At 36.9% G+C, this 72089-nt stretch overlaps 1 protein-coding gene across 1 annotated transcript; it reads left to right on the top strand.

The window, feature by feature from the left end:
• Nucleotides 1-43389: 43389 nt before the first annotated feature.
• Nucleotides 43390-54999, top strand: LOC105106771 (zinc finger X-linked protein ZXDB). The gene has a single exon (XM_031446625.2). The coding sequence runs from the start codon at nucleotides 43621-43623 to the stop codon at nucleotides 46090-46092; it is 2472 nt and encodes an 823-aa protein (XP_031302485.2). The 5' UTR covers nucleotides 43390-43620; the 3' UTR covers nucleotides 46093-54999.
• Nucleotides 55000-72089: the final 17090 nt, after the last annotated feature.

Below are 72089 nucleotides of genomic sequence, written 5' to 3'. Positions count from 1 at the left end.
GTCTATTTCATTGTTCTTTCAGGAGATTTCTCTAGTTCTTTTAATTTGGATTAGTTTCTCTGCTTTTTCATTTTCCTTATATTTATCTGACTATAAACTTAGGAGAAACAGTTATATACTGTGGTCTTCAAGGATTGTTTTAATGTCAGAGTGACACTGTGTAGGCTGTATGACACCAATATTTTTGGTGCTAATGCTGTTTTTGGTATAGATTATTGCCATATTGTTCCTCAGTGTGTTATGGCCCTTGTCCCTGTTATAGGGGGTGTGTTTGGTGTTGTGGTGATAAGAGTCTGCATTAGATGTTGGGCATGGCCTCTTCTTCACTTTGTGGTTGTCACAGCCCTGTGTGGGGCAGGGTCTGCTCCCCAGCTTTTGTAGTAGAAATCCTTAGGTCTGGTCCTAAACTGCAGTGTGAGGTAGGTGGGGCTGGAGCACTCCCTCTGGGAAAGTAGCTATGACACATTCTTGCCCAGGAGCTGTCCACCAAGATGTGAGATTCTGTGATGCCACCTAACACCAAGTGTGCATGCTCACAAATATCACTCCTTCTGCCACTGGTCTTGGGGCCAACTCCACTAGTGACCTCCAGTAATTGGCTCAGTTAGCTTTGGTGTGCAAGAGTGTTCAGAAAGCCACCAGTGCAGAAACTTATCAGAATCATTCCTGCACCTGCATTGGGAGCTCTGATAATAGGCTCAGGCAGCCCTCAGACATGCATATGTGGTCCAGGTCCCAAAATCTACCAGAGCAAATAACCACCAGAGATTCTTCTCCGTGCCCACTGTGGGAGACCTGGTAATCAGCTCACACTTCAGCTCCCTCTCAGGGTCATTGTGCCCACAAATTTCACAGAACTCTTGGGGGCTGGAACATGGCCCTGATGTGAGCACACTGATAATGAGGCTGCTATTGCAGACCAATTTCCCTATGTTCCTGTTGACAAAGGGACTTCTATGGCAGATCCATGCTTTATCCGGCACCGACCTCCAGTTGTGGCCTGGACCAGACTCCAGCCCTTTGGACTGTCTCTGCATGGCCAAATGGAGTTCTCTCCACAGGTCTATCTGCTGAACTCTGAGTTTCAGCACCCAGTCACTGCACTCACCAGCAGGTGCACATCTCCAGCTAAGAAGTGCAGTGAAATGGTAAGGACCATCTATGCTGGCCTCTCTCTAAATTGTGGGACCACAAGCCAGCTCCAACACTCTCCTCTCCAGCCTCTAATCCTCCTTATCTGTCCTGTGGGACCTGCTCAGGGTGAAGGAACTTTTCCTTTTTCACAGATTTCTCCCAAGGGTGCAGGTGCAGCTCTGGTTCTTCTCCTATTCTTTCATTTTATCCTCCAGAGTTACATGAGGATATTTCTTGCAACTTCGGTTGTGTGAGATCTGCAAGGTTTCAGTAGATGTTCTGTGAGAATTGTTCTACATGTAGATTTTTTTATGTATTTGTGAGGAGGAGGTGACCTACACATCACTCTATTTCACCATCTTAATGTCCTCTCTCATTTTTCATACTGAGTCTAGCTAATGGTTTGCCAATGATGGATATCTTTTCAAAAAATAAGCTTTTAATTTGTTTTTTTTTCTATTGTCTTTTTTGGCTTGATTTATTTCTGTTCTAATCTTTATTTTTTCCTTCATTTTATTGCATATGTGCTTTCTTTGTTTTTCTTTTTCTAGTTACTTTAGATGTAAAATTAGAAAGTTTATTTGAGATTTTTCTTGTTTTTTTTCAAATAAGACTATATTGATATTCACTTCTATCTTAGTACCAATTTTGCTGTATCCCATAGATTTTGATATGCCACATTTTCATTTTCATTGCCTTCAGGTAATTTTTTTTTTATTTCTCAATTGATGCCTCCATTAATATGGTAGTTGTTCAGTAGTATATTGTTCAGTATACACATATTTGTGCTTTTTAAATTATTTTTCTTGTTATTGATTTCTAGTTTCATTCCACTGTGATCACAGTATATGTTTGATATGATTTAAATCTTCTAAAAATTATTGAGACTTATTTTCTGTCCCAACATACGGTCTATCCTTGAGAAAGTTTCATGTGCAGTTGAGAATAATGCTTATTCTGCTGTATTTAGATGGGATATTCTGTACAAATTTATCAACTCTGTCTGGCCTAATATTTTATTTAAGCCTACTGTTTTCTTGTTGGCTTTCTGTTGGAATAATCTATCCATTAATGTGAGTAGTTGTTAAAACCCCTCCTATTATTATATTGCTGCCAGTTTCTCCCTTTAAGTGTGTTAATATCTGTCTCATACATTTTGGTTCTCCTATGTTAGGTGCACATTTATTAATTGCTTGCATGTCTTCTTGATGGATCAATCCCTTTATTATTATATCCTGTCTATTTTTGTCCCTTGTTAACACTCTTTTGGCGTGAAGTATATTTTGTCTGATGTGAGTATGGCTGTACCTGCTTTCTTTTGGCTTCCATTTACTTGTAGTATCATCTTTCATCCCTTCACTTTAGCCTATGTTTGCCTGTAGAGCTGAGATGTGTCTCCTGGAGGCAGCATATACTTGGGCCTTATTTATTAATCCATCCAAAAGACTGTGTTTTTTGCTGAATTCAATCCATTTACATTTGGAGTAATTATTGATAGATGAGGACTTAGCATTGTCATTTTATCTTTTGTTTTCTTGCTGTACTATACCTCCATTTTTTATTCTCCATTGTTTCTCTGTCACTTTTTTCTTTAGTGGTTCTCTATATTTTTCTCAGTTTCTTTTTTATGTTTTATGTTTTTAATTTTATGATTCTTTTGGTAACCCTGCGTTTTGTTTAAAAAAACTCATAGATAAGATAATCCCATTTCTTCTGATAATATCTTATCTTCATTTACCTATATGGTTCCATTCTTTTCCTCTTCCCTTCTTATGTTTTGTTGCCTCAAATTATCCCTATTTATGTTGTGAGATTTTTACTAATCTGAAAAAGGTATTGTTATTTTTCTCCATTTCTTTTCTCCCTTTAACCTTCATGCTAAAATAAAATATTTACAAACCTATTCTGATACAGTTACAATATTCTGGTATGTATATATGAGTGGATATATATATAAAATTTACTTATCTTGCTCAAAGTTTTCTGTATTTTTGCCAATAAAATTTTGGTAGAAGAGCTACTTTCAGCATCTATGAAAGGCAGGTCTAGTGTTGGGGAACTGCTGAAGCTTTTGTTTCTGTGGGAAAGTATTTCTCTTTCATATTTTCATGATAAGTTTGCTGGTCTGTATATTTTCTGTTGAGAAATGTGCTGATAGCCATTTTAGCATGAAGGTTAAAGGATCCTTTGTATGATATCATTTTTTTCCATGGCTGCCTTTTTATTTTTTAACTTTTTTTATTGATTTATAATCATTTTACAATGTTGTGTCAAAACTTGGTGTAGAGAAAAATTTTTCAGTTATACATAAAAATATATATATTCATTGTCACATTTTTTCTCTGTGAGCTACCATAAGATCTTGTGTATATTTCCCTGTGCTATACAATATAATCTTGTTTATTTATTCTCCAATTTTAAAATCCCATCTATCCCTTTCCATCCTCCTCCCCCCTTGTCAACCACAAGTCTGTATTCAATGTCCAAGAGTCGGTTTCTGTTTTGTATTTATGCTTTGTTTGTTTGTTTTGTTTGTTAGTTTTGCTTAAATTCTACATATGAATGATTTCATACAGTATTTTTCTTTCTCTTTCTGGCTTACTACACTTAGAAAGACATTCTCCAGGAGCATCCATGTTGCTGCAAATGGCATTACGTTGTCGGTTTTTATGGCTGAGTAGTATTCCATTGTATAAATATACCACCACTTCTTTATCCAGTCATCTGTTGATGGATGTTTAGGCTATCTCCATGTCTTGGGTATTGTAAATAGTGCTGCTATGAACATTGGGGTGCAAGTGTCATTCTGAAGCAGGGTTTCTTTTGCAAATATGCCCAGGAGCAGTATTCCTGGGTCATAAGTTAAGTCTATTCCTAGTCTTTTGAGGAATCTCCACACTGATTTCCACAGTGGCTGCACCAAACTGCATTCCCACCAGCAGTGTAGGAGGGTTCTCCTTTCTCCACAGCCTCTCCAGCATTTGTCATTTGTGGATTTCTGAATGATGGCCATTCTGACAGATGTGAGGTGATACCTCATTGGAGTTTTCATTTGTATTTCTCTGATAGTTGGTGATATTGAACTTTTTTTCATGTGCCTATTGATCATTTGTATGTCTTCCTTGGAGAACTGCTTGTTTAGGTCTTTTGCCTACTTTTGGATTGGGTTGTTTGGTTGTTTCCTATTAAGTCTTATGAGCTGCTTATATATTCTGGAGATCAAGCCTTTGTCGGTTTCATTTGCAAAAATTTTCTCCCATTCCATAGGTTGTCTTCTTGTTTTACTTATGGTTTCCTGTACTGTGCAGAAGCGTGTAAGTTTCATTAGGTCCCATTTGTTTATTCTTCCTTTTACTTCTATTGCTTGAGTAGACTGTTCTAGGAGAACATTTTTGAGATGTATGCCAGATAATGTTTTGCCTATATTTTCCTCTAGGAGGTTTATTGTATCCTGTCTTATGTTTAAGTCTTTGATCCATTTTGAGTTTATTTCTGGCTATGGTGTAATGGACTGTTCTAGCTTCATTGTTTTACATGCTGCTGTCCAGTTTTCCCAACACCATTTGTTGAAGAGACTGTCTTTACTCCATTGTATATTCTTGCCTCCTTTGTTGAAGATGAGTTGACCAAAAGTTTGTGGGTTCATTTCTGGGCTCTCTATTTTGTTCCATTGGTCTATATGTATTTTTGTTTTGTACCAATACCTTGCTGTCTTGATGACTGTAGCTGTATAGTATTATCTGAAGTCTGGGAGAGTTATTCCTCAAGCTCATTCTTTCTCTTCAGTAATGCTTTGGCAATTCTATGTCTTTGATGGTTCCACATAAACTTTATTATGATTTATTCTAGTTCTGTGAAATATGACCTGGGTAATTTGATAGGGATTGCATTAAATCTGTAGATTGCCTTGGGCAGAGTGACCATTTTAAAAATACTGATTCTTCCAATCCAAGAGCATGGAATATCATTCTATTTTTAAAACTCTTCCTAAATTTCCTTCATCAATGGTTTATAGTTTTCTGTGTATAATTCTTTCCCCTCCTTGGTTAGATTTATTCCTCGGTATTTTATTACTTTGGGTGCTATTTTAAAGGGGATTGTTTCTTTACTTTCTTTTTCTGTTGATTCACCGTTATTGAAAAGAAATGCAACTGATTTTTGAACGTTGATCTTTTAACTTGCTACCTTGCTGAATTCTTTGATGAGCTCTAGGAGTTTTTGTGTGGACCTCTTAGCGTTTCTATATATGGAAACATATTATCAGCATATAGTGACATTTTTACCTATTCTTTTCCAATTTGGATCCTTTTATTTCTCTCTCTTGTTTGATTGCTGTGACTAGGGTTTTCAGGACTATGTTGAATAGGAGTGGTGATAGTGGGCATCGTTGTCTTGTCCCAAATTTTAGTGGGAAACTTTTGAGGTTTTAACCATTGACTAGTATGCTGGCTGTAGGTTTGTCATATAGTTTTTAAGATGTTGAGAGAAGTTCCCTCTATACCAAGTTTGGTGAGAGGTTTTTTTTTAACAATTTTTTATTGATTAATAATCACTTCACAATGTTATCTCAAATTCCAGTGTTCAGCACAATTCCTCAGTCATTCATGGACATATACACACTCATTGTCACATTTTTTTCTCTGTGAGTTATCATAAAATTTTGTGTATATTTCCCTGCGCTATACAGTGTAATCTTGTTTATCTATTCTACAATTTTGAAATCCCAGTCTATCCCTTCCTACCCTCCATCACCCTGGCAACCACAAGTCTGTATTCTCTGTCTGTGAGTCTATTTCTTTCGTGAATTTACGCTTTGTTTTTGTTTGTTTGTTTGTTTTTATTTTTGTTTTTTAGATTCCACATTGAGCGATCACATATGGTATTTTTCTTTCTCTTTCTGGCTTACTTCACTTAGAATGACATTCTCCAGGAGCATCCATGTTGCTGCAAATGGCATTATGTTGTCAGTTCTTATGGCTGAGTAGTATTCCATTATATAAATATACCTCCACTTCTTTATCCAGTCACCTGTTGATGGACATTTAGGCTGTTTTCATGTTTTGGCTATTGTAAATAGTGCTGCTATGAACATTGGGGTGCAGGTGTCATCCTGAAGTAGATTTCCTTCTGGATACAACCCCAGGAGTGGGATTCCTGGATCATATGGTAAGTCTATTCCTAGTCTTTTGAGGAATCTCCACACTGTTTTCCATAGTGGCTGCACCAAACTGCATTCCCTCCAGCAGAGTAGGAGGGTTCCCCTTTCTCCACAGCCTCTCCAGCATTTCTCATTTGTTGATTTTTGAATGACGGCCATTCTGACTGGTGTGAGGTGATACCTCATTGCAGTTTTGATTTGCATTTCTCTGATAATTACTGATATTGAGCATTTTTTCATGTGCTTTTTGCTCATTTGTATGTCTTACTTGGAGAATTGCTTGTTTAGGTCTTCTGACCATTTTTGGGTTGGGTTGTTGATTTTTTTCTTATTGAGTCGTATGTGCTGCTTATATATTCTGGAGATCAAGCCTTTGTCGGTTTCACTTGCAAAAATTTTCTCCCATTCCGTAGGTTTTCTTCTTGTTTTACTTCTGGTTTTCTTTGCTCTGCAGAAGCTTGTAAGTTTCATTAGGTCCCATTTGTTAATTCTTGCTTTTATTTCTTCTAGGAGAAAATTTTTGAAATGTATGTCAGATAATGTATTGCCTATGTTTTCCTCTAGGAGGTTTATTGTATCTTGTCTTATGTTTAAGTCTTTAATCCATTTTGAGTTGATTTTTGTATATGGTGTAAGGGAGTGTCCTAGCTTCATTGTTTTACATGCTGCTTTCTAGTTTTCCCAACACCATTTGCTGAAGAGACTGTCTTTATTCCATTGTATATTCTTGCCTCCTTTGTTGAAGATGAGTTGACCAAAAGTTTGTGGGTTCATTTCTGGGTTCTCTTCTCTGTTCCATTGGTGTATATGTCTGTTTTTGTACCAATACCTTGCTGTCTTGATGACTGTAGCTCTATAGTATTGTCTGAAGTCTGGGACAGTTATTCCTCTAGCCTCATTCTTTCTCTTCAGTAATGCTTTGGCAATTCTAGGTCTTTAATGGTTCCATATGAATTTTGTTATGATTACTTCTAGTTCTGTGAAATATGTCCTGGGTAATTGGATAGGGATTGCATTAAATCTGTAGATTGCCTTGGGCAGTGTGACCATTTTAACAATATTGATTCTTCCAATCCAAGAGCATGGAATATCTTTCCATTTTTTAAAGTCTTCTTTAATTTCCTTCATCAATGTTTTATAGTTTTCTGTGTATAATTCTTTCACCTCCTTGGTTAGATTTATTCCCAGATATTTTTTTACTTTGGGTGCTATTTTAAAGGGGATTGTTTCTTTACTTTCTTTTTCTGTTGATTCATCATGAGTGTAAAGAAATGCAACTGATTTTTGAACGTTAATTTTGTAACCTGCTAGCTTACTGAATTCTGCAATAAGCTCTAGTAGCTTTTGACTGAACCTTTTAGGGTTTTCTATATATAGTAACATGTCGTTGGCATACAGTGACACTTTTACCTCTTCTTTTCCAATTTGGATCCCTTTTATTTCTTTCTCTTGCCTGACTGCTGTGGCTAGGACTTCCAGGACTATGTTGAATAGAGGTGGTGATAGTGGGCATCCTTGTCTTGTCCCAGATTTTAGTGGGAAGCTTTTGAGTTTTTCACCATTGAGTACTATGCTGGCTGTAGGTTTGTCATATATAGCTTTTATTATGTTGAGATATGTTCCCTCTATACCCACTTTGGCGAGATTTTTTATCATAAATGAGTGTTGAATTTTATTAAATGCTTTTTCTGCATTGATTGAGATGATCATGTGGTTCTTGTCCTTTCTCTTGTTGATGTGATGTATTACATGGATTGATTTGCGTATGTTGAAACAGCCTTGTGACCCTGGTATGAACCCCACTTGGTCATGTTGTATAATCTTTTTTATGTGTTGTTGGATTCTGTTTGCTAAAATTTTGGTGAGGTTTTTGCCATCTATGTTCATCAGTGATATTGGCCTATAATTCTCTTTTTATGTAGTGTCTTTGCCTCATTTTGGTATGAGGGGGATGGTAGCTTCATAGAATGTGTTCGGGAGTATTCCCTCCTTTTCAATCGTATGGAAGAGTTTCATAAGGACTGGTATGTGTTCTTTGTATGTTTGGTCGAAATCCCTGGTGAAGCCGTCCGTTCCTGGACTTTTATTTGTAGGGAGATTTTTAATTGCTATTTCTATTTCCTTTCTGGTGATCGGATTGTTCAAGTGTTCAGATTCTTCTTGATTCAGTTTTGGTGGACAGTATGTTTCCAGAAACGTGTCCATCTCCTCTAGGTTTTCCAGTATGATTCCATATAGTTTTTCATAATATTCTCGTATGATATTCTGTATTTCTATGTTATTTGTTGTAATTTCTCCATTTTCCTTTCTTATTTTGCTAATTTGTGCTCTCTCTTTTTTCTTCTTTGTGAGTTTGGCCTGAGGTTTGTCGATTTTATTTACTTTTTCAAAAAACCAGCTTTTGGTTTGGTTGATTTTTTCTATGATCTTGTTAATCTCTATTGTATTGATTTCCTCTCTGATCTTTATTATTTCCTTCCTTCTGCTACTTTTTGGGGCTTTTTGTTCTTCTTTTTCTAATTCATTCAGGTGGTGGGTTAAATTGTTTATTTGAGATTCTTCTTCTTTTTTGACGAAGGCCTGTATCGCTATAAACTTCCCTCTTAGCACTGCCTTTGCTATGTCCCATAGGTTTTGAGTGGTTGTGCTTTCATTATCATTTGTCTCAAGGTATTTTTTAATTTCAGCTTTGATTTCCTCATTGACCCATTGTTTTTTCAATAACATATTGTTTAATCTCCATGCTTTCCTTTTTTTCTCTACTGTTTCTCTGTTGTTGATTTCCAGTTTCATGGCATTGTGGTCAGTAAAGATGCTTGAGATAATTTCTATCTTCTTAAAATTGTTGAGGTTTCTTTTGTGCCCAAGTACATGATCGATCCTGGAAAATTATCCATGTGCACTTGAAAAGAATGTATATCCTATTTTTTGGGGGTGTAATGCTCTGAAAATATCCACCAAATCTAGTTTTTCTATTGTAGTATTTAATTTCTCTGTTGCCTTGTTTATATTCTGTCTGGAAGGTCTGCATAGTGATGTTAATGCAGTGTTAAAATCTCCAACTATGATTGTATTCCCATCAATATCCCCTTTATCTCTGTTAGTAATTCTTGTATGTACATAGGTGCTCCTATATTGGGTGCATATATATTAACGAGTGTAATATCCTCATCTTGTATCACTCCTTTAATCATTATAAAATGTCCTTCTTTATCTTTCTTTATGGCCTTTGTTTTAAAGTCTATTTTGTCTTAAATCAGTACTGCAACACCTGCTTTTTTGGCTTTTCCTTTTGCATGGAATATCCTTTTCCACCCTTTCACTCTCAATCTATATGTGTCTTTCTCCCTTAAGTGGGTGTCTTATATGCAGTATATTGATGGTTCTTGCTTTATTATCCAGTCTGCCACTCTATGTCTTTTGACTGGAGCATTTAGTCCATTAACATTTACAGTAATGAATGATAGATGTGTGTTTATTGCCATTTTGAGCTTATCTTTGCAGTTGAAATGGTATATCATCTTTGTTCCTTTCTTCTTCCTTTTGTGGTTTGGTAATCTTTCTTTGTATTATCGTGGATTTTTTTTTATTTTTTGTGATTCCCTTGTAAGTTTTTGGCTTGTGGTTACCCTTTTTGTAAGTCTATTAGCCCATTACTATATCTCAAACACATCCTACTGAAAACAAAAAAATTTTTAAAAAAAGAAAGAAAAAACACTTTATATTTTCTTGCTTCCCTCTCCCACTCTTAATTTTTTAAATATTTTCTTTTACAATTTCGTGTTTATTTTATTTTTAATTCATGAGTTATCACCTTTCCTGTTGTGGGTTTCTCATTTCTGTAACATTCTGCTGCTTTTCTATTTAGCGTAGACCTTTCAATATTTCTTTTAGCATGGGTTTAGTGTTGCTAAACTCTTTTACTTTTTGCTTGTCTGTGAAATTCTTTATCTCTCCTTCTTTCCTAATGGATAGCCTTGCTGGAGAAAGTATCCTAGGCTGTATCTTTTTTCTTTCAGGACTTTGAATATATCTTGCCACTCCCTTCTTGCCTGTAGTGTTTGTGTAGAGAAATCAGCTTAGAGCCTTATGGGGGTTCCCTTGTAACTCACTTTTTGTTTTTGTCTTACTGCCCTTAGGATGATTTCTTTATCCTTGACTCTGGACATCTTGATTATGATATGTCTTGTTGTGGGTCTGTTTGGGTTCTTCCTTTTTGGGACCCTTTGACCTTCCTGTATTTTGATATCTGATTCCTTCTTTAAGTTTGGGAAGTTCAGTCATGATTTCTTCAAAAACCTTTTCAATCCCCTTAGATCTTTCTTCCCCTTCTGACACTTTATGTTATCCCATAGGTCCCTTATGTCATTTTCATTTGTTTCTATTTGTTTATCTTGCAGTTGTTCTGGTTGGGTGCTTTCTGTTGTCCTGTCTTCTAGGTCACTAATTCGTTCCTTTGCATTATCTACTCTTATTTACACAGCCTTTAGATTTGTTCTCATCTCAGCCAATGAGTTTACCTATTCTACTTGGTTCTTCTTTATAGCTTTGATTTCATTTTTGATATATTTTATATCTCTAAACACTGTCTCTTTTAGTTCCTTCAATACTTTGATCATTCCTTTTTTGAAATATTGATCTAGTAGACTATTGATGTCTATTTCATTGGTCGTTCTTTCAGGGGAGTTCTCTTGTTGTTTTAATTGGGAGTGGCTTCTCTGCTTCTTCATCTTGCTCTTATGTCTCTGGTACTGTGGCTTATGGCGTATCAGTTATCTATTGTGGTCCTTAAAGGAGTTTATTTATTTATCTATCTAATGCCTATGTAGGAATAAACTTAAAAAGTAAAAAAAAAAATGAGAGAGAGTGAAAGAGAATTTTAAAAGAAGGGATAAAAAAGGTTTGAAAACAGTGTATAATCAATTATAGAAGCACAATTTGAATTGGACTGGCTTTTAAGTTGTGACGTCTTTTTTTTTTCCCTAAAAAGCCTTAAAAAAAAGGAAAAAAGATCCAAAAACAATATTTGAAACCTATTTATAATCTATAACAGGAGATCAAAACCAAAAGAAATGAAAATGAAATCAGGTGGATTTTGTTTTTTTAAACATAATATAATATACCTACTTTAACAGAAAAATTTTAAAAAGAATCAAAACTAGAAGCATATACAATTGTTTAGAAAGTAGAAATTAAAAAGTTAATAGAAAATAGAACAGATGAAGAAAGATAAAATAAAGAGATATTTTAAGAGAGGGGAGGAAAAAAAGGCCTGAAAATAGTTTATTGTCAATTATAGAAGAGCAATTTGAATTAGACTAGCATTCAAATTGAGGTCTTTTTAAAAACACTCAAAAAAAAAAAATAAAAGGAGAAAAAATTAAAAAATGACACCTGAAACCTATTTACAATCAACAACAGGAAATCAAACCCAAAAGAAGTGAAAATGCAATCAAGTGGATTATCTTTAAAAAATAACAATATAACTACTTTAAGAGAAAAACCCAAAAGGAATCAAAACTGGAAGCACACACAATTGTCTAGAAAGAAAAATTCAAAAAGGAACCAAAACTAGAAGCATACACAACCTTCCAGAAATTAGAAATCAAACAGGTAATAAAAAATGGAAGACAAAAAAAAAAAAAGATATGGTAAAGAGAGAATTCCAAAAAAGGGGAGGAAATAAAAGGACTAAATACAGTGTACAATGAACATCTAAAGAATAAGTTGAAGCAGAACAGTAATCGGGTTGAGACGTCTCCCAAAAAGCTCCAAAATAGGACAAAAGAGGGATAAAACACATTTGAAACCTGTGTACAATCAACAACAGGTGATCAAAACCAACAGAGAGAAAAATGACATGACGTGGATTTTTCAAAGTAACAACCATACCATTTAAAAAGAAAAATTCAAAAGGGACCAAAACTGGGAGGATATAACTGTTTAAAAAGCAAAAATCAAAAAGGTAACAGAGAATACAACAGGCAAAAACAGATAAAAAAAAACTAAAAAGAGGAGGGCGTGTTCTCCTGGAGACTGTGTGCTCTTAATGAGAAGTCTTTCTTTCTTCGCCCTGTTTCTCGAAGTCAGCTTGTTGTTTCCCGAGGCCCTCTGTTGGCACCCTTGTCTGTGCTGCTCCCAGTGCCTGTCAGCAAGCAGATTCCGCCCTCTCCCAGCACAGTGGTCCTGCCGGAAAGGCTAGGGACCACCCGCAGTCTCCCAGTGCTGGTCGCTCTGCTCCGTGCCGCTGAGCGCTCTGCCTCGGGGGTGGGGGCCACCTTCCATCTCCTGGCTCCAGTAGCTCTGCAGTTCCATGCCACACGCTCAGCCCCATGTCGGAGCTCCACAGACGGGCCCCGGGAAGACTAAAGAACAGCCCTGCCCCTGTTCCATATCTAAACTCAGCTCCTTGTTTGTTCTGGTGGTGTGAACTTTGCAAGGCACAAGGGCGGAAGGATCCTATCTGATTCAAGCTGCAAACATGTCAGTCTGGCCTCTGAGGCTGCCAAGCCCCCAGGCGCGGACTCAGGTTTTGCCCCGGCCCCCATCTGGGTGCCAAGTGCCGGAGGATATGGAGGCTGTGCTTGAGCCCCGCCTCTCCTCACTGAAAACCTTCCCTGGGTTTTCAGAGATGGGGGTAAGCACCCTTCCCCCCTGGGCACATCAGCCGTGCTGTTTCATGGAGGCCCCAGGTTTTTCTGCCCTGTGTACCCACTCATCCATGTTGTGTAGCCCCCTACAGTCCCCTGGGGCTGCCTCAGTGCAGCTGTCCCCGTCCTCTGCCCTGCTCGGGCAGCCTGTCCCAGCCCCCAGCTCCTGGCTCGGGTCTCAGGCTGGGTGTCACAGGGACCCTCTGTGCCCGTTCAACCCAGTTTTGTCAGTCAAGGGCTGCTTTGTACAGCTCTGAGCCTCAGAGGCTCCCCCCTGTCCCGCTGGCCTCTCGGTTGGAGAGGGGAGACCCAGCGAATGAGCACCAGTCCTCCTTTGCCACTCCATCCCCACGGGACTGGTCCCACACTGTTTTGCCTTTTTGTCTTCCTTTTTTTTTTTTTTTTTAACTTTTTCCTACCATATTTTTGGCGTCTTTGTCTTTTGAAGAGGACTATGTTCTGTCGGAGTTCCACAGGAGCTCTGGTTGGCTGATTGGGTCCATAGATGTGAGTCTTGGTGTATCTGTGGGAGAGGGTGAGCTATGTATGTCCTACTACTCTGCCATCTAGGCCTCTTCTTGATCAAGAGTTGGTTTTTTGAAAGACTAAACAAAATGAATAAACCTCTGGCCAGGCTCACCAAGAAGAATGGAAAGATGACACAAATACGCAAAATAAAAAATAAAAGAGGAGAAATTACAAACAATACCTCAGAAATACAAAAAAAAAAAAGATCATGAGAAAATACTATGCCAACAAAATGGACAACCTATAAGTATTAGGCAAATTTGTAGAAACATACAGCCTGCTAAAACTTAATCGAGAAGAAATAGATAAATTGAACAGACTGATCACTACATGTGAAATAGAATCTGTATTAAAAAAAATGAAAACAAAAGCCCAGGACCTGATGGTTTCACTGGGGAATTCTGCTAATCATACAGAGAAGACTTTTACCTACCCTTCTTTAACTCTTCCAATAGATAGAAGAGGAGGGAACACTCCCAAAGTCATTCTATGAAGCCACCATCACCCTGAGACCAAAACCAATTACACTACAAAAAATAAAAATACAGGCCAATATCTTTGATGAATATACATGTAAAAATCATCAATAAAATATTAGCAAACAGCATCCAACATAGCATAAAAAAAGACCAAACACTATGATCAAGTTGGATTCATTCTGTAGACACAAGGATGTTTCAACATACACAAATCACAGTGTGATATACCACATCAACAAAAGAAAAGACAAAAACCATATGATAATCTCAATAGATGCAGAAAAAAACCACATTTGATTAAATTTAACATTCAATCATGATAAAAACTCCCACCAAAATATGTATAGATAGAATATATCTCAACATAAAAGCCATTTACAACAAACCCATAGCCAATGTAATACTCAATGGTGAAAAGGTGAAAGCCTTCTTGATAAATTCTGGAACAAGGTAAGGATGCCAATTCTCACCACTTTTATTCAACTTAGTACTGGATTCCTAGCTACAGCAATTAGACAAGAAAATGAAATAAAACTATCCAAATTGGAAAGGAATAGGTAATTGTCATTCTATGCAGATTACATGCTACTCTATATAGAAAACCTTGAAGACTCCACGCAAAAACTATTAGACCTAAGAAGAGAATTCAGCAAGGCAGCAGGATACAAGAATTATATACAGAAATGCATTGCATTTCTTTACACTAACATTTAAATATCAGGAAATGGAAGTAAAAATTAATTATATCCAAAAATATAATACTTAGGAATAAAACCTGGTAAACCTAACAAAATCCTGCTCTTGGGCATATATCCAGAGGGAACCCTACTTCAAAATGACACCTGTACCCCAATGTTCATAGCAGCACTATTTACAATAGCCAAGACTTGGAAACAGCCTAAATGTTCATAAACAGATGACTGGATAAAGAAGAAGTGGTATATTTATACAATGGGATACTATTCAGCCATAAAAACTGACAACATAATGCCATTTGCAGCAACATGGATGCTCCTGGAGAATGTCATTCTAAGTGAAGTAAGCCAGAAAGACAAAGAAAAATACCATATGATCGCTCATGTGTGGAATCTAAAAAAAAAAAAACAAAAAAGCCCAACCCCCTGAAAAAAACCCAAAGCATAAATACAAAACAGAAATAGACTTATAGACATAGAATACAAACTTGTGGTTGCCAAGGGGGCAGAGGGTGGGAAGGGATAGATGGGATTTCAAAATTGTAAAATAGATAAACAAGATTATACTGTTTAGCACAGGGAAATATACACAAGATCTTATGGCAGCTCACAGAGAAAAAAAAGTGAAAATGAATATATATATGTTCATGTATAACTGAAAAATTGTGCTCTACACTAGAATTTGACACAACATTGTAAAATGATTATAAATCAATAAAAACGGTTAAAAAGTAAAAGTCGTGGAATAAAATGACAGGTAATATGACACTAAAAATAAATAAATAATAAAATACTATAAAAAAGAGGTAAAAGATCTATATGCTGAGAAATATAAAACATCAATAAGGGAAATTGAAGTAGATTTAAAGAAATGGAAAGATATCCCATGCTCTTGGATTGGAGGAATTAATGTTGTTAAAATTGCCATACTACTCAAAACAATCTACAGATTCAATGTGATCCCTATCAAGTTACCCAGGACATTTTTCACAGAACTACAACAAATAATCCTAAAATTTGTATAGAACCACAAAATTCCCAGGATGGTCAAAGCTATCCTAAGGAAAAATAAAAGAGCTGGAGGCATAATCCCCTCAGACTCCTGAAAATACTACAAAGCTAATCAAAACATCATGGTATTGGCACAAAAACAGACATATGGATCAATGGAACAGAATCAAGGGCCCAGAAATAAACCCACCCACTTATGGTCAATTAATCTTCAACAAAGGTGGAAAGAATACACAATAGAGAAAAAGAATTCTCTTCAGTAAGTGGTGTTGGGAAAGCTGGACAGCTGCCTGTTAATGAAGTTAGAACACTCTCTCACAACATACATAAAAATAAACTCAAAATGGCACATGGCAGGAGTGAATGTTGTTTCCAATGGTTGCTCTGTAGAGGATCCCTGCAGTCGTTACCACTGAGGACCTTGGTAGCCCTGGCATATGCTACAACTATCCCCAGCTTTCATCACTGAGAACCACGTTGTGGACCCAGAAGACTGGTCAATAGAAGACTTAAGCAGCTTTGGCTACTGAGGGTCTTACAGTTTTTCACATTCACAGAAACTCGCTGTCTGAGTGCCCCCCTGCTCAACCTCTTTTCCTCAGCTGCCCCACCCAGTATCTCCACAAGTGCCCATGGGTCTGGGATTTGTAGTGGTAGTCAAACCTGGCCTGTGCTACTATATCTTGGCCAAACCCCACAGTAGTGAGAGGACCTGCAGTTAGCACTTCCAAGTGCCTTGCAGCTGCTCATGTTCCCAGATCTGGCATGAATACTGTCACTTGGTTTTTACTGCTGTGCATGTATGCGCAGCTAGACCCTGCAGCAACACAGTGATGGCAAAGGCCTCTACAGATGCTCACGGGCCTGTATCTGACCCTGACTACTGTCATTGGCCTGCATTACTGCATACATGCACAACTAGCAACTGTGGCCCTGCCCCTGCATTCCCTAACTTCTGTCGTGGTCCTCCACATTTGTGTATGCACATGGCTAGTCTCTGATGACACAAGTGCACACAACATCCTAGGCCACCACAGTTGCTTGTGCATCCAGATCTAGCCACAACTACTGTCACTGGACTGCACATAGGCATGCTTACAGCTAGGACTTACAGCCTGTACTTGCACTCAAACAGTCCCAACTCCTGTCCATAGCTTCTACTGCCATGTGAGTGCTCCCTGCTAGCCCCTGCAGCCACATAAGGGCATGCCAACAGCCAAGACCTAAGAGCTGTTTCTTCATCAGGATCTGGTCCCAACCCCTGTTGCAGGCCTACACCTCATGTACACCAATAGCTAAATATGCAGTCATGTACCTGCACTGTGTTAGCCTTGATTCCCATTACTGGCCACTACAATTATGTGCATGCCTGTGGCTAGCCTCTGTAGCAACATGAGTGCACATTGACAGCCCAGGGCTTTATAGCTGCTTAGGTGCCCAGAGTCAGCACATTTCCCTGTCACTGGCCTACACCACTACACCTGACCAGATAACACCAGCAGCCACCTGCACACACTCTTCCTCAACTACCTTCAGTGGACCATTGGACATACAAGTATCTGTGACTAGCCCCCGAATCCATGAAAGTACATATTGACAGATGGACACCACAGCTGCTCATGTACCTGCAGTTGGCCTCAGTCCCTGCCACGGGCCCTGGTCCTCACCACAGCTTATGTGCCTGCAGCCAGCCCCTACCATACTTCAAGAATCTGAAGCTGGTCCCCATAGCCATGCATGTGCATTGGAGCCATTACTGTTGCCACCACTACCACCTGCCCACATTCCTTGTTGCTACATCTGGAGGCAACACTGGGGACTCCATTAATCTTTGCAGGCACCATAAACCCCTCATGACTTTCACTGTTAAAGATCACACAATTTTTCATGCTGTGGACACCACCTGCCTGAACTGAGAAGACCCCCATACCTTCACTTGGTGCAGCATATCATTAGACCCAGGGCCATAACACACTTGAACATTTCACACAAAAAGACAGGTGAAAGACTTTCCTTACTAAGGGCAGTCCATAAAGACTAGAATTGTTTAATGCTGCTTCATATTTGCAGATACCTATGAAGGTTAAATGGATTACAAAGAATCAGGGAAATATGGCTCCATCAAAGGAATAAAATAAGCCTCCAATAACTGGCCTCAAAGAAATGGACAGCCATGAACTACCTAAGAAAGAATTCAAGATAATTGTTCTAAGGAACCTCAGAAAGCTATAGGAGAACACAGAAAAACAACTTAACAATTTAACAATGCAAGAACAAAATTAGAACTTCAACAAAGAGATATAATTTTTAAAAAAACAAAAATTTTGGAATTAGAGAATAAAATGACTGAACTGCAAAACAAATAGAGAGATCCAACATGTATTCAAGCAAGCAAAAAAAAAAATCAGTGAACATGAAGACAAATCAGTTGAAATTATCCAGACAGAATAAAAAAGGAAATAATGAAAAGAAATTAAGTAAGACTGTGGGACTTATGGAACACTAACTAAACAACATTTGCATTATGGGAATCCAAGAAGTAGAAGAGAGAGAGAGAAAAGGAAGATAGCTTATTTAAAAAAAAAAATTAATGGCTGAGAACTTTCCAAAACTGGGGAAAGATATGAATATCCAGAAACATAAAACTTAAAGATTTTAAATTAGGTTTAATCCAAGGAAGACTTCACCAAGGCAATTGAAATAAAGCTGTCAATAATCAAAGACAAAGAGGTAATCTTGAAAGTGGTAAGAGAAAAGAAGCTTGTCACATAAAAGACAACCCCCCCAATAATGCTATAAGCATGTTTCTCAGCACAAACTTTGCAGGCAAGGAGAGAGTGGGATAATATATTGAAAGAGCTGAAAGAAGAAAAATATAACTAAGAATGCTTTACTTGGGAAAGCTATCCTTTTGAGATGATGGAGAGGAAAGGATGTTTCAAACAAAAGCTGAAGAAGTTTATTACCACTAGACCAGCATTATATGAAATACCAAAGAGTTCTTCAAGCATAAAAGAAAGGATGATAACCAGTAACATAAGTCATATAAAGGTAAAAAAAAACTCACTAGTAAAGGTAAATGTATAGTCAAATTCAGAATACACTAATATTTCAATGGTGTTATGTAAATCATAAACCTAGTGTAAAAGTTAAAAATATATAAATAGATAAAAATTACAATGATCTGTTAGTGGATATACAACATAAAAAGATGTAAATTGTGATACCAAAAATGCAAAATACATTTTGGAGAAAGACAAGTGTCGAGATTTTCTATGCAAAAGTTGTTATCAGCTTAAGTCAGACTATTATAATAAGTTTTATGTATGCTTCATTGTAACTACAAATCAAAAAACTATAATAGATACACAAAGGTGAAAGGAATAAAAGCATATTATTATAGAAAATCTAAATCACAAAGGGACTCAGCAATAGAGAAAAAAGTAACAGAATCTACAAAACTTTCATAAAACAGTAATCAAAAGGAAATAGTAAGTAACTGATTATCAATAGTTATTTTAAATCTAAATATACTAAATTGTCCAACCAAAGAACATGGTGGCTAAATGGATTTTTTTAAGACTCAACCATTTGCTGCTTACAGTGAACACAGATTTAAGGACATACATATGCTCAAAGTAAATGGACTGAAGAAGATAATGCATGAAGATGAAAACCAAAAGAGAGTAGGATTAGCTGTACTTATGTCAGATAAAAGGGATTTTTAGAAAAACTGTAGTAAGAGAGAAAGAAAGTAACATAATGAATAAGTGGTCAGCTCCTAAAGATGGAATAACAGTAAATTTGCATGCATCCAATACCAGACAACCTAAATATATAAAGCAATTAATAACAGATTTGAAGGGAGAAATAGACAGCAATACAATAACATTAAGGGACTTCATTAACCAACTATCAACAATGGATAGATAATACAGACAGAAAAGCAATAAAGTAACAATGGACCTGAACTACAATTTAGACCAAATGGACTTACAGTTATATGGAGAACTTTCTATCCAACAGTAAAAACATATATTCTTAAGAGCTCATGATATATTCCCTAAGAGAGATCATACCTGTGGCAGCAAAACAAGTCTTAACAAGATGGTGGAATAGAAGGATGCTCTTAGCTCACCCTCTCCCACAAATACACCAAAACTCACATCCACGGACCCACCCAGCCAACGAGAGAACCTGCTAAACTCGGACAGAACATCACCCTCTTCAAAAGACTAAGACACCATGAATCTGGTAGGAGAAAAGGAAAAAAGAAAGAAGAACAAGAAAAACAGTGTGAGACTGGTTCTGTGGGGAGGGAGTGGCAAAGGAGGAATAACACCCATTTGCTGGGTCTCCCCCTCTCCAAGGGAGAGGTCAGCAGGAAGGAGGGGGAGCCTCTGAGGTTCAGATCTATATGGAGCACTCCTTGACTGACAGATCTAACTTAAATGGGCACAAAGGGTCTCTGCAAACCCCAGCCCTACAGGCAAAGCAGCAGGTGGGGGATGGGACAGGCTGCCCAAGCCAGGTGGAGAACTGGGGCAGGCTGCACAGAGGCAACCCCAGGGGACCGCAGGGTGCTGCATGCAATGGGTGAGTGGGTACACAGAGAAAAACAATCTGGGCCCTCCATAAAATAACAACAACAACAAAAAAAAAAAGCTGATGTGCCCCGGGGGAAGATTGCCATACACCCTAGCCATGAAAACCCACTGAAGGTTTTCAGGAGAAGAAAGGGGGCTCAGCCACAGCCACCATGTCCTTCAGTGCTTAGCACCCAGGCAGGGGCAGTGTTGAAACCTGAATACAGACCAAAGGGCTTAGCAGCTTCAAAGACAAGACAGAGACTTGTTTACAACCCAAGGCAGATAGGATCATTCTGCCCTGGTTCCCCTGAGAACTTGTGCCTCTAAGACAAACAAACAAGGAGCTAAGTTCTGGCATGGAGCAGGGGCAGGGATGTTCCGCCTTTGCCCCGGAGCCAAAGGCTGAGCAGGCAGCTGCACAGAGCAGGGGAGCAGCCTGTGCAGGGAGAGGGTGTGCGGTGACCTGCCTTCCCAGCAGGAGCATAGCACCTGAACTCTGTGCTGCGAGTGGGTACGACCTGCCTGCTTACCTTCCCCGAGCACAGCATATGATCACAGCATTGGGAGGGGGAGTGATGTGCAGCCTACCGTGCTATTGGGAGGGGGTGTGACCTGCCCGCCTACCCTGTGGGACCACAGTGTCAGGAGGGGGCATGACCAGCCTGCCCACCGTGGAAGAGCACAGCACCTAACCATAGAGTTGGGGGTGCGACCTGCTTGCTGACTGGCAGTGGGAGCAGAACAGAGCAAAGGCACCAAAAGATGGCCTCTGGAAGGAGTGAGATGAGATTATGCAGCAGAGCGAGGACAGAAAGACCTTCCAATAATAACATTAAGAGTGCACTATCTCCATGAGAACACATCCCCCCTTATTTCTTTTTTTAATCTGCTATATTTTCTATTATCTTTTTAATTTTTACTTTTTAAACAATCATATAGATCTCCAATTTTAATTCCGTTTTAAATTTTTCTTTTAAAATGTTTTTATTATTGTTGTTTTTTAAAATCCACCTCATTTCATTTTTATTTCTCTTGGTTTTGATCTCCTATTATTGATTATATTCAGGTTTCAGATATTTATTCTGTTCCTTCTTATTTTTTTTTAAGTGTTTGAAAGACATCTCACCTCGATTGCTATTTTGCTTCAACTTGTTCTTCTGTTATTGACTATACACTTTTTTTTATCTTTTTTCTCTCCCTTCTTTTAAAATTCAATCTCTTTTTTAAGTTTTATTCCTGGATAGACTTTAGATAGATAAATAAATAAACTCCTTAAGGACCAAAATAGATAACTGGTACTCCATAAGCCACAGTGCCAGAAAGATATGAGCAAGATGAAGAAGCAGAGAAACCACTCCCAATTAAAGAGCAAAAAATTCCCCTGAAAGACAATCAATGGAATACACATTAATGGCCTACTAAATCAAGATTTCAAAAAAGGAGTGCTCAAAGAACTGAAGGAACTAAAAAAGATATAGTGCTTACAGATAAAAAATACATCAAAAATGAAATTGAGCTATAAAGTAGAGCCAAGTAGAAGTGGTAAACACATTTACTGAGATGAGAGTTGATCTAAAGGCTGTACAAAGCAGGCTAGATAATGCAGAGGAACAAATAAGTGACCTAGAAGACAGGACAACAGAAAGCACACAATCAGAACAGCTGAGAGAAAAGCAAATAAAAACCAATGAAAACAATATAAGGGACCTATGGGATAATATAAAGCATGCCAATCTATGCATAATAGGGGTTCCAGAAGGGGACGAATGAACAAAGGGGATTGAAAAGGTATTTGAAGAAAACATGACTAAAGCCTTCCCAAACCTAAAGAATGAATCAGAAATCCAAGGACAGGAAGTTCAGAGAGTCCCAAACAGGAAGAACTCAAACAGACCCACACCACGACATATCATAATCAAGACAACCAGAGTAAAGGATAAAGAAATGATCCTAAAGGCAGCAAAAGAAAAACAAAGAGTGAGTTACAAAGGAATCCCCACAAGCCTCTCAGTTGATTTCTCTACACAAACACTAAAGGCTAGAAGGGAGTGGCAAGATATATTGAAAGATTTGAATGAAAAACAGATGCAGCCTAAGATACTTTCTCCAGCAAGGTTATTCTTCAGAATAGAAGGAGAGATAAAGAACTTCACAGACAAGAAAAAACTAGAAGAGTTTAGCAACTAAATCCATGCTGAAACAAATATTGCAAGGTCAATTCTAAATAGAAAAGAAGCAGGATGCTACAGAAATGAGAAACATAACTGGAAAGGTGATAACTATCCTGAATCACAAATAGAATGAACATAAAATTGTAAAAGAAGAATTTAAATTATCAAGAGTGGGAGAAGGAAAAAAGAAAATATGTTTTTTTTTTCTTTTGAACTTTTTTGCTCTCCATAGGATGGGTTTGAGCTTATACTACCATCTGTTTAATACAAACAATTATATTAACAGACTTAGAAAAAAGTGTAACCACAAACCAAAAACTTACAAGTGACTCATAGAAACTATAAAATCCAAGATAACACAAGGGAAAATTATCAAACCACAAGGGAAAAAGAAAGGAACAAAGAGGACACACAGTGAAAAAAATGTGACAGTGAATATATGTATGGTCATGTATAACTGAAAAATTGTGCTCTACACTGGAATTTGACACTATATTGTAAAATGAATATAACTCAAAAATGTTTTAAAAAATAGGAAATTCCAAATAAAATGAAAAACTAAGTTCAAAATGGCAATAAACACACATCTATCATTAACTACTGTAAATGTTAATGGACTAAATGATCCAATCAAAAGACATAGAGTGGCAGACTGGATAATAAAGCAAGAAACTTCAATATGCAGCATACAGGAGAAACACTTTAGGGAGAAGAACACATATAGATTGAGAATGAAAGGATGGAAAAGGATATTCCATGCAAATGTAAAAGCCAAAAAAGCAAATGTAGCAAAACTGATTTCAGAAAAATACACTTAAAAAAAACCATAGAGAAAGATAAAGAACATTTTATAATGATTAAAGGAGTAATACAAGATGAGGATATTACACTCATTGATATATATGCAGCCAAAATAGGAGCACCTAAGTACATAAAACAATTACTAACTGAGATAAAATGGGAAATGTATGGGAATACAATAATTGTCAGAGATTTTTACACTGAATTAACATCACTAGAAAGATCTTCCAGGCAGAAAATAATAAGGCAATAGAGAAATTAAATGATACAATAAAAAATTAGACTTGGTGGACATTTTCAGAGGAGTACACCCTCTAAAAATAGGATACACTATCTTTTCAATGCACATGGAACATTTTCTAGGATTGAACATTTACTTGGGCACAAAAGAAGTCTCAACAATTTTAAGAAGATAGAAATCATCTCAAGCATCTTTACTGACGACAATGCCATGAAACTAGAAATCAACAACAGAGAAATAAAGGAGAAAAAAAGGAAAGCATGGAGATAAACAACATGCTATTAAAAAAATGGGTAAATAAAGAAATCAAAGTTGAAATTAAAAAATACCCTGACACAAATGAAAATGAAAACACAACCACACAAAATTTATGGGAGACAACAAATGCAGTGCTAAGAGGGAAGTTTATAGCGATGCAGGCCTTCCTCAAAAAAGAACAACAATCTCAAATAAACAATCTAACCCAATCTAAAAGAATTACAAAAAGAAGAGCAAAAATCCCCAAAATTCAGTAGAAGGAAGGAAATAATGAAGATCAGGGAGGAAATAAATAAAATAAGGCTTTAAAAAAACCATAGAATAGTTCAATCAAACCAAAAGCTGGTCTTTTGAAAAAGTAAATAAAATCGACAAACCTCTGGCCAAACTCACAAATAAAAAAGAGACAGCACAAATTAGCAAAATAAGAAAGGAAAATGGAGAAATTACAACAAATAACATAGAAATATAGACTATCATATGAGAAAATTATGAAAAACTATATGCAAACAAACTGTATAACCTAGAGGAGATGGACAAGTTTCTGGAAACATACAGTCCACAAAGACTGCATCAAGAAAAAGACTGACCACTTGAACAAATCGATCACTAGAAATGAAATCAAATCATCAATAAAAAACCTCCCTACAAATAAAAGTCCATGACCAGATGGCTTCACTGGGGAATTCGACCAAACACACAAAGAAGAATTCATACCAGTCCTTCTCAAACTCTTCCAGAAGATGGAAAAGGAGGGAATACTCCAAAACTCAATCTATGAGGCCATCATCACCCTGATACCAAAATCAGGCAAAGAAAATACCAAAAAAGAGAATTACAACCAATAGCACTGATGAATATAGATGCAAAAATCTTTACAAAAATATTACCAAATATAATCCAACAGGACATAAGAAAAGATTATACATCATGATCAACTGCGATTCATCCCAGGGACACAAGGGTGCTTCAACATATGCAAATAAGTGTAATATATCACATCAAGAAGAGAAAGGACAAAAACCACATAATCATCTCAATCAATGCAGAAAAAGCATTTGATAATATTCAACACTGATTTATGATAAAAACTCACACCAAAGTGAGTATAGCGGGAACATAACTCAACGTAATAAAAGCTATATATGACAAACCTACAGCCAGCATAATACTCAATGGTGAAAAACTCAAAACCTGCCACTAAAATCTGGGACAAGACAAGGATGCCCACTATCACCACTCTTATTCAACATAGTCTTGGAAGTCCTAGCCACAGCAATCAGACAAGAGAGAGAAAGAAAAGGGATCCAAATTGGAAAAGAAGAGATGAAAGTGTCACTATATTCCAAAGACATGATACTATATATAGAAAACCTTATAAGGTCCACACAAAAACTACTAGAGCTGATTGAAGAACTCAGCAAGGTACCAGGTTACAAGATTAAAGTTCAAAAATCAGTTGCATTTCTTTACACTAATGATGAATCAACAGGAAAAGAAAGTAAAGAAACTATCTCCTTTAAAATAGCACTGAAAGTAATAAAATACCTAGGAATAAATTTAACCAAGGAGGTGAAAGAATTATACACAGAAAACTATAAACCATTGATGAAGGAAGTTAAAGAATACTTTAAAAAATGGAAAGATATCTCATGCTCCTGAATTGGAAGAATCAGTATTATTAAAATGGTCACACTGCCCAAGGCAATCTACACATTAATTGCAATCCATATCAAATTACCCAGGACATATTTCACAGAATTAAAACAAACCATAATAAAACTTATATGGAACCACAAAAGACCTAGAATTGTAAAAGCATTACTGAAGAAAAGGGAGGAGGCTGGAGGAATAACTCTCCCAGACATCAGACAATACTATAGAGCTACAGTCATCAAGACAGCATGGTATTGGAACTTGGAGAAGATGGCGGAGTAGAAGGGCGCTCGCAGCTCACCCTCTCCCACAAATGCACCAAGAGCCACATCCACAGACCCACTTAGCCAACCAGAGCACCTGCGGAACTCCGACAGAACATCGCCCTCTTCAAAAGATAAAGACGCCAAAAATCTGGTAGGAGAAAAGGAAAAAAGAAAGAACAAAAGGCAAAGCAGCGCGGGATGGGTCCTGCGGGGAGGGAGCGGCAAAGGAGGACTGGCGCTCGTTCACTGGGTCTACACTCTCCAACTGAGAGGCCAGCAGGACAGAGGGGGAGCTTCTGAGGCTCGGATCTATACAGAGCAGGCCTTGACTGACAGAACTAAGTTAAACGGGCACAGAGGGGCCCCCGACACCCAGCCTGAGACACGGGCTGGCAGTGGCAGGCAGGGCCAGGCTGCCCAAGCCGGGCAGATGACAGGGGCAGCTGCACGGAGGCAGCCCCGGGGGGCTACAAGGGGCTGTGTGCCGTGGCTGTGGGTGTACAGGGCAGAACAATCTGGGCCCTCCATAAAACAGCAAGGTTGATGTGCCCTGGGGGGAAGGGTGCATACCCCCATCTCTGAAAACCCACAGAAAGTTTTTGGGGGAAGAGAGGCGGGACTCAGGAACAGTTGCCATATCCTCCGGCGCTTAGCATCCAGGCGGAGGCGGGTGCGCAACCTGCATCCGCACTGAAGGGCTTAGCAGCCTCATAGGCCAGACTGAGACTTGCCTACAGCCCGAGCCAGATAGGATCCTTCCATCCTGGTCCCTCAGAGAACTTGCTCCACAAAGACAAATAAGGAGCTGAGCTTTGGCTCTGAGCAGGGACAAGGCTATACCTCGGTCTTCCCCGAGCCCACCTGCAGAGCGCTGACCAGGGCAGAGCACACAGCCGCACAGAGCAGCGGAGCAACCGGCGCGGGGAGAGGGAGAGCGGCCCCCCGCATTCCGGATCGAGGTGCTGGGAGGGGGCACGACCCGCCCTCTTACCTGGCCAGTCTGCAACATCTGACTGCACATCGGGAGGGGCAGTGATTCACCCGCCCACAGCAGAGGAGAGCTGTACCTGACCCAATGCTAGGAAGAGGAGCGATCTGCTTGCCAACAGGTACTGAGAGCAGCACAGAAGAGGGCGCCAACGGAGGGCCTCTGAAAACAGCAAGCAGAGCTTCCAAAACAGGACTAAGACAGAAAGACTTCACATTAAAATCACACAGACTCCAGGAGAACACCGACAACCCCCCCTTTTTTTAAAAATCTGTTCTTACCTGTTCTATTTTCTATAACCTTCTTAATTTTTACTTCTTAATTCATTTCTAATTCTCTTGGGTTTTGATGTCCTGTTATTGATTAGACACAGGTTTCAAATACATCTATTCATCTTCCCCCCCCCTTTTTTTATAAAGTTTTAAAAGGACGTCTAAACCCCATTAATACTCTGCTTCAACTCACTCTTCTATTATTCATTATACACTGTTTTCAAACCCTCATTCTCCGTTCTTTTAAAATTATTTCTCTCTCTCTTATTTTTCTTCCTAAGTTCTATTCCTAAATAGGCATTAGATAGATAAAATCCTTAAGGATCAAAATAGACAACTGATACTCCATAAACCACAGTGCCAGAGAGGTATGAGCAAGATGAAGAAGCAGAGAAACCTTTCCCAATTAAAAGAACAAGAGAAGTCCCCTGAAAGAAAGATCAACAAAATAGACATCAATAGCCTACTAGATCAAGATTTCAAAAAAGGAGTGATCAAATTGCTGAAGGATTTAAAAGAGATAGTGTTTAGAGATATAAAAAATGTCAAACTGAAATTGAAGCTAAAAAGAAGAGCCAAGTAGAATGGGTAAACTCATTGACAGATGAGGAATGATCTAATAGCTGTGAAAACCCGACTAGATAATGCAGAGGAACAAATTAGTGATCTAGAAGACAGGACAATAGAAAGCACCCATTCAGAAGAACTACAAGATAAACAAACAAACAAAAAATAATGGAAATAGCATAAGGGACCTATGGGATAATATAAAGCGTCCCAATCTTCACATAAAATGGGTCCCAGAAGGGAAAGAAAGATCAAAGGGGATTGGAAAGGTTTTTGAAGAAATCATGACTGAAAACTTCCCAAACTTAAAGAAGGAATCAGATATCCAAGTACAGGAAGCTCAGAGGGTCCCAAACAGGAAGAACCCAAATAGACCCACACCAAGACATATCATAATCATGATGGCCAGCGTCAAGGATAAATAAATGATTCTAAAGGCAGCAAGAGAAAAGCAAAGAGTAATTTACAAGAGAACCCCTATAAGGCTCTCAGCTGACTTCTCTACACAAACACTACAGGCCAGAAGGGAGTGGCAAGATATATACAAAGCCCTGAATGAAAAAAAGATGCAACCTAGGATACTTTACCCAGCAAGGCTATTCTTTAGGATAGAAGGAGAAATAAAGAGTTTCACAGACACACACACAAAAAAAAAAAAAACTGCAGGAGTTTAGCAACACTAAACAAACACATGCTAAAAGAAATATTGAAAGGTCTATTCTAAATAGAAAAGCAGCAGGATGCTACAGAAATGAGAAACTCACAACCGGAAAGGTGATAACTCATGAATTACAAATAAAGTAAACATGAAATTATAAAAGAAGACATACAAATCACTGAGAGTGGGAGAGGGAGGCAGGGAAATATAGTATATCGTTTTCTTTCTTTTTTAAATTTTTCTAACAGTAGGATGGGTTTGAGATCATGTTACTATCAGTTTAATAAAAACAGTTATAGTAATGGGCTAATAGATTTACAAAAAAAGGTAACCACAAGCCAAAAATTTAAAAGGGAGTCACAAAAATTAAATAAAATCCAAGATAATACAAAGGAAAATTACCAAACCACAAAAGGAAGAAGAAAGGAACAAAGAGGATATAACAATTCAATTGCAAAGATAAGTTCAAAATGGCAATAAACACACATCTATCATTAATTATTGTAAATGTTAATGGACTAAATGCTCCAGTCAAAGGACATAGAGTGGCAGACTGGATAATAAAGCAAGAACCTTCAATATGCTGCATACAAGAGACCCACTTTAGGGAGAAGGACACATATAGATTGAGAGTGAAAGGATGGAAAAGGATATTCCATGCAAATGGAAAAGCCAAAAAAGCAGGTGTTGCAGTACTGATTTCAGACAAAATAGAATTTAAAACGAAGGCCATAAAGAAAGATAAAGAAGAACATTTTATAATGATTAAAGGAGTGATACAAGATGAGGATATTACACTCGTTAATATATATGCACCCAATATAGGAGCACCTATGTACATACAAGAATTATTATCAGAGATAAAGGGGATATTGATGGGAATACAATCATAGATGGAGATTTTAACACTGCATTAACATTACTAGACAGATCTTCCAGACAGAAAATAAACAAGGCAACAGAGAAATTAAATACTACAATAGAAAAACTAGATTTGGTGGATATTTTCAGAGCATTACACCCCCAAAAAATAGGATATACATTCTTTTCATGTGCACATGGAACATTTTCCAGGATCGATCATATACTTGGGCACAAAAGAAACCTCAACAATTTTAAGAAGACAGAAATTATCTCAAGCATCTTTACTGACCACAATGCCATGAAACTGGAAATCAACAACAGAGAAACAGTAGAGAAAAAAAGGAAAGCATGGAGATTAAACAATATGTTATTGAAAAAACAATGGGTCAATGAGGAAATCAAAGCTGAAATTAAAAAATACCTTGAGACAAATGATAATGAAAGCACAACCACTCAAAACCTATGGGACATAGCAAAGTCAGTGCTAAGAGGGAAGTTTATAGCGATACAGGACTTCCTCAAAAAAGAACAATCTCAAATAAACAATTTAACACACCACCTGAATGAATTAGAAAGAGAAGAACAAAAAGCCCCAAAAAGCAGCAGAAGGAAGGAAATAATAAAGATCAGAGAGGAATTAAATACAATAGAGTTTAACAATACCATAGAAAAAATCAACCAAACCAAAAGCAGGTTTTTTGAAAAAGTATATAAAATCGACAAACCTCTGGCCAAACTCACAAAGAAGAAAAAAGAGAGAGCACAAATTAGCAAAATAAGAAAGGAAAATGGAGAAATTACAACAAAAAAATTAGAAATACAGAATGTCATACGAGAATATTATGAAAAACTATATGGAACCAAACTGTATAACCTAGAGGAGATCGACAAGTTTCTGGAAACATACTGTCCACCAAAACTGAATCAAGAAGAATCTGAACACTTGAACAATCAGATCACCAGAAAGGAAATAGAAATCGCAATTAAAAACCTCCCTACAAATAAAAGTCCAGGACTGGACGGCTTCACCAGGGAATTCTACCAAACATACAAAGAAGAACTCATACCAGTCCTTCTCAAACTCTTCCAGACGATTGAAATGGAGGGAATACTCCCAAATTCATTCTATGAAGCCACCATCACCCTGATACCAAAACCAGGCAAAGACACTACAAAAAAAGAGAATTATAGGCCAATATCACTGATGAACATAGACGCCAAAATCCTCACCAAAATTTTAGCAAATAGAATCCAACAACACATAAAAAAGATTATACATCATGACCAAGTGGGGTTCATCCCAGGGACACAAGGATGGTTAAACATACACAAATCAATCAGTGTAATACATCACATCAACAAGAGAAAGGATTAAAACCACATGATCATCTCAATCAATGCAGAAAAAGCATTTGATAAAATTCAACACCCATTTATGATAAAAACTCTCGCCAAAGTGGGTATAGAGGGAACATATCTCAACATAATAAAAGCTATATATGACAAACCTACAGCCAGCATAGTACTCAATGGTGAAAAACTCAAAAGCTTCCCACTAAAATCTGGGACAAGACAAGGATGCCCATTATCACCATTCCTATTCAACATAGTCCTGGAAATCCTAGCCACAGCAATCAGGCAAGAGAAAGAAATAAAAGGGATCCAAATTGGAAAAGAAGAGGTAAAAGTGTCACTGTATGCCAACGACATGTTACTATATATAGAAAACCCTAAAAGGTTCAGTCAAAAGCTACTAGAGCTTATTGCAGAATTCAGTAAGCTAGCAGGTTACAAAATTAACGTTCAAAAATCAGTTGCATTTCTTTACACTCATGATGAATCAACAGAAAAAGAAAGTAAAGAAACAATCCCCTTTAAAATAGCACCCAAAGTAAAAAAATATCTGGGAATAAATCTAACCAAGGAGATGAAAAAATTATACACAGAAAACTATAAACCATTGATGATGGAAATTAAAGAAGACTTTAAATATTGGAGAGATATCCCATGCTCTTGGATTGGAAGAATTAATATTTTTAAAATTTTCACACTGCCCAAGGCAATCTACAGATTTAATGCAATCCCTATCCAATTACCCAGGACATATTTCACAGAACTAGAACAAGTCATAATAAAATTTATATGGAACCATCAAAGACCTAGAATTGCCAAAGCATTACTGAAGAGAAAGAAAGAGGCTGGAGGAATAACTCTCCCAGTCTTCAGACAATCCTATAGAGCTACAGTCTTCAAGACAGCATGGTATTGGTACCAAAACAGATATATAGAACAATGGAACAGAATAAAGAGCCCAGAAATGAACCCACAAGCTTTTGGTCAACTAACCTTGGACAAAGGCAGCAAGAATATATAATGGAATAAGGACAGTCTCTTCAGCAAACTGTGTTGGGAAAACTGGACAGCAGCATGTAAAACAATGAAGCTAGAACACTACCTTACACCATATACAAAAATCAGCTCAAAATGGATTAAAGACTTAAACATCAGACAAGATACAATAAACCTCCTAGAGGAAAACATAGGCATAACATTATCTGACATACATTTAAAAAATTTTCTCCTAGTAGAAATAAAAGCAAGAATAAACAATGGGACCTAATGAAACTTACAAGCTTCTGCACATCAAAGGAAACCAGAAGTAAAACAAGAAGACAACGTATGGAATGGGAGAAAATTTTTGCAAGTGAACCCGAGAAAGGCTTGATCTCCAGATTATATAAGTAGCTCATACGACTCAATAAGAAAAAAATAAACAACCTAATCAAAAAATGGGCAGAAGACCTAAACAAGCAAGTCTCCAAGGAAGACATACAAATGATCAAAAGGCACATGAAAAAATGCTCAATATCACTAATTATCAGAGAAATGCAAATCAAAACTACAATGAGGTATCACCTCACACCAGTCAGAATGGTCGTCATTCAAAAATCCACAAATGACAAATGCTGGAGAGGCTGTGGAGAAAGGGGAACCCTCCTACACTGCTGATGGGAATGTAGTTTTGTGCAGCCACTATGGAATACAGTGTGGAGTTTCCTCATAAGGCTAGGAATAGACTTACTGTATGACCCAGGAATCCCACTCCTGGGCTTGTATCCAGAAAGAACCCTACTTCAGGATGACACCTGCACCCCAATGTTCATAGCAGCAGTATTTACAATAGCCAAAACATGGAAACAGCCTAAATGTCCATCAACAGGTGACTGGATAAAGAAGATGTGGTATATTTATACAAGGGAATACTACTCAGCCATAAAAACCGACAACATAATTCCATTTGCAGCAACATGGATGCTCCTGGAGAATGTCATTCTAAGTGAAGTAAGCCAGAAAGAGAAAGAAAAATACCATATGAGATCGCTCATATGTGGAATCTAAAAAACAAAACCAAAAACAAACAAACAAAAACAAAGCATAAATACAGGACAGTAATAGACTCATAGACAGAGAATATAGACTTGTGGTTGCCAGGGGGGTGGAGGGTGGGAAGGGATAGACTGGGATTTCAAAATTGTAGAATAGATAAACAACATTACAGTGTACAGCACAGGGAATTATACACAAAATTCTATGATAACACACAGAGAAAAAAATGTGACAATGAGTGTGTATATGTCCATGAATGACTGAAAAATTGTGCTGAACACTGGAATTTGATACAACATTGTGAAATGATTATAAATCAATAAAAATGTTAAAAAAAAGAGACAGCATGGTATTAGTATAAAAACAGACATATGGACAAATGGAACAGAATAGAGAGTCCAGAAATGAACACACAGTGTTTTGGTCAACTAATCTTCAACAAAGGAGGCAAGAGCATACAATGGAATAAAGACAGTCTCTTCAGCAAATGGTGTTGGGAAAACTGGACAGCAGCATGTAAATCAACAAAGCTAGAACCCTCCCTTACACCATACATAAAAAGAAACTCAAAATGAATCAAAGACTTAAACATAAGATGAGATACAATAAACCTCCTAAAAGAAAATAGAGGCAAAACATTATCTGACATACATCTGAAAAATGCTCTCCTAGGGCAGTCTACCGAAGCAATAGAAATAAAAGCAAGAATAAACAATTGAGACCTAATTACAAGCCTCTGCACTGCAAAGGAAACCATAAGCAAAACAAAATGGCAACCTACAGAATTGCAGAAAATTTTTGCAAAAGATGAAACCAACAAAGTTGTGATCTCCAAAATATATAAGTAGCTCATACGACTTAATAAGAATTAAACAAACAATGCAATCTAAAAATCACAGAAGACCTAAACAAGCAATTCTTCAAGGAAGACATACAAATGATCAATAGACAAATGAAAAAATGCTCAATATCATTTATTATCAGAGACATGCAAATAAAAACTACAATGAGGTATCACCTCACACCAGCAGAACGGCCGTCATTCAAAAATCCACAAACGACAAATGTTGGAGAGGCTGTGGAGAAAAGGGAACCCTCCTACACTGCTGGTGGGAATGCAGTTTGGTACAGCCACTGTGGAAAACAGTATGGAGATTCCTCAAAATAATAGAGGAATAGTCTTACCGTATGACCCAGGAATCCCACTCCTGGGCATATACCCAGAAGGAACCTTACTTCAAAAAGACACCTGCACCCCAATGTTCATAGCAGCACTATTTACAATAGCCAAGACATAGAAACAGCCTAAATGTCCATCAACAGATGACTGGATAAAGAGGTGGTATGTTTATACAATGGGATACTATTCATCCATAAAAAATGACAACATAACATCATTTGCAGCAACATGGATCTCCCTGGAAAATGTCATTCTAAGTGAAGTAAGCCAGAAAGAGAAAGAAAAATACCATATGAGATCACTCATATATGGAATCTAAAAATTAAAAAATGAACATAAATAGAAAACAGAAAGAGACTCATACACATAGAATACAAACTTGTGGTTGCCAAGGGGGAGGGTGTGGGAAGGGACAGACTGGGATTTCGATATTTGTAGATACTGACAGGCATATATACAAGAGATAAACAAGATTATACTGTATAGCACAGTGTAATCTATACAAGATCTTGTTGTAGCTCACAGTGAAAAAGATTGTGACAATGAATATATGTATGTTCATGTATAACTGAAAAATTGTGCTCTACACTGAAAATTGAGACAACATTGTAAACTGACTATAACTCAATAAAATAAATTATAAAGAAATACATGATCTAATTCAATCTTTCCATGAAGAATGCAATAAAGTGATTGTGTGTATACAATATCTTTTTTGGGGGGTACATCCAGTTTACTATATTGTGTCAATTTCTGGTGTGCAGCACAATTCTTCAGTTATACATGAATATACATATATTCATTTTCATATTCTTTTCATCATAAGCTACTACAAGATAGTGAATATATTTCCTTGTGCTGTACATTATAAACTTGTTTCTCTGTTTTATATATACCAGTCAGTATCTGCAAATCTCAAACTCCCAGTTTATACCTTCAGTATCTTTTATGACTCCAATGATACAAAACTACAAATCAGTAACTAGAAATAAAAACTAAAAAATCACAGATATGTGGAGATTGAACAAAATGCTACTGGAAAAGCAATGAGTCAAAGAAGAAGTGAAAAAGAGAAACGGAAAACTATCTTGAGGCAGGATTAAAAGAAAATAAAAACAACATACCAAGACATGGGATGCAGTCACAGTACCTCTAAAAGGAAAAATTATAGTAATAAATGCATACATAAAAAAATACAGATGTCAAATAAACAACCTAATTTTTCACCTCATGGAAGAAGAAAAAGAACAACGTAAGCTCAGAGCTAGAAGGAAATAACAAAGATTAGAATCAAAATAAATGAAATAATGACTAGAAACACAACAGAGATGGCCAACAAAAATGATAAATGGTTTTAGAAAGGTAAACAAAATTGACGAATTTTAGCTAGAACAACTAAAGATAAAAGAGAAGAATCAAATAAATTCAGAAATGAAAGATGAGGTAATACTTTGATGCAAGGAAAGTACAAAAAAAAAGGAAAAGAAAATTATAGGCCAAAATTCCTGATGAATGTAGACATAAAAATTCTGAACAAAATACTTGGAAACTAAATTAAACAGCACATTTAAATGAGTATACCCCATGATCAATTTAGATACATCCCTGGGATGTAATGATATATCAACATATGCAAATCAATAAATATGATAAGCCACATTAATAAAATAAAGGATAAAATTTAGAAATTAACATTAGATTTTTATGTAAGAGCTAACACAATAATATTTCTAGAAGAAAGAACAGGATAAAATTTAATGGAAATTTGATTTGTCAAAAGTATCTTAAATAGGTAGCCAAAAATATGAAGTATATAATACACAAAAATCAGTTAATAGGAGGTCATCCAAGTTAAATAATTTGTTCTAATAATAAAGACACTTAGGAAAATGAAAGTTAAGATACAGAATGAGGGAAAATATGTGCAAAACATATGTCCATCAAAGGTCTTGTAATTAGAATATATAAAAAACTGTTAAAAGTCAGTAACAAGTAAACAAACTAAACAATTATAATGGGAAAATATTTGAACAAAAACTTCACAAAGTAATATAAATGGATGGCAATTAAGCACATGAAAAAATGCTCAATATTATAAGTAATCAAGGAAATGCTAATTAAAACTAAAATGATATACCAATTATTAGAATGGCTCAAATTAAAAAAAAAAACTGAACATTCAAAGCTTCCATGAGTATGTGATGGGAGCATTGTGGTTATGGATATTTGGAAACAGGTAATTTCTTAAAATATTAAACACACTGTTACCACAGAGTTGCTCTTAAGATTTTATCTAAGTTAAATGAAAGCATAGGTCCATACAAAAACTTGTAAGTGGATACTCATAGCAGCTTTATTTGTAACAGTCAAAACTGAAAACACCCCAAATAGCCATATGATGAAACACTACACAACAACAGAAAGAAATCGTTTACTGCTCAAAGTAACAGCAATGGAAAAATCTGAAAACAATTACACTGAATTAAAAAAGACTAAAAAGAGAACATAGTGTATGATTTCATTTATATAAAATTCAACAAAATGCAAACAAATTTATGGTGTGAGAAAGCAGATCAGTGGTTGCCTAGGGATAGGGAAGGGGATGACTAGAGAAGTAAGAAATACAAAAGAGAATAAAGAAATTTTTGGAGGAGATGGGTATGGTCACCGTTTTGATTGTGGGTTCCTGAAAATTTATATGCAAGTTTTTTTTTTTAATTTAAGGAATGGAAAAATATGTTTAGAGTCAAAGAATCTTCAAATAATTTAAGGCCTGCAAAGTGTCTGGCAACTTATTAACCAATTAGCTTTTCTTTAACGTGAATAATAAATCAATATCTTCAAGATTTTTTTTCTATTTGTATTAATGTGTTACTGCTTTTTTACATTCTCAATCATATTTTCCAACTATTTGTTTATATGCTATAAATGTACTTTTTTCTTCACTGTTAATAATTTGTCTCTCAAGCAAGATCCTCCTTGTCAGTTTGAAGGTCCAGGAGCCTGTCTGATTCTGACATGAACCATTTCTGGGCACAATTATGTGTCAGAAGTCTGATATTTAAGGAACACTCTGTACTAGGTAACTGCTGTTGGGAAAATAAAAATGGAATGAGCAGTTATTGCAAGTATCACTTGATAAGTTAAGGACTCAAACACACTAAGAGTTAGATTCTTCCATTATCAAAAAATTCCAATCAATCCTTGTCCTCAGTTCTTCTTTCCCCAATACCTCTTCATCCTTTGAGATCTCACTCTAACTTTGCATATCAGTCCACTTTGGGAAGTGCTTCTTCTTGGAAAGCTAAGTCATGCACAAGACAGACTGAGGCAAAATGCAACCAGTGGTTGGGGACAATCCTCAGCTTGTGACTCCAGAGTTTGGGAGATGTTAAGGGAAATCATCAAATATAGGAGTCCACTGGACTTTGAAGCAAGCACCTTGTGTCTGCATTCATGGCATAAATGATGTCAAAACCAATGACTCTCTTGATGAGCAAGCTGCAAGAAAAAAGGTTTTCTTCTGACCAAACTAGCCAACTGGCTTGTGAAACTTTTTTCACTCTAGGTCCTGCCCTCTGCGCTGAGGCTGAGTCCAGATCACACTGATAAAACACAAGTGAAATATAGCATGTTTCTTTCTGAGAAGTTAATGTTCAAGATATGAAGAGGGCTAACTTCCAACAGATATGGAGGGCAGAGGGTCAGGTCCTGAAAAGTTCCCTGCTGAGCAGACAGCCCCTCTCACCCATGCCCTCCGTTGGCAGACAGTGCAAAATTTTCCAGAGGAAGGCTCAGTCCATCAGTCCCTGTTCCATTTTCTGGTCCCAGAGAGATCTTCAACCTGGTTTGCCCCAGTGAGTTCTTTTCTTGAGATGAAATTTCCTCTGAGCAGTCAGAATGTGCCAAGCTTACAGACAGCAGAGAATCAGGGCCTGGGCAAAGTCTTAGAGTGGCCATGCGATCCCTGAGTATGTCTGGGTGTGTAAGAAAAAGTGGAGAGTGAAAGAAAAGTCTCACACCCATACAATTCTTGAAGGGAAACTAGAGCTTAATATAAAGAAGCCTGGGCATCCTCAGAAATGTTATTACATTTTTAGAGTGGATGCAGCGCATGGGGAAGTTTTCTTGGTGAAGTCAAGTTCGCCCAAAATGCAGCTGTTCTCCAGGAAACACAGATTTTACCCTGTCCCCATCCCCTCTTCTCTCAGTTGAACCAGTGAGAAACAACTACTTGAATTTTCAAACACTACTAAATCTTGGCTCTTGCTCTGCATTCCATGTCAGCACATGGCAGGGTAGAGTGATGGAAACAGTGACTAAGACTGTATCTTTGTGCTATTGACACTTCCTCCTTTCTTCCCCTTTTACTCTTTGGCTGCAGTTCTGGAGTGACAGGGCAAGGGTCACTTTGGTTGTCAGTGGGAGGATGTGACCCTTGATGGGTCCCTCTCAACCTACCTCTCATAGTGAGCTAGCTCCCAAATTCCCCTTCTTCCTGCAGGGAGAGGCACAACAGCTGCAACTACACAGCCCACTTTCAGAAGCCACAGATTGGAAGTGTGTACCTCTACAAAACCTGGTTGTCAGTGATTTCTAGCAAGTGAGAGTGCTTGCTTGGATGCCCAGTGGTGACAACTTCACAAGTGGCAGGCCTAGAGAGATGTTCCACTTGTTAGTGAACAAGTTTCAGATTTCACATTTGTATCTCTCCATAATCAGAGTGGCAGTTAAGAGAGCCTGGGCAGCAGGTCCAAACAGTATTCAGATGATACACCCACTGTTCATAATCAGATCCTCATGTACAAGGTCTCAGGGTGCCTGAGATAGGAAGCTAGCCCAGTCCTGTTTGTGAACAAAAGGCTGTGAATTAATTTATCCTCTGTGTTCTTTAAACAGAAGAGGTGAATATGCTTTATGCACTGGCAGTACTAGGAAGAGAGTACAAAATTCCAAGGATGAGTGATTATTACAGTATTGCTTCCTCCTGATTTAGTGGTATCTTATTCTATCTATTGAACATGGGCAGAGAAAAAGAAAAAGCTTTTTTAAAAAATTAAATTGTCTCTCCTTCCCAGTATAAGTTGCCAGTTAAATCACTAAATAGTGAACAATTTGTCATTTAAGAATGGCAAAATTATGTGCCATTTTTTCCCATTAAGATTTGTCCATTTTGGAGCCTAAAAGCAATCAAGGAAAGAGCAGTTAAAGCATTCAAATTGCCAATATTGGTAAATGTATACTCTTTGTGAGACTAACACAGGAATCTCTTGCTCTACTCCTCCATGGAAAGGGCTCCAATGGGCATGGCTTTAAATCCAAGCATCTTCTCTCTCTGTTTAGCTCAGGTACAGCTACCAGGAGAGTAGAGCAGCATTTCAGGTATAACCAGTCTATTCCTGAGGAAAACATACGCTATTCATACTTACGTTAGAAGGGGCAATCACAACACACACCAAGACTCTCCTTGTGGGTAGAGAAGGAAAGCCCTAGGTGTGACTAGAATGCAGAGCTCACAGCTTCTCTGCCCTACCCCCAGGACATCCCTTTGTGCTAGAGCCTGAGTTTTGGAGCAAAATTCAATTCAGGCCACAGAACCACTGGTCCAGAAAGAATTATAAGCAGTCTTTTAAAACTCTGGAAATGGCCAGTCCTGCTGTTTTAACCATTAATTTACCAGAGTAACAACATGATGATAAATAGGGTGCCTACTATTCATGCAAAGTAAGAATAGAAGGGACTCCCCTAAACTGATAAAGAATATGAAACTAATTATTAATATATTGCCTCTCTGTTCTAAATTAGCCCTTTAGTATCTGCCATCTGAGAATGGATTAATTACTTTAAGTATGCCTCCTTCAAAGCGATCATGATGTTACACTTTCTCAGTAGAAAACACTGGATGGACTCCTTCAGTAAGGAGGAAGTGGCTTTCCTGTGACTTCTGGTTGTCAGAAGTTTGGGTAGGAGGATATCCTAGGTGCTTTGCCTCAGGCATATGCCCAGAATAACTATGGTACATGCAATCCCAGTGCGGCCTGGTCATCAGCTTTCTGTGACCCTCTTCAGAGGCACATACTGTGCTCCAAGCCACCTGCCCACTGATTCTCTCCACTTGATTTCTCTCCCACTCCACCCCACTACCAGGTTTATCTACTGTATTCCTCCCAAGGCTGCAGCCCTCTCAACATCATATAGGGCATTGTTAGCTGCGGCATCCAACTCCATGAGGACCTCTGGTGCCCACACATGGACCAGCAGCTGTGGCTTGTCCACAATGATGTCCTCCACAGGGTTGCTTTCTGCTTACCCTGCAACTGTAGGCCAGCTCTGGTTCTGCAAACCAGCTCTGGTGCTAGCAAACTAGCAACTCTCTGCCATCCAGTAGGTTCTCCTACACCTTCTCTAATGAGGTGTGAACTCCAGCCTTGAGGAGGGGCAGACACTCCAAGTTTGTCTTTTTTTGGGTATGCTCCCTCAGCCCCAGGATATCATATAGAGTTATCTTATATTATACATTTGTCATAGTTTAATAATTCTTTACATTAAATTTTATGCTAAAATTCCCCTGTCTGCTGTGTACTTTCCATCTCCTGATTGGATCCAGATTGGTACAGAACACAACATTGACAGCAAATATCATCCTTGGAATTACTGAAACCTTTCTTTTACAGCCACATCAAGTAAGGATGTCCACTATCACCCAGAAAGAGCAGTAAGGGGGAAAAAGAAACAAAATGCTTGGAAAGGAAGAAGTAAGACTGGCATTATTTGAAGAGTATATGATTGTATACATTAAATTCTACAGGTATTCACAGACAAATTAGTAGAATCATTAAGAGTTTAGGAAGATGTTTGTAAGATAAAATATTAACATACAAAAGCTAAATGAATTCTATTCACCAGCAACAAATTTACAAAATGAAAATTTCAAATATAGTTTTTGGAAAATATGAAGTACCTAGGATAAAATACCCTCTTATGGGGAAAATATGAAATATTATTGGAACACATTAGAGAAATCTTTATTAAAAGGAGAGATGGACCATAGCCATTCAATAACACTCATTATTGACAAGAATTCAAATCTAAAAGTTCAACACAATCTTAACTGGAACCCCAAACAAGATTTTGGCTGAATTTTTCTGATTAATTTATAATTTAAATGGAATCAAAAAGAGCCAAAAGTGACCCAAGATACTCTTGAAGAACAAGGTAGAATTCACTGGCTTTATCCAAATATCAGGATTGACTACAGAGCTGTAGTAATTAATACTGATATGTGGTATTTTAAATAGATAGATGAATAGAGCCCTGATATTTAATAAAGAGTACATAAACTAGTCCAGACATAGGCTGATACTTGATTTATGACACATGTGGCACTGCAAATCCGTTTGGAAAGGGCAGACTTTGCAACAAGTGGTTCACTGAGTCAATAAGATATTCACATGGAAAAAAATGGAACCCTACTCAACACTATACACAAACATATGGTGAAAGGCAAAACCATAAATATTTAAGAAGACAACACAGAGAATATTTTCAGGGCCGCAGGGCAGGGACAGATTCCTTGAAAAAGAACAGAACTAACTACAAGGAAAAAACAATAAATCTGACTGTGCTACAATTAAGATCTTCTGTCACAAAGCACAGCATAAAGCAAGAGAAAATACAAACACAAAGCAAAGGAATATTTTGGCCAGACATATAATCACTGATGGACTGGTATTTAAAATGCATAAATAGCGGGGGAGGGTATAGCTCCAGTGGTAGAGTGTAGGCTCAGCATGCACAAGGTCTTGGGTTCCATCTCCAGTACCTCCTCTAAAAATAAATAAGCCTAATTACCTCCTCCCCTCAAAAAAATTTAAAATACAATGAAAACACATAAATAACACATTGGATCAGTAACTACAAGATGGAAAATAGAATAGAAAAATGGTGAAACAGTTGAACATGAGCAAGCCTTTCACAGCAGAGAAAAGCCAAAAGGCTCATAAACATGAGCATGTGCAAAAAATTAATAGCAGCAGTAAAAAAGGTAAATTAAATTCTGGCAATACTTGGTGTAGATGAAGATGTGCAGGAGCAGGAACTCTCTCTGTCACTAGAGGGATTGTAAATTGGTACAACCACTACAGAACACAATTTGGCATCATTGAGAAAAGCCAAAGATATCCATACTCTATGGGCCAGTGATTCTGTTCTTGGGTGTATACCCAAGAGACTTTTAAACATGTGTCCCATGGAAAATGCCCAAGAATGCTCATTGCACCATTGTTCATAATAATGGTCCCAAACTAAAAACAACCCTAGTGTCCATCAACTGTAGAATGGTAACAGTGTATCATAATCACTTTGCTAAAGTCATACACCGGAATGCTAGTCAACAATGGAGACAAAAGATCTATGGCTACTATGAACAACACAGATAAGTCTCTCAAATGAATACGATACAGAGTGAAAGAAGCAGGCCATAAAAGGGATCATGCAGTATGATTCCACTGATCTAACTTCATATAAACTGTACTGCTTAGGAATGCATACAAAAGTTGTATTAAAAAACATCAAAAAAAAGCACTGAAATGATTATCACAAAGTCAAGATAGTGACTATATCCTTAGGGGAGGGTGTGGGTTGCAATTGGGAAGAACACAGTGGCTGTATTCTGGAAGGCTGGCAATGGTCTATTTCTTGATCTCGGTCCTGGTTACATGGGTGTTTGCTTTTATAAATCATCTAAACCTGGCAGATATATTTTATGCACTCCTCTATATCTCAGGTTTGAAAAATACTTCTTCCAAAAAATGAAATACAGAGAAAAATATGTGATGTAGAAGTTTGGATGAGGTTTGATTTGCTATGGACGAAAAACTTGATCTTTTAATCAAGAGATCAGCAGGTGCCCATTATCATTGAAAGAAGAGGAAAGAAGGGATTATTTAAACTATAGATACCCCATCATCTAGTCATCACTCCAAGCCTTTCTCTTGCCAGATAATTCAGCCTATATTTATATCAATTCCCAGTTCACTGATGACAGACAAACTGGATCATCATCATCATCATCATCACCATCATCATCATCGTTTACAAGAGCATTATTAGCCATCAGTGGCCAAATCCATTACAGTGAGACTGGGGGACCACACTTAACTGCACGCAGGCTCAATGGGGCTCTTGGGCATGGTCATCTGTGCCTTTTTCTCAGAAGAGTCCATTGCAGTGACTTAGGGTCTAACCTTGTCCCACTTAACTGGTACATCTCGTCTTGTGCACCTTATAGGGAGAACCCAGGAGTGGGTTGGGTTTTCCAGATTTCAATATAAATTGTTTCATCCTCCAAGCTTTGCATTCTAGGCTGAACAGTGCTAATCCGTTCTGGCCCCACCTCTCATTCTAATCTCTGCATCAGCAGGACAAAAAATTTAACTGTGCGACAAATTTTCCTGAGGACGTTGCTCAAGACAGTTCTGGATATGGAAGTTGTCCAGGAAAAAAATTTTAAAAGACATCATTTTCAGTAGGAATTGGTAGCACTATGGTAGGTTAATGTTGACACATAGTGTATTCTCTCAGGAATTTTTTCTCATCTTCTCATCTATCAATCCAGCCAGCCATCCAGTAAACACTGTTTCGCACCTGAGAAGCACTAATCACCATACTTAGCAATGGGAGGGGCTGGGGGTGTGTTTACTTTAGTACATACAGTGAGGTTGCGTTTAGCAGATAGATATCTAAGGTATTCCAGCACCAGTTACTGAGTGAGGTCATTTCTCCTGTACCTGGGAAGACTTCCTTGATTTCTTACTAATATTAAACGTGGAACTTATTTCTGAATACCAGGCGCTGCCCCTGGGCTTTCTGTTCTGTTGTAGAGCCCAGTTACCAGAATATTTAAATCACGGTGGCGTTAAACACGTTTTAATATCTGATAGGGCCAGTTTCTGCGCATTGCACATTTTTTTTTTTTCTCTTTCAGGAACGTGTTCGGGCCCGCGGCAGGGGGCGGGGTCGCGCCTCCTCCGCGGCTCTGGTTCCAGTGGAGCCTCACGGACGCGGAGATGGAAATCCCGAGGCTGCTCCCGGCTCGCGGGACGCGACAGGGCGGCGGCGCTGGCAGCCCCGGGGGTGGCGGCCGGATCCACGGAGGTCCTGACCCGCGGGCCGGACAGGCCCCCGCGCGCCGCCTCCTGCTGCTCCGGGGCCCCCAAGATGGCGGGCCCGGGCGGCGGCGTGAGGAGGCCCGCGCGGCCTCCCCCGGCCCGGGCCCGGGCCCGAGCCCGTTGGCGCCGAGGCCCGATCACGCTGGTGGCGGCGGTGGCGGCGGTGGCGGTGGTGGCGGCAGCTGCGGCGGTGGCGGCAGCGGCAGCGATGACTTCTTCCTGGTGCTGCTGGACCCGGTGGGTGGAGACGTAGAGACCGCGGGCGCCGGCCAGGCCGCAGGGCCCGTGTGGAGGGAGGAGGCCGGGCTGGGCCCACGGCTCCAGGGGGACGAAAGCGGCGCGAACCCCGAGGGCCGCCCTTGCCTGGGCCCCAGTAGCCTGTCCGCTATCCCTGCCCCAGTCCCGGCGCTGGCCCCGATCCCCGCCGCAGGCCTGGGCCCCGCTGCGGCCTTCGCGGGCACCGTCACTATTCACAACCAAAACCTGCTGTTGCGCTTCGAGAACGGCGTCCTCACCCTGGCCACGCCCCCACCGCCAGCCTGGGCTCCTGGGGTCGCCCCTGCCCCGCAGCCCGGGGGTCTGATCGTCCCGCCAGCGGGGATCCCGCACGCCGCGCAGCCTGGCGACTGTCCTGAGCTGCCGCCTGACCTCCTGCTGGCGGAGCGGGCCGAACCCGCGCCCGCCCCTGCTCCCGAGGAGGAAGCAGAGGGCCCGGCTGCTGCTGCGAGCCCCCGCGGGCCCGGCGGCCCGGGCCAGGGCGTGGTGCTGTACCTGTGTCCTGAGGCGCAGTGCGGACAAACCTTCGCCAAGAAGCACCAGCTAAAGGTGCACCTGCTGACGCACAGCAGCAGCCAGGGCCAGCGGCCCTTCAAGTGCCCCCTGGGCGGCTGCGGCTGGACCTTTACCACCTCCTACAAGCTCAAAAGGCACCTGCAGTCGCACGACAAACTGAGGCCCTTCGGCTGTCCGGCAGAGGGCTGTGGCAAGAGCTTCACCACCGTGTATAACCTCAAAGCGCACATGAAGGGCCACGAGCAGGAGAACTCATTCAAATGCGAGGTCTGCGAGGAGACCTTCCCCACGCAAGCCAAGCTCAGTGCCCACCAGCGCAGCCACTTCGAGCCTGAGAGGCCCTACCAGTGCGCGTTTTCTGGCTGCAAGAAGACGTTTATCACAGTGAGTGCCCTGTTTTCTCATAACCGCGCCCACTTCAGGGAACAGGAACTCTTTTCCTGCTCCTTTCCTGGCTGCAGCAAACAGTACGACAAGGCTTGTCGGCTGAAAATTCACCTTCGGAGCCACACCGGCGAGAGACCGTTCCTTTGTGACTTTGAGGGCTGTGGCTGGAACTTCACCAGCATGTCCAAACTCCTAAGGCACAAAAGGAAGCACGACGATGACCGGAGGTTCATGTGCCCTGTGGAAGGCTGTGGGAAATCTTTCACAAGGGCCGAACACCTGAAAGGCCACAGCATAACCCACTTGGGTACAAAGCCTTTTGTGTGCCCTGTGGAAGGCTGCTGTGCCAGGTTCTCTGCTCGCAGTAGTCTCTACATTCACTCCAAGAAACACTTGCAGGATGTGGACACTTGGAAAAGCCGATGCCCGGTCTCCACTTGTAATAAACTCTTCACATCCAAGCATAGCATGAAGACCCACATGGCCAAAAGGCACAACCTCCGCCAGGATCTCTTAGCTCAGCTAGAAGCTGCAAATTCTCTTACGCCTAGCAGTGAACTTACCAGCCAGGGGCAGAATGACCTCAGTGATGCAGAGCTAGTGTCTCTCTTCTCTGATGTGCCTGGTAATAGTTCTGCTGCAGTGCTGGACACGGCATTGGTGAACTCTGGAATCCTGACTATTGATGTGGCTTCTGTGAACTCAACTCTGGCAGGGAACCTCCCTGCCAATAATAATAATTCCTTAGGGCAGGCTGTGGACCCTCCGGCCTTGATGGCCACCAGCGACCTTCCTCAAAGTCTGGATACCTCACTCTTTTTTGGAACGACAGCTGCCGGTTTTCAGCAGAGCCCCTTAGATATGGATGACGTCTCAAGTCTAAGTGCGGGGTCCTTGGGATCTCTGGGCTCTTTGGCTATGAAAAACTCGAGTCAAGAGCCCCAAGCTTTGACCCCCAGCAGCAAGCTAACAGTAGACACAGATGCTCTGACTCCTTCAAGCACCCTTTGTGAAAACAGTGTCTCAGAACTACTTCCGCCAACCAAAACGGAATGGAGTGTACATCCTGGCTCCGACTTCTTTGGACAGGAGGAAGAAACCCAGTTTGGATTCTCCAATCCAGCAGGAAACCATGGGTCTCAGAAAGAAACAGACCTTATCACAGTGACTGGCAGCTCATTTTTGGTATGAACTAAACTCTATTCATTCCTTGCCACATGGCTTACTTTTATTGATGATACTCAATTTTAAGAATATTCTGGACTAAATGTTTAAATGCAGTTATTTCTTACAGGTTTGAAAAAGAACAGAGCCCTGGGCTAGAATTTTGGAGATTTAAATTGTGATCTTGAGCCTGGAACTGGGACAAGTTGTGTGTACCTGAGCAAGTCACTTACGTATCTGAGCCTTAATTTCCTTATTTATAAAATCAAGTGATTTGAATAGGTCGTTTCTAAGGTTATTTCAGCTCTGTTTTCATGATTTTGTGCTCTTGAATATTTTAGGACCTTTTATGATGATTAACTGTTGTATTTGCTCCTAACGATGGAGAGTGCATTGAGAATAAATGATCAGAGAACATGGAACTAGTGTTTAACCTTAACAATTTAATGGAAATTTTACACAATGCTGAAATATTTCTAAAATTTAATAGTGGCACTAAGAAGAAAGCTGAACATTTGGGTTGGTTCTTTTTACATGTTTATCTTTCTAGTCTCTATTTTTGATGAAAGGCTGTGTTGGTGAACGTGCCAGGGACTTAATGTGACTCAGACCCAGAAATACTGACATTGTGGTGTTGAATAAGTGGCCTTAAATAAGTCATTTCCTCTCACTAACCCTCAGTTCCCTAACTGTAAAGCTGTCATTGTGATGTCCACATACCTGATGCATTTCAGACATCTTTTTCTATCTTAGAAATTAGCTTTGGAGGGAAAATGTTGTGTATTTTGTTATGTTTTAGTGAATTTTTGTCACCTTACCTGCCCCTCTTATTCCCTTTCTTAAATAAAAGTTTAGTCTAATTTAATATCATACTTGTGGCAAAAAGTAGAGCTTTAAGCAGATTGAGAAGCAGGAAAGGGAATCTGTTTCTTCTACAGATTAATGATTTTTCTCCATGCAATTCATGTGACTTTGCCAACATGTCCATTAGACCAAGTTATAGTATTTTTGCTCTGCATGCAAAACCATCCCATAGAATGACTGGAGAGCTTGTGGTTCCATGAAAATCTGGGAATGGACCAGAGTAAGATTTTCTCACCTCTCTGCCCTGGAGAGCTCATTGTTTGCCTTATGTCAGGGTTGGAATGAGAGTTTTTATTTGCATTTTGAGTAATATTGTCTTACATGAGTATAGCATTTTACAATTTATGTGGCAATTTCACAATTGTTATATCTCTTCCTCACAATTTTGTGAGATAATTGTGGCAAAGTTTCAATTGTAGGTCATATTAAAATTTACCTAACTCACATTACAAATGAATTTTGCTTAGTAATTATTAATTGTACATGTATATATGTATATATATCTGTGTATACATATATATATATATATCTCAACTTTCATTCTACTCTTCTGAGTTTCTTGATCACTTTTGTTTATAACCACTTGTTTCTCTTCCACCTTAATTCATGTCTGTTACCATCTGCAAGCTCTGCTCCCTCTCCAACCTATTCTATAGCATGTGCACATCAGTCCTTGTGTTGATCTCTTTTTTTTCAATTAGGAAAGTAATTTTCATGGTCACCATCTCTCAGCCATTCTCCGCATGGCTCGTTTTTCAGTCACAGTATTTACTTCAAGTCTGAGTGTGCATTCAGAAATTATTTTCTGGATTTAGAATTCAGTGTGTTTATATATTAACCAAATAATAGTGGGGATATTTTATGTAAGATTTTAGTGAGACATGTATTTTTTCTATTTTTCCAAAATTTTTCACCATGTAGTTCTAGCAAACACTATGAGTTGCTCTGAAATATTCTAACTCGATGCTGTTTGTATGTACGTTTGTGGATAACAATTATAGCACTTTGGCAGTGCACTTTAAAATTTGCCATTTTCAAATGCTTCTGTACTAATTTTTAAATTGGTTGTACTCATTCATTGAAAAAGCAAAAAGTATATAAAAATTTGTAATCCAATGATATGGTCAGAATTTGATTGTTTCTAACCATTTAACAGTTCTCCCTCAGCACTTTGGAAAGATTTTAAGTCCATTTTAGAAATGTGTTGTCATTAGTTAAGTCCTCTTAAATAAATTACTCTTCTTTTCCTACAGATAGGAATGTAGAGTACCTGAGATGAACATGCAGGTCATAGGCATCTGTTAATATGTATGACCAGAAAAATATTTTAAAATCCTGTTACTTTGTTTCTCTAACCCCTCATTAAAAACTACCACAAAATATACTTTTGTTACATTCTGTGGAATTGTCAAAGAACAGATTTTATTTTTGTTGATAAAAATCTGAAATTGTTTATAGGCTCACATGGTTTCTTTCAGTCAATTTGTTCAAAAGATTGCTCTTTCAATATTGTTATCCCAACATGATGGTGAAAATGGCATGAAATTACAATCAGAAGTGTCAATACAACCATAATGGTTACATTTCTGTTAGTGTTGGCATAAATTTGCCGTTTTAAAAAATGAGATATGATTTAATGTTATCTCATTTGCTTTTTGTGCTTCTTCAGTCTTTGGTTTATTAAAATTTTGCCAGTTGAAAACACAATAACAAAACGTTTTGCAGGAAGGTTCACATCCAGGGGACTCTGTTGAACATTTCATCATGAGTTAAAATATGTTTATTTTGACATTATTACCGTGATCTCATTATAGTATTACATAACTGAAAGCCTTAAATAATGGAAGTGAAACTTGATAGAATATAAGGATCATTTTTTTCTTGATTAAATTCTTCATATTCCCATCCAGTAAAAATAAGAGAAGACTTTAGTGTAACAGGATATTTACGTCTATTCCTTGATTCCAGATAAAGCACTGATTAATTCCCTGTTTGGGAATATTTGTAATCCCTTAGTAATTATTAATATCAAACATATCCACTTGATGATTTGGTAATAATGAAACTGAATTTAACCTAATTTAGATGCAGCTCATATGAAATATTAATAATAATGATAAGTGAAATATAAGGCTGACCTGAAATTTATGTATATTTTTCTTTTGAACAAAATATTTGCTTACCAATTTTTTTAAAAAGCTAAATATGTGTTGGGAATGTAGAAAACAGATTATCTAAACACTTTGTCAGAAGGCAACAATATATTAAAAGCAAATCACTCATTACAAATAAATTTTTTTATATTTTTCAAATCTGAATCAATTTGGTAACAAGTTTTAAGCTAGGGACCTCATTGTATATTTCAACTTAATTTACTGACTATATACAAAATATGTGGTAGAAGAGTACCAGGAATATAGATAGGAGGAATAAAATGTGAACTGCATCTTAATTTTAGAGAGGACATAGGAATGCACATGAAATATTTCACAACTAAACAATACCAGCAAGCAAGTTTTCAGACACCAAATGAATGACTTGGAGGAAAAGGAGGGGCAGTAGCTATGCTTTAATGGATGGTTACATTCAGTTACATAGATAAGAGAATAGAAGAATTCCAACCAGGGGTGAAAAACCACAAGGAAAGATTTTGAAATGGAATTGGCCACACAACACTGGGAAAGATAACCTAGCTCAAATGCAGGGCTCGTGTTTGGTAAGTGCTAAGTGTTAGGATTAGACTGCTAATGATAGAGTCAATATCTGAAGAGCTATGAAAACCGTTCGCAGTGGATAGGACTTCATTCTGGACATGGTTACGAATCAGTAAATATATTTAAGAAATCAAATGAAGATTATGTAGAAAGTTTAATATAGTGTATATGTACAATGTGGATTTGATGAGGGGAGATAGGAAAATCATTTACGAGTCTATTGTAATAATTTCAAGGTTCTGTGATGAAAGCTTGAATTAGAGTCATGGCAGAAAAAGACAGATACTGGAGTTGTTTTTAAATTAGAGAAATATAAATTGGTGACTCATTGAATATATGGGACATCCATCAGAAAAAGAAAGGAAGATCAGAAATAACTCTAAGGATATTTTTTGGAAACTAAAAATTACATTTCATTAATATGGACAAAAGGTTGGGTATTATAACCTTTTCAGGAATATATACTGAAAGATGATTAGTTTAGGACATATTTAATTCATTGGGAAGTGATAAATCAGTTATCCTTGACTGAACTATACACATCGTGGATTATACACACCCTTAGACCATGTGGGCCATATCATCTCCCTTGATTCCTTCATATATACTCAGATTCACATTCAGTGTTAGTACTCTTGTTTACCTTTAAGTACTTACGGGCCTCTTCAACCTCATACAATACCCTCCCAGGATACTCTGCATTAAAATGAGCTATGTCACCTCAGTCTAACAATTCTTTCTTACTACTACTCTCTTCCCTACTATATATATTCAATGAATATTTTATGTGGTACTTAGTAATATAATAAATCATTTCTCCAGAATTTGGGCGGTGCTGTTTAGTCTAGTCATTAATTTCAATAGTTCTTCAATATAACCCTTGTTAGGTTGAATTTTACCTACATTTTTCTCATATTGTAAGAGATAGGCCTAAGATTGCCCAAAACGACTTTCCATGTGATCCTTGGGGCTCCTTACTTATAATCCCCTCTGTGATTAACTAACATGATATATGAACTCAGTCATAGGAATTACATTCTCTGTTATCTACATACCCTAACATATTTTCTCCTTTTTATTGTTACCCTCACTACTAATGGTGATAACTCAAGGAATGGAGTCCAAAGAAAATGTGAGATAAACAAGTAGCATAAATAATTACCTAGCAATTACATTTTGTTTGATAGTGAATTTTGCTTTCCTGCATTGTCAACAGAACACTTCACCTCATTCTAATTTCCTGCTGACATTTATGGACGTGAAAAACAGTTGGCCTACAGAAAATAATTCATTATTTTAAACAAAGCAAGACAATGATTCTTAAGAAGGTTAATAAAGTGTGAAGCCCTTAGGAATATCTCTTATTGTTATCAGCTTATTAAACAGCTGGTAATTGTTAAGTGCCTACTCTGTGTGAGACAATGTAAGGTTTAAAACAAAAGTATATTTTATCAATTCATTCAAACAAACATTTTTGAGCATCTATTTGACAACTCCTGTCCTTATGCTCACACACATTACTATTTAGACAGAGAAACAAAAACTCAAGCAATGAAAAATAATATATAATGAAGTCCTAATTGGTTACATTTTGGAGTAATAAAGATTTAAATTGAATAGCAGCTGTCATTTTCAAAGCATGGACTAAAAATTGGGATAAGGAAAAATTCAATGCACAGATTATCAAAAGCTATTTAAAAAAATTCTAAGAATCTAGAATTTAATCTGGGATATAGCAATTAGGTTAAACTATCCTAAATTAAAATTTAAATGGAATTTTGAGTGGTGACTTAAATAATTATAGCAAAATCCTTTGGTAAATAAAATTTAAATTATGCTTTATTTTTATTTATTCTAGATTGAATCCTGGATGTAATGTTATATCTGAAAGTGATCTTTTGGAAATCATATAAGATAAATACGTTATTTTCAAAGGGAAAACTATAGACTATAAATAAATAGTATTAAGTTAAATAAAATGACCTTTCCTTATATTAGACACAAAAGCAAATTTTAATTTGCCGAAATGGGAAAACAAGGACTTTAATTAGGAAGTATTTCATATAGGTACACTATTTGAAAAGAAGAATATATAGATTTCATATGATATTTAGGACTGAGAACTGGAATTTAGCATAGAGAATCCTGAGACTTCACCAGTTATGTGGTGAAGGTCAGAGTAGTCATCAAGCAAGCATTTAAGATTCTTAATAAAATATAAGTAGCTTAATACATTTGGAAAGGGGAAAAAGTCCATCATGGCAAAATAAAGCTCTCTTTAGTGACAAGCAGCAGTATGTGTCCAAGATGCAAATGAGTTACAAATGGTAGCAAAAACAAAGACATTTCAACTCTCAGGCATCCTCACTTTGGAATAAAGCCAAGAAATTATCAATCTTTATCAGGACCTACTTCCCTTTCCTGTTTACGATGGAGAGACATAACTGAAGTATGAGACTATATTATGCTGGATGTGGAAGAAGGAAGTTGGTCACATATCTGTTTGTGGGGAAATTAGCCAAAACAGAGAGCTAAAGTGGAAATTCTACCGACAGTGACTCAGTGAATAGAGCAGCAGTTCATTCCAGGCTAGTTCCAATTTTAGAATATGTACTGCTGGACAGATACTTTTTTTTCCTCCTGATTCATGTTGGCATTAGTTAGTTAATGCTAAACTTAACGCTTGATGTTTCTAAGGAAATAAAATATTTTTCCCCCTTAAAGTCACCTTAATTTTCCTGTGTTTCTTAGAGCTAATTGTTATTATTTTATTTTTAATTAGCAATAACATCAATAAGAAGTGTATCAGATGTCATGACATGATAATAGAAAAAAGAGATATCATATATTTATTATTTTTTCTCACTTTCTGAAATGTTAAGTAAAACTTGTTTTTCTATATTTTTATTTGAGGATTAACTTTCCCATGGGTATGTCGTCGTTTGTGTACTTAGAAAGCAGTAGGACTTGGGAGTATTGTTAAAATAAGTATTTATAATTATAACTTTAGGAATTTGACTACCTTGAAAATGGAGAAATCTAGGCTAGATGTACTACTTTCCTAGATAACAGAGAGATATTATGGAAAGGAATGAAGGACAAATTCATTGGGAAAAAGAGATTCATTTCTGTTATTAAATCAAACTTTGTATTTATCAATCTTGCTGATTAATCATATATATTTTATAGCATATTATAGTCTGTTTTTAGAAGACTCTATATCTAGCACTGAGTGTTTCTTTAGGTGAGACCTGAAAAAATTTGTTTGATTTGCATTACGTTTAATTTTTATTGAATATAATTGACAGTATTATGCAATATTATGTTGGTTTCAGGTGTACAACATAGTGATTTGATATTTTTATACATTATGAAATGATCACCACAATAAGTCTAGTAACCATCTGTTGTTATAATATTATTGATTATATTCCTTATGCTGTACATTACATCCCCGTGACTTACTTACCTTATACCTGGAAGTTTTTACCTCTTTATACCCTTAACCCAATTCTCCTGACCCTCCACCTCCCTCCCCTCTGGCAACCACCAATTTGTTTTCTGTATCTATAGTAGGTATTGAATAGTCCTTTTCACTACTAAATCCATGTACCAAATCTACTGAATATTGTAAAGATTCATTGTATTGCATCTTGTTAGCAAAGTGATTCTGGTCGTCCTTCACCTTAAATTCTTCTGGGGCAAAAAGTTCCTCAAAGATAAAATGTTACCTCAATTTAAAAAAAGCATTGAAAATTCTTCCCAAAAACGAAGATGAGAAAAATTTAAACAAAAAAAGAGAGAAAAGGTTAAGTTTGCTCTTTAGCCCAAATGTTTTGGCTTTTCCTAAGTGTGTTTGGCCTACAAAATCTGTATAAAAGTACAATGGCAATTTTGAAACACGCCCAGTATTTTCCAGTTACAGTTAGCAATGTAAAACCTTCAAATAGATGTTATTGTAATGTTGGTCACCTGTCTATCTGATACCATCTGGCTTTTAGAAATTCCATGAAGATAGAAATGAAAAGTTTTCCAAATTTAGACCTGCCTATGAAATGCCAAAATGTGGTCAAATTAGATGCTGTGGATTATTTTATATGACAGATAATCTTAAGTGTTTGGTGCTTTCAACTATTTCTACTCCAAATATTTTAAAAAGTATTTTAAAAATAAATGTATTTGATTCATTCCCTTAAAGTTGATAATTCATTTTTTATTTGATTTTCCTTTGCAATATTGATGCATTGTTCCATTCAATAAACATTCAGATAACAACTTATAGGTTATCAGTTTTGAAACTGTATTGTATATTTTAATCATTCCTTGCTTTAATTTTTAAGCTACCATATATTGATTCATAACCGGCTATGGAGCATTTTATTTGTAAAATGTATTATTTTTTATATTTTTAATAGAAACATGACATATATTTACAAACAGATCATAAGGATATATAGCTATGTGAATTTTCACAAAGTGAATACATCCCTGTAATTACTACCCAGATCAAGAAGTAAAGTACTACCAGGATCTAAAAACTCCCTCATGTCCTCTTCCAGTCTCTCTACTACCATGAACCAAGAAATATTATCTTGTCTTCTAAAACCATAGATTAAGGGTTTTGTTTGTTTTTCTAAATTATTATTCAGATAAAATTCACAATTTTAACCATTTTTATAATTCAGTGTTTTTTTTAGTGCATTCACAATATTGTGGAACCATCACAATTATTTCCAGAATATTTCATTATCCAGAAAGAAACCCCATACCCATTAAGCAGCAATCCTCCATCCCCTAGAAATCATTAATTTACTTTCTGTACCTATGGATTTGGCTATTCTGCATACTTCATATGAAGGGAATTATACAATATGTGACCTATTATGTCTGGATTATTTTACTTAATATAATACTGTTTTCAGTGTTCATCTCTGTTATAGCATGTATCAATACTTTATTCTTTATATGGCTGAATAATATTCCATGGAATGGGTATACCACATTTTGTTTATTTACTCATCAGTTGATGGACATTTGGGTTGTCTCCACTTTTGAGCTATTACGAATAATGCTGCTATGAACATTTGTGTACAAGTTTTTGCGTGAATATACTAAAAGCATAGATTAGTTTTGCCTATTATTTTGCCTATTTCTTAACTAAAATCAGGAATTGTTGCATAGATAATTATGAAAGAAATCTTAAAGAGTATTTTAAAATTTAGATGTAACAATTTATCTGAAAGCTGCTTTATAGTGAATTTTCTAGAAGTTTGTGTGTTTGTGGGAAATATAGAATGCCAAAGAAATGCATATTACTGTATTTTTGGTAATTAATAAAAACAACATTATTAATTGACATAGTGACATTTTTAACTGTATCTCTATTTTGCTACTGCTGCTATTAATTTATATTGGTAAAGGGTTTAAATACAAATTATTAGAAAATGTGGAGATAAATTTGAATTTGGCTTGTCATTTTAAATTTCCTTCTAAGATTAGGAGAAAAAAACAGCCATTTTATATAGAACGGTGAAAATATGCACATATAGCACACATGTTTATATGTGATGGAAATGTTTCCATTTAGTATGCAGCACATAGTTTGCTTGAAAATATTGTATCTCCACCTTCTCCATGCAATCTATAGATGAAAACCCCTAAAATACAGCAAGGTGGAAACCAAACAGAGTCAGAAATTGTAAGACAGATGTGAAACATTTTCAGATGTCAACTGAAAAAAATGGGCAATCTAAAAGTTAAGAATTATGTTTTATTCTGTGACCTTACTGAAGGCTATAATAGCCAAGAATACAGACCTCAAATAGTTCTGAGAAACTGTTCCAAAGTGGTAAGGGGGGAGCCAGGATATATAGGAGTTGTTGCTGAAAAAAATGTTGAACCTCAGAAGATTCCTGCTAATCACAAAAAACAGACATCTCAAGTTAATGATTTTAGCGCCTTTCTATGTATGATAGGATGTAAGAGTCTGGGCCTATTGAAATTATCCCTCTCATATGCATCTTAAATATCTAGGGCCAGTATCCTGTTTTTTTCCATCCTGAATTCCTGTCAGGTCAGAGATGGCTGCAGTGGCTGATGGCTTGATGACAGGCAACATTTGTTGTTTTCTGGAGTGGCAGGCAACATTTTTTTTTTTTTGTCCACAAATCTTACTCTTGATCATAAATTCAACCAAGGTTTGGGAGGCATTTCCTGACCAATTTGTCCCACAGCACTAGGAAGGCTCATTCTTAGATCAGGTGAGGCTTCTGCTAGTAGGACACTCAGAGTGCTAGTTTTTGGATTAGGCACTATTGATAACCTAAAATTCTCTGGATTGCCTGTTTTACTAGTCTATCATGATCTGAGAAATGTTTTCCCTTATTGCTTCTTCCCATATCTAGAGTGGTACTATTACAATTATTCTATGTAGAATTATATATATGTAATATATTATACATGTATATATTACATATATACATATAACATATTTTGAGAATCTTCTTGAAGATCTTCATTTTATAAAAGTATCAGAGTAAAACGATTGTCTATAAATGAAAAAAGGCTTAAAATGCCATGGTTAAAGATGTGATTATAATGCAATTGACAAGAAACTTGGCTATTTCTGTGACATACATTTTAAGATAATAACTAGAATGATGACTGATAACAGATGAGGACATATCAGATTTTTAGAAATTCCATATAAATTCTGGAATATCTATATTAATGATGTTTAGTCATACAGTATAACCTAAGGAGGTTTTATCACCACTAATTTGACAATGTTTCCCATTTAATTTAACATACCCGATCAACTAATTAGTTTAATATTTCTCTTTAGGATGATTCAGGGGCCCTTTGAAGCACTGCAAAGTTAGCTGGAGGTCAAAAGAACCTTAATTAGAATTTAATATTTGGGAAATGTGTCAAAGATATAAAAATGGTTTAAAATACTTGTTCAGATAGGATTATAGGTAACTATGAAATAATACAATATTTATTCACTCAACCAAAGTGATAATAAAGCAGTGTTAAGGCAAATACAGATCTTTTAGAAGGCAAAGAAACTTACAATGTTATCAAAAGTAGATCAACATTCCAAGAAAACATTGTTCTCTTAACAGAGAGTGAAAACCGAGTTCCAGTCCTGCACCAGTCCACCCTCAATAACAAAATGCATTTACCTAATTGAATTCAATCCAATCCCAGCCTGATCTTGTACAAAACTCTTTTCTCAGGGTTCCCTTTTTACAAACCTACAACTTTTTATATCTGTGTTAGTTTATTCTTTATTTTTTTTCCCGTCGAGAAATAAACTTAGGACGAAATCACTCTTTTTCCTTAGCAAACTGCATATCCATTCCTTTACATTCTTTTGCTGAAAATACACATTCCATTTTCCTTGCCTACTGAACTGTTCCCCTAATTATCTCAGTAGCTTTAATTAAATATATTACAATTTTAACACTTAAAAACCTTAATCTCTAGAGAAAACTGACAAGCAAGTAATTGTGAACTCTTTGTCATACCAGCATTTCCTGATCAGCAAACTTAGGAATATTCCACCACTTTTAGAAACATATCTTTTCATAGCATATTTTTCCTCAATGTGGTACAAGACATGTGTCTAGTAAACCCAACTATCTTTAGTTTCCCTCTCATAAGGAGACAAAAGTAGGTAAGCTTAGACCTGTTTAGCAGTCAATGTTCCTGTATTTTATCTTACTTGAAATGAACAGGATATTTAATGAATTCCATGATTTAGCCAGCAAAACTCTAAAGTTTCAAGTTACCAAAAATCTTGAGAAATTATTTTAGATAGACATAGAAGAGATCCTCTGATTTACCTTTATTTAATAACTTATTAAAATATCATCATACCAAGTTGATTTTTTTTCCGACAAATTCTGCAACAGAAATAACATGAATTTATTGACCTTCAGTAAAGCTAGTTACAAGACACATCTGTATTGATTAAACCAACAAGCTTAAGCTGGCTTTAATATCAGATATTAATCTAACATTGAATATTTTTAGATATTGTGAAACTGAAATTCATTCTTACCAGTTTTTTAATATTAAGAAATATTTAATTTGTAAGTGCTTATTTTTAAGACAATTCAATAGAGCTTTTTTTATAAATTTAATTTTGATAGTATTATCCAGAGGTAGAGACATATATGTATAATGTAAACACAGATATAGGCGAAACTAGAGATCTCATAACTTTGCTTTACCACTAAGTTATGAATCCAGTATTATAATATAAACTTACTAGTTTATAAGTAATAATTTGAATAAGTTAATTTTTTTGCTTAGATGATTAATTATTTACTCTGTGTGGAAAATACTTTTAAGATTTCTATTTGTCCTTGATAAATACTAAGGAAGCTGTGAATTAGATTTTGGGTGAGGGAGCCTTTCTAGAGGTTTTAGTTTTTAAAAAAACTGCTTTTTTTTTTTTTCCTTTTTGCCCCTTTGGCTTCAGGGTTTACCTGATTGAGCTAATTAGGTTCAGTCTCAGGTCATTATGGGCTGTGTTTACATTTCTGATTTGTAAAGATTTGTAACACAAAGATAGTTGTTTTTAATTCCCCAATAACCTGGTCTTCCATTTGGAAAATATTAAAAGTTTAATTTGCCTAACTAAATTTTCCTTAATTTGTTTTTTTTTTTAAATCAGTGAGAAGACTTCTAACAAAAGTAGAAATCAAGAGTTCTATGTTCTAGAACTTTAGGGTTCAATGTATTGTGCCTTCAAATGTTTACACAGGCATTCAACAAAAGCCCTCTTTCTGAGTGCACAGGTTATACCCAGAGCAAAAATTTCTTATATTTATTTTTTAATTAATTTTCTTAATTGATGTATAATCAGTTTACAATGTGTCACTTTCTGGTGTACAGCATAGTGTTTCAGTCATACATATATACACATATACTCCCTGTCATATTCTTTTCCATTATAGGTCACTAAAAGATATGGAATATAGTTCCTGAAATCTTTCTAACATTTTTGTGCTTGACATACCATTATACTTTTTTTAAACTTTATTTTATTGAAGTACAGTCAATTACAATGTGTCAATTTCTGGTGTACAGGACAATGTCCTGGTCATGCATATACATACATATATTCATTTTCACATTTTTTCATTAAAGCTTACTATAAGATATTGAATATAGTTCCCTGTGCTATACAGAAGAAACATTATTTAAAATCTATTTTTATATATAATGGCTAGCACTTGTATATCTCAAAACCCCAAATTTAATCCTTCCCATTCTTTTTCCCCTGTAACCATAAGATTGTTTACTACGTCTGTGAGTCTGTTTCAATTTGTAAATGAGTTCATAGTGTCTTTTTTTTTTTAGATTGCACATATGAGTGATATCATGTGGTATTTTTCTTTCTCTTTTTGGCTTACTTCACTTAGAATGATGATATCTAGGTCCACTCATGTTGCTACAAATACCATTATTTTATTCTTTTTTATGGCTGAGTAGTATTCCATTGTATAAATATATCACAACATTTTTATCCAGTCATCAGTTGATGGACATTTAGGTTGCATTCATGTCTTGGCTTAAATAGTGCTGCTATAAACACTGTGGTGCATGTATCTTTTTGAATTAGAGTTCCCTCTGGATATATACCCAGAAGTGGGATTGCTGGATCATAAGGTAAGTCTATTTTTATTTTTTGAGGAATCACCATACTATTTTCCATAATGGCTGCACCAAACTACATTTCCATCAGCAGTGTAGGAGGGCTACATTTTCTCTGCACCTTCTCCAGCATTTATCGTTCATGAACTTTTAAATGATGGCCATTGTGACCAGTGTGAGGTGATACCTCATTGTAGTTTTGATGGCATTTCTCTGAAAATTAGTGATATTGAGCATTTTTTCATGTGCCTGTTGACGATTTGTATGTCTTCATTGGAGAATTGCTTGTTGAGGTCTTCTGCCCATTTTTGGATTGGGTTGCTTGGGTTTTTTGTTATTAAGTTGCATGCACTGTTTATATAGTCTAGAAATTAAGCCTTTGTCAGTTGCATCATTTGTAAATATTTTCTCCCATTTCATAGGTTGTCATTGACATACCACTTCATATTTGTTAGAGGTATGTCAGTCAAAATCCCTCACCATTACAGTGAGTTCATTTCTCTCTGTAATTTTTTTGGTATATATATATATACCAAAAAATTTTTTATTGCAATATAGTCAGTTTACAATGTTGTGTCAATTTCTGGTGTACAGCACAATGCTTCAGCCATACATAAACATATATTCATTTTCATATTATTTTCCACCATAAGTTACCACAAGATATTGAATATAATTCCCTGCACTATACAGCATGAACTTCTTGTTTATCTGTTTTATATATGTATGTTAGTATTTGAAAACCTCTCACTCCCAATTTATCCCCACCCACCCTCCTCCTGCCCTGGTTACCACAAATTTGTCCTCTATGTCTAAAAGTCTGTTTCTCTTTTACAATTAAATTTGTTTCTCAATTGTTTTTTGGAGGTTTTTGTTTGTTTGTTTGTTTTTTAGATTTCGTAAATAAGTGACATCATATGGTATTTTTCTTTCTCTTTCTGGCTTACTTAACTTAGAATGACAGTCTCCAGGTCCATCTGTGTTGCTACAAATGGCATTATTTTATTATTTTTTATGGCTGGGTAGTATTCCATTGCATAAATATACCACTTCTTTATCCAGTCATCTGTCGATGGACATTTAGGTTGTTTCCATGTATTGACTATTGTAAATAGTGCTGCTGTAAACACTGGGGTTAATGTGTCTCTTTGAATTAAGGTTCCCTCTGGATATATGCCCAGGAGTGGATTGCTGGATCCTATTGTAAGTCTATTTTTAGTCTTTTGAGGAATCTCTGTACTGTTTTCCATAACAGATGCACCAAATTACATTCCAACCAATAGTGTAGGAGAGTTCCCTTTTCTCCACAGCTTCTCCAGCATTTGTCATCTGTGGACTTCTGAATGATGGCCATTCTGACTGGTGTGAGGTGATACCTCATGGTAGTTTTGATTTGCATTTCTCAGATAATTAGTGATATTGAGCTTTTTTTCATGTGCTTATTGGCCATTTGCATGTCTTCTTTGGAGAAATTCTTGTTTAGGTCTTCTGCTCATTTTGGATTGGATTTTTTTTCTTATTAATTTTTATGAGCTGCTTTTATATTCTGGAAATTAAGCCCTTGTCAGTCTCATCTTTCACAAACATTTTCTCCCATTATGTAAGTTGTCTTTTTGTTTTGCTTATTATTTCCTTTGCTGTGCCAATGCTCTTAAGTTTAATTAGATCCCATTTGTTTATTTTTGCTCTTATTTCTATTATCAGGATACATTTCTCTAGGAAAACATTGCAGAGATTTATGTCAGGTAATGTTTTGCTTGTTTCCTTTTGAGAGTTTTATAGTGTCTTGTCTTATGTTTAAGTCTTTAAGTAATTTTGATTTTATTTTTGTGTATGGTGTAAGGGAGTGTTCTAACTTCATTGATTTATATGCAGCTGTCCAGTTTTCCCAATACCATTTGCTGAAGAGACTGTTTTTATTCCATTGTGTGTTCTTGCCTCCTTTGTCAAAGATTAATTGACCAAAATTCTGTGGGTTCATTTCTGGGCTCTCTATTCTGTTCCATTGGTCCATATGTCTGTTTTTGTACCAACTCCATGCTGTTTTGATTACTGTAGCTCTGTAGTATTCTCTGAAGTCTGGAAGGATTATTCCTCCAGTTTTATTCTTTTTATTCAGTATTTCTTTGGCAATTCTAGATCTTTTGTGACTCCATATAAATTTTATTATGATTTGTTCTAGTTCTGTGAAAAATCTCCTGGGTAATTTATTAGAGGCAGCATTAAATCTGTAGATTGCTTTGGGTAGTATGGCCATTTTAACATTATTAATTCTTCCAATGCAAGAACATGAGATATCTTTCCATTTCTTTAAGTCATCTTTAATTTCTTTAGTCAACACTCTGTAGTTCGCTGCATATAAGTCTGTCACTTCCTTGGTCAGATTTATTACTAAATATTTTACTTTTCTGGATGCAATTTTAAAAGAAATTGTTTCTTTACTTTCCTTTTCTGATATTTCATTGTTAGTGTAAAGAAATGCAACTGATTTCTGTATGTTAATCTTGTATCCTTCTACCTTGCCAAATTATTTTTTCAACTCTAGTAGTTTCTGTGTGGAGCCTTTTTGGATATATATACCCAAAAATATAGATAGATAGATAGATAGATAGATAGATAGATAGATAGATAGATAGAGTCATGTCATCCACATATAAGGACAATTTTACCTCTTCAGAGCAAAAATTTCTTATTAGTTTTCATTGGCCCTGGGTATTAACTACAAGATTTTATTTCATATAGTGTCAGCTCAGGTAATCCTGTTGACTTCTTTTAGTGTGTTTAATTAATACTATCTGAGGAGAAGACTCCTATGTTCTGTCTTACAATACCAGGCAGGAGAAGCACTCCGCAGTGAGACATAATGTCTATCCCATAATATAATTATTCAAAAGATATGTAACAATCTTATATGAAGCCTATTTAAATCTACCAATTTATTTAAACTTTTATCTCAATTCTATCAACTTTTACTTTAGTTTCCTTTAGGACTCCGTCAATAAGACTTGGTCTTATAAGGAGTCCTAGAAGCTTTCCTTTTTATACTCCAGCCATTTTATCTAATTTTGTACAAAGGCTATGGCGTTCCCAGTGAGGGATTGAGTCAATGGACTCAGGCCCTTTTGTCAATATTTTTACTTGATTAATTGACCTGTTTCCCCAAGCAATTTTTGGTCAGGTATCCCAGTATAATTTTCTTCCAGCTCTCTCTATCTCTCTCTCTCCCTCCCTCTCTCTCTCTCTCTCTTTCTATATATATATATATATATATATATATATATATGTACACACACACATATATATATGGTCCATTATTATATATAATTACAATTCTGTGTAACATGATGTATAATACTATAATATATTACTATTCACATATCCATTATTACATATATATATAACAGGAGGTTCACTTGTCCTGTGTAACCTTAAGTAGTGTTGTAGCAAAGCCTTTTGTTTTAATACTATTAGCATCCATTTTAGTTATCCAATTTCTAATAACATCCTGAAAATTTCTGTCCTGTTGGGACGAGTCCTTTTAAAAATTTCCATCTAGTTGGTAAGAAGTATCTATACTTTCCCTCACTTTTTTTTCTGTTAATCCACCTAATTAACATTAATTGACCATTATTTTTATTAGCATTTGTAAGACTTACTGAGTTGAAATAAAGACCACAGATAAGGTTTCCAAAACCATTTTGTTGTTGCTGTTTTTGTTTGTTTTAAACTAAGGTAGATCTTAGGTCAGCTGTTATATATATTTTGTCCATCTTCTAATCTGTGTTTTTAAATAGGTACCAATAAAACAGCCATTAAAATGAAAATTCTCTAACAGTATACCAATATAGAAGTTTCTCCAGTTTAGAGAATCCACTGTCTGGCCATTGACAAGTATTATCTCAATCACAACTCAAACAAATAAGACTCAAGAGACATCTCACAAGTGATTGAAAAGGGTGTAAACTTCACAAGATCTAGATATGGAAAGTTTACTCCCAACAACAGTTTAGGAAAAGGTCTTCATTTTACAGGTGGATTCAAGGAAGATTAATATGACAAAGTCCCCTGAGAGTTGTTACAGCCAGACAAAAAGACTGCTCAGAATCCCAGTCAGTTTGACTGGCTGCCAATAAATGCACCATATGTACCTTCTGGATAGCAGAGACCAAGATCTTGAAACACAGGGGGGAAAAGTGTGTAACAAAATCAGGTAGAACATTTACATCTCAAAGACACAGGGAGAGAAATGCAAGTTCCCCCAGGAGACTTCTTGTTCCTTTAATATTAGAATTCTGAAAATATATTTTATCAGGCTGGCTTTTTCTAATTGTACAAACACAAAAATAAAAGAGATTTTGATGATATGTGTATATATATATATATATATATATATATATATATATATATATATATATACCCAGTTAGGCCACTTTTGGTACATGTAAGTATAAATTCTTTATGTACATAGTAAAATCTTCCCAGTATCTCTCCACTGAGGATAAATCACTCAGTGTTTTTCAACTAAGTAAAATCTTCCCAGTGTCTTTCAAATGAGGGTAACTCACCCAGTGGTACTTAGGTACCTCTTCTTGAAACTAAGTTTCAAGGAAAACCTTCTCCTCCAGTGATGAGTTTATCTTTAATCAGTAAATTTAGGGTCATCAGTCAATAACAGGAGATCAAGGTCAAGAAGAGACTCAGTCAAATTCCTCTAGACACTTTGAAAATGTGCACAGGCATGGGGGGGCTTCTACTGTTACCAAAATTCCAATTCCTCTTCCTCCCTGAGTTCAGGTGAAGGAGAGAAGGCTGCTCTGGGTCCCTTTGTGATTGCCAAAACTGCCGACTGGAAAAAAATGCACAACCTAAAAGTTGAGAATTATTTTTCTTTTCATGACCTTATCTAAGACTATAGCCCATGATTTAGTCTCTCAGATAGTTATGAGAAATTGTTCCAAACAGGTAAGAGAGGACCAAGGATATATGGAAAATAACTTTTTTTGTCCATAGGCATATTTTTATTTTTATTTTTAACACTTTTTCGTTGCATTATACTGATTTTAAAATGCTCTGTCAATTTCCAGTGTACAGCACAATTTTCAAGTTATACATAAATATACATATATTATCACATTTTATTTTTGATGTGAACTACCACAAATCTTGTATATATTTCCCTGTGCTATACAGTATAATCTTGTTTATACTGCATATGCCTGTCAGTATCTACAAATTTCGAACTCCCAGTCTGTCCCTTCCCACCACCCTCCTTGGCAACCAGAAGTTTGTATAATATGTCTATGAGTCTGTTTCTGTTTTGTATTTATGTTCATTTTTTTTTTTTAGATTCCATATATGAGCTGTCACATATGGTATTTTTCTTTCTCTTTATGGTTACTTCACATAGAATGACATTCTCCAGAAACATCCATGGTGCTGCAAGTGGTGTTGTGTTGTCATTTTTTAAGGCTAAATACTATTCCAATGTATAAATAAACCACTTCTTCTTTATCCAGGCATCTGTTGGTGGAAACCTATGCTGTTTCTATGTCTTCACTATTGTAAATAGTACTGCTAAGACATTGGGGTGCAGGTGTATTTTTGAAGTAGGGTTCCTTCTGGATGTATGCCCAGAAGTGGGATTACTGGGTCATATGGTAAGTGTATTCCTAATCTTTTGAGGAACCTCCATACTGTTTTCCACAGTGGCTGCACCAAATTGCATTCCCACCAGCAGTGTAGGAGGGTTCCCTTTTCTCCACAGCCTCTCCAGCTTTTGTTATTTGTGGACTTTTGAATGATGGCCACTCTGGTTGGTGTGAGGTAATACCTCATTGTAGTTTTGATTTGCACTTCTCTGACAATTAGTAACACTGAGCATTTTTTCATGTACCTATTGATCATTTGTATTTCTTCCTTGGAGAATTGCTTGTTTAAGTCTTCTGCCCATTTTTGGATTAGGTTCTTTGATTTTTTCTTATTAAGTCTTATGAGCTGCTTATATATTCTGGAGATCAAGCCTTTGTCGGTTTCATCATTTTCAAAAATTTTCTCCCATTCCATAGATTGTCGTTTTGTTTTACTTATGGTTTCCTTTACTGTGCAGAGGCTTGTAAGGTTCATTAGGTCCCATTTGTTTATGCTTGCTTTTATTTATATTGCTTGGGTAGACTGCCTTAGGAGAGCATGTATGTGATGTATGTGAGATGTATGTGAGATAATGTTTTGCCTGTATTTTTTCCTAGGAGTTTTATTGTATCTTGTCTTGTGTTTAAGTTTTTGATCCATTTTGATTTTATTTTTGTGTATAATGTAAGGGAGTGTTCTAGTTTCATTGATTTACATGCTGCTGTCCAGTTTTCCCAACACCATTTGCTGAGAAGACTGTCTTTATTCCATTGTATATTCTTGCCTCCTTTGTCGAAGATTAGTTGACCAAAAGTTTGTGGGTTCATTTCTGGGCTCCCTATTCTGTTCCATTGGTCTATATGTTTGTTTTTGTACCAATACCATGCTGTCTTGATGACTGTAGAGCTATAGTATTATCTTTAGTCTGGCACAAAATTTCCTCCAGCCTCTTTCTTTTTCTTCAGTAATGCTTTGGCAAGTCTAGGTCTTTTGTGGTTCCATATAAATTTTATTATGATTTTCTCTGGTTCTGTGAAATATGTCCTGGGTTATTTGATAGGGTTGCATTTAATGTGTAGATTGCCTTGGGCAGTGTGACCATTTTAACAATATTGATTCTTCCAATCCAGGAGCATGGGATATCTTTCCATTTATTTAAGTCTTCTTTAATTTCCTTAAGCAGTGTTATACAGTTTTCTGTGCATAGCTTCGACCTCCTTCATTAGATTTATTCCTAGGTATTTTATTACTTTGCGTGCTATGTTAAGGGGATTGTTTCTTTACTTTATTTTTCTGTTGATTCATCATTAGTGTAAAGAAATGCAACTGATTTTTGAAAGTTAATCTTGTAACCTGCTACTTCGCTGAATTCTTCGATTAGCTCTAGTAGTTTTTCTGTGGACCTTTTAGGGTTTTCTATATATAGTAACATGTCATTGGCATATAGTGACACTTTTACCTCTTCTTTTCCAATTTGGATCCCTTTTATTTCTCTCTCTTGTCTGATTGCTGTGGCTAGGAATTCCAGGACTATGTTGTAAAGGAGTGGTGATAGTGGGCATCTTTGTCTTGTCCCACATTTTAGTGGGAAGCTTTTGAGTTTTTCACCGTTGAGTACTATGCTGGCTGTAGGTTTGTCATATATAGCTTTTATTATGTTGAGAGATGTTCCCTCTATACACACTTTGGTGAGAGTTTTTGTTATCAATGGGTGTTGAATTTTATCAATGCTTTTTCTGCATCTATTGAGATGATCATGTGGTTTTTGTCTTTTCTCTTGTCAATGTGATGTATTACATTGATTGATTTGCATATGTTGAACCACCCTCGTGTCCCTGGGATGAACCCCACTTGGTCATGATGTATAATCTTTTTTTATGTGTTGCTGGGTTCTACTTGCTAATGTTTTGGTGAGGATTTTGTTATCTATGTTCATTGGTGATATTGGCCTATAATTGTCTTTTTTGGTAGTGTCTTTGCCTGGTTTTGGTTTCAGGGTGATGGTGGCTTCATAGAATGAGTTTGGGAGTATTCCCTCCTTTTCCATCTTCTGGAAAAGCTTGAGAAGGACTGGTATGAGTTCTTCTTTGTGTGTTTGGTAGAATTCCCTAGTGAAGCTGTCCGGTCCTGGACTTTTATTTGTAGGGAGGTTTTTTATTGCTATTTCGATTTCATTTCTAGTGATCGGATTTTTCAAGTGGTCAGTTTTTCTTGATTCAGTCTTGGTGGACTGTATGTTTCCAGAAACTTGTCCATCTCCTCTAGGTTATCCAGTTTGGTTCCATATAGTTTTTCATAATATTCTCTTATGATATTCTGTATTTCTATTTTATTTGTTGTAATTTCTTCATTCTCCTTTCTTATTTTGCTAATTTGTGCTCTCTCTGTTTTCTTCTTTGTGAGTTTGGCCAGAAGTTTGTCGATTTTATTTACTTTTTTTTTAAAAAAAAAAAAGCTGTTCTTTTGATTTTTTCTATGGTTTTTTTAAATCTCTATTTTATTTATTTCCTCCGTAATCTTGATAATTTCCTTCCTTCTGCTGCCTTTTGTAGTTTCTTGTTCTTCTTTTCCTAGTTCCTTAAGCTGGTGGTTTAAATTGTTTATTTGAGATTGTTCTTCTTTTTTGAGGAAGGCCTGTATCACTATACACTTCCCTCTTAGCACTGCCTTTGCTGTGTGCCATAAATTTTGTGTGGTTGTGCTTTCATTTTCATTTGTGTGAAGGTATTTTTTAATTTGAACATTGATTTCCTCATTGACTCATTGGTTTTTTAATACTATGTTGTTTATTCTCCATGCTTTCCTTTCTTTCTCCTTTGTTTCTCTGTTGTTGATTCTAGTTTCATGGCATTGTGGTCAGTAAGGATGCTTGAGATAATTTCTATCTTCTCAAAATTGTTGTGGTTTCTTTTGTGCCCAATTACATGATCAATCCTAGAAAATGTTCCATGTGCACTTGAAAAGAATGTATAACCTATTATTGGGTGGTGTAATTCTCTGAAAATATCCACCAAATCTAATTTTTCTGTTGTATTAGTTATTTTCTCTGTTGCCTTATTTATTTTCTGCCTGGGAGGTCTGTCTAGTGATGTTAATGTGGTGTCAAAATATCCGACAATGATTGTATTCCCATCAATATACCCCTTTATCTCTGTTATTGTTTTGTGTACTTAGGTGTTCCTTATTGGATGCATATATATTAATGAGTGTAATATCCTCATCATGTATTACTCCTTTAATTATTGTAAAATGTCCTTCTTTATCTTTCTTTATGTCTTTTGTTTTAAAGTCTATTTTGTCTGAAATCAGTACTGCTACACCTGCTTTTTTGCCTTTTCCTGAGAACAAAAAAAATTTAAAAAGAAAAAATAATACTCTATATTTTCTTGCTTCCTTCACCCACACTTAATGATTTAAAAGTCTTCTTTTACAAATTTGTGTTTATTCTATTTGTAATTCATGATAGTTATCATCTTTCCAGTTACGATTTTCTCATTTCTGTAGCATCATGCTCCTTTTCTATTTAGATTAAACCTTTCAATATTTCTTTTAGCATGGATTTAGTGTTGCTAATCTCTTCTAGTTTTTGTTTGTGAAATTCTTTCTCTCTCCTTCAATTCTAAAGGATAACTTTGCTGGGTAAAGTATCCTAGAATGCATTTGTTTTTCATTCAGGACTTTGAATATATCTTGCCACTGCCTTTTGGCCTGTAGTGTTTGTGTAGAGAAATCAGCTGAGAGCCTTACAGGGGTTCCCTTGAAACTCAGTCTTTGTTTTTCTCTTGCTTCCTTCAGGAGCATTTCTTATCTTTGACTTTGGCCGTCTTGATTATGATATGTTCCGGTGTGGGTCTGTTTTCTTCCTGTTTGAGACCCTCTGAGCTTCCTGTACTTGGACACCTGATTCCTTCTTTACGTTCGGAAGTTTTCAGTCTTGATTTCTTCAAATATCTTATCAATCCTTTTTGTTCTTTCTTCCCCTTCTGTAACCCCTATTATGCATAGATTGGCATGCTTTATAATATCCCATACGTCCCTTACATTGTTTTCATTGGTTTTAATTTGCTTTTCTCTCAGCTGTTCTTATTGGGTGCTTTCTGTTGTCCTGTCTTCTAGGTCACTTATTCGTTCCTCTGCATTATCTAGCCTGCTTTGTACAGCCTTTAGATCAGTTCTCATTTCAGCAAATGGGTTTACCAATTCTACTTGTCTCTTCTTTATAGCTTCCATTTCATTTTTGACTTATTTTATATCTGTGAACACCATCTCTTTTAGTTCCTTCAGTACTTTGATCACTCCTTTTTTGAAATCTTGATCTAGTAGGCCATCCATGTCTATTTCATTGATCTTTCAGGGGATTTCTCTTGCTCTTTTAATTGGAAGTGGTTCCTCTGCTTCTTCATCTTGCTCATATCTCTCTGGCACTGTGACTTATGGAGTATCAGTTATTTATTATGGTCCTTAAGGAGTTTATTTATCTGTCTAAAGCCTATGCATTTATAAAAGTTTTAAAAAAAGAAAAAAAGACAGAAATTTTAAAGAAAGTTGAAAAAGTAGGTGAGAAACAATGTATAATAATAATAGAAAATTAATTTGAAGCAGAATAACAACTGAGTTGATATGTCTTTTATTAACCTTAAAAAAAGAAGAAAAGAACAAAAAAATTTGAAACTTGTTTATAATCAATAACAGGAGATCAAAACCAAGAGAAATAAAAATGAAATGAGGTGCATTTTTTCAAATATTAATAATAATAATATTTTAAAAGAAAAATTTTAAAGTGATTAAAACTGGAGACATATACGATTGTTTAAAAATTAAAAATTAAAAAGGTAATGGAAAATATAACAGATTAAAAAAAGATTAAAAAAATTGGGGGATGTGTTCTCATGGAGACTGTTTGCTCTTAATGAGTTTATTGACAAGTCTTTCTGTCCTTGCCCTGCTGTATGAGCTAAGCTCATTGCTTCCAGAGGCCCTTGTTTTGCCCCTGGCCTGTGCTGCTCCCAGGGCAGGTTGGCAAACAGATTACATTCCCTACCTTCACTGTGGTCACATGATTTTTCTTTCATTTTGGGCAGGTGGGTTACACCACCTCCCAATACCTGTGTCCCGCAGGGTAAGTGGGCAGGTCGTGCCCCCTCCCAACAGCACAGTAGGTGGAAGGTCACTCCCCCTCCCAATGCCTTGGTCTGATGCTGTGCTCAGTCAAGGTAGACAGGTAGGTCACAACTTCTCCCAGCACCGAGGTCAAGTACTGCACTCCTGTCGGAAAGGTGGGTTGCCACCCATCCTCTCCTGGCACTGGTTGCTCCCCTGGTCTGTGCAGTTGCCTGCTCTGCCTCTTGTTCGAGCTCTGTAGGCGGGCTGGGTGAAGATGGTTGAACAGCCCCGCCCCTGCTCTGTTCCAAATCTCAGCTCCTTGTTTGTTTGTCTTGGTGGTGAGAGTTCTCAGAGGCACCAGGGCAGAAAGATCCTATCTGCCTCAAGCTGTAAACAAGTCCCCATCTCGCCTTTGAGGCTGCCAAGTCCTTAGGTATGGATTCAGGTTTCATCCCCATCCCTGCCTGCGTGCTAAGTACCAGAGGATATGGCAGCTATGGCTGAGCCCTGCCCTTTTCTCCTGGGTTAACAGTGGGTTTTCAGATCTAGGGGGTATGGCACCCTTCCCTCCATGGCACATGAGCCATGGTTTTTTTTTTTTTTTTTTTTTTTTTGTATTTTACAGAGGGCCCAGGTTGTTTTGTACCTACTCATCCACAGCATGCAGTACCCTGCAGTCCCCCTGGGTTGCCTCTGTGCAGCCTGTCCCAGTCCTCTGTCTGGCTCAGGAATCCTGTCCCATCCCCTACCTGCTATTTTGCCTCTAGGGCTGGGAGTTGAGGAGACCCTCTGTGCCCATTTAACTTAGTTCTGTCAGTCAAGGGTTGCTCCATACAGATCCAAGCCTCAGAGGTTCCCCCTCCATCCCACTGACCTCCCAGTTGCAGAGGGGGAGACCAAGTGAAGGAGCACTATTCCTCCTTTGCTGCTCCCTCCCCAAGGGACTGATCCTGCACTCTTTTACTTTTTCTTCTTTCCTTTTTCCTTTTCTCCTACCAGATTCATGGCATCTTTGTCTTTTGAAGAGGGTGATGTTCTGTCGGAGTTCAGCAGGTGCTCTGGTTGGCTGGGTGGGTCTGTGGATGTGAGTTTTTGTGTGTTTGAGGGAGAGGGTTAGCTACAAGTGTCCTTCTACTCCACCATCTTGGTCAATCTCCTTAAATTTGCTATTATTTGTTTTGTAGCCTATCATATGATCTATCTTGGAGAATTTTCCATGAACATCTAAGAAGAATGTGTATTCTGTTGCTGTTGAATAGAATGTCCTTTTCATGTCTGTTAAATCCATTTGGTCGGAAGTATAGCTCAGTATAGAACTTCCTAGTTGATTTTCTGTCTGGATGTTTTATCCATTGTTGGAAGAGGGGTATTGAAGTCCCTTACTCTTATTTTATTTTTGTCTACTTTCCCCTTCTCATAATTCAGTATGCGCTTAATGTATTTTTTGTTCCACTTTTGTGTATATACACTTATGATTGTTATAACTTTATGAGTTGATCCCTTATTCTTATGTAATAATAGCAAACTTAAAATGTATAGCACATTATTGTCAATAACATCACTATGAAATTCATTAGATATACAGAACTGTTCATCCTCTAGTTGCAAGTTTGTACCCTTTAACAACATCTCTGGAATTATCTCTATTTCTCTTTCATTTCTGAAGGAAACTACTGGATAGTGTATACCTGGCAGTATTTTCCTTTCAACATTTTAAATATATTATCTCACTTTCTTCTTGCCTGTAAAGTTTCTGTGAAAAAACTCACTGATAGCCTAATGGGGATTCCTTTGTAGGTTACAATTTTTATTTGTTGCCTTTAGGATTCTCTCTTTTTCTTTTATTTTTGACAGTTTTTTAAACATATCTTGAAGGCAATTGTTTTGGATTGAAATATGATTATCTATTAGCCACATGAACAAGATTGTCCAAATCTCTCCCCAGACTTAGGACATTCTCAGTCATTATTTTGTTAAATAAACTTGCCTCGCCCCTTTTCCCTTATTCCTCTCCTTTGGAACTCCAATGATTTAGACATTTTTTGT

The sequence above is a fragment of the Camelus dromedarius genome, chromosome X (genome assembly GCF_036321535.1).
Source record: "Camelus dromedarius isolate mCamDro1 chromosome X, mCamDro1.pat, whole genome shotgun sequence".
In the NCBI taxonomy this organism is placed as follows: Eukaryota; Metazoa; Chordata; class Mammalia; order Artiodactyla; family Camelidae; genus Camelus; species Camelus dromedarius.
The sequence above is the reverse complement of the archived record's forward strand: the minus strand, read 5'-3'. Positions and strand labels throughout refer to the sequence as shown.

Excerpts from the sequence above, each read along its gene's own strand:
- LOC105106771 (XM_031446625.2), top strand. The coding sequence starts at position 43,621 with ATGGAAATCCCGAGGCTGCTCCCGGCTCGCGGGACGCGACAGGGCGGC.